This window comes from Dermacentor silvarum, chromosome 9, assembly GCF_013339745.2.
Source record: "Dermacentor silvarum isolate Dsil-2018 chromosome 9, BIME_Dsil_1.4, whole genome shotgun sequence".
NCBI classification, from domain to species: Eukaryota; Metazoa; Arthropoda; class Arachnida; order Ixodida; family Ixodidae; genus Dermacentor; species Dermacentor silvarum.
Window position 1 is genome coordinate 136,224,236 of NC_051162.1, and position 60,948 is coordinate 136,285,183.

Here is a 60,948-nt window from a genome sequence, read left to right on the forward strand (position 1 = left end):
TGCCCCCATCAGGGGAGCCACAGGCGCGCTCGAGTAAACGTAGGGCCACGCCCCCAGAGGGGGACGCTGACTCTATGGAGACCGAGTCCGATAACAAAGGCTTAGAAAACATACAGCGGGCAATCCATCAGCTCGCTGAAAGTGTGATTACCCTCCTTAAAAGGGTGGCGTCCGTGGAAAGTGCACAGGCCGCGTTAGCTACGGCTAAACAGCCTTCGAGAGAGCCCAGTCGGGCACCTTTACCCGCAAGCACCGTCGCCGTCAACAAGACGGTGCAATGGCCAATCCAAGGCAACCACCATAGCGGTCCAATTCCAACAAGCTGGTTGTGTGGTACCAATGGCGCAAAGCTCCGCTGCAGGTGGGGGAGCTCGACGCCCCCTTTCACGGAATCCGAAAACTGGGAGGTGCTCCAAACGCTCAACGGTCGCTCTGCACCGGGCCCGGATGGAATCTCCAATAAGCTTCTCCGCAACTTGGACTCAGTTGCGCTGCTCACCGCGGAAGTCAATAAAATCTGGGAAACGGGCTTCGTCCCCGACTCCTGGAAGACAGCCTCAGTGGTGCTCATCCCGAAACCAGGCACTTGCACCGGAGAACAAGGAGGGAGGAGAGAAAGAGAAGGCAGGGCCGGATGTTAACCAGAAATGCGTCTGGTTGGCTACCCTACTCTGGGGGACGGGAAAGAGGGAATAGAAAGATGAGATAGAGAGAGGAGGGGGGGGGGGGAGAAAGGACACGGTGAGCTCGCGCACGCAAGCGGAGGGCCTGAGCAATTCAAAGGCGTTCACATAGGCCAGTTGCCCTCAAGAAAACAACAGTGCCTTCACAGCTTTGTGGGCCGAAGAGCGACGGGGACGGTCTTCAAGGAGCACCTGCACGGACAACGGCCGATCGTGAAGTCGTCACAATGCGTTTGATAATGTTTGTCTCTCCGACTAAAATTGATCGCAGTGACACAATAGATGTTCGATGTTCTTTTCGCTGCCGCAGACCTCGCACGTAGCACTTTCGGTCATTCCAATCAAAGCACAGTACGCCTTCGTGAAAGCCACTCCCAACCACAGCCGGTATAGAAGCGATGCCTCACGTCGGTGAATCCCGGGTGGAGGTCGGAGTTGGAGCGATGGGTTCGCCGGAGAACATGCGGCCCATCTCGCTTACGTCCTGCGTGGGCAAAATAGCCGAACATTCCATTCACAACCGTATATCTAGGCACATAGAAACTAATGAGTTATTCCCTCACAGCATGGTTGGCTTTCGGCCGGCACTCTCCACACAGGACGTCATGCTAATTATAAAGAGGCAAATCATTGATGACGACACTAGTGACACTCGGGGCATCCTGGCTCTAGACTTGTCCAAGGCTTTTGATAACATCTCGCACCGGTTCGTGCTAGACGCGATCTCGGACCTGGTCCTGGGGCCACGATTCTAAGCGTACGTTAGCTCCTTCCTCAGGGATCGCAAGGCCACTGTCAAAATAGGGCAGATCAAATCCAAGGAATTTACATTGGGAGTGAGAGGCACCCCGCAAGGGGCGGTAATCTCTCCCCTACTGTTTAATATCGCCATGAAGGGCCTCACGGAAAGACTGGCCACAGTAAGAGGAACGGGTCACGCCCTCTACGCGGATGATATTACCGTGTGGTGCATGGGAGGGTCTGACGCTGCAGTTGAGAGTGCGCTCCAAGAGGCGCTCAACATCACAGAACACTTCCTACTAGACACGGGCCTGAGTCTGTCACCGACCAAGTCCGAACTTCTATTGTATAGGCCCACCCGACGGGGGTTAGGTGCTCCACACCCTTAGATCAAGTTCCCCTACCGCTCTATACGAGGGACGGACAACAAATCCCCAGAGTGGATACCATCAGGGTCCTCGGACTCTTGCTTGAATCGCTCGGGGGAAACTCACAGACTATGAGCCCGCATCACCTCCAAGACGGAGAACATGCTTAGGCTTATCCTCAGGGTCTCGAACCGCAAGGGGGGTTTAAGTGAGACCGATGTCTTCAGACTCTACCACGCGTTTCTTATGCGCCACGTTAACAATGTAGCCTCCGCGTTGCGCTGGTCTAAACGGGAAGAGGCCAAACTCGACACCCTCATGCGCAAGAGCATCAAGCGCGTGCTGGTACCACTTACTACCAGCACCGAGCGTCTCATGCAACTCGGCATGCACAACACCCTGTCAGAGGTGATCGAGGCCCAACTAGTGGTCCAACGAGTGGCCCAAATAATACGACTCCCATCATCGCGAGCGGGGAGACGCACCCTCGAATCCGTTGGATGCGGTCACCAGGGAATCAGGAAGCGTAACGAGACCCTATCACCCATGGTCCGAGATACGTTCAAGGTATCCCCTGCCACGTAACGTCCACCCTCAATATAGACTTGGCGCTCTTTGGCCAAAGATGCCCCTTGCGCCATTAAAACCCATAAATCATCATCCACCCTCAATACAATGTAGGGTGCCGGGTAGCCCGGGCTCGTTCCCTATTAAATGTGGCTGCGGCCACTCCGCATCTTGCATGTTTCGTTGACGCCGCCCAGTACGGGCGCTCTGATCACTATGCCGTAGTTTCCGTCGACTCTAATGGCGCTCTCATTAACTCGGCATCCGTACGGAAGGTTTCTGCAACAGTAGCCGAGCAGGTTGCTATAGCTATAGCACTGAAGGACCCTCTACGTCCCCATATAGGTCCGCAGCCCGAGCGTTCGCCTCCGGCTCGATCTTAAAGGAGGCGGCGGCCATCCTCGGCACCGAGGGGTCTGCTGGTTTTCATATCAGCAAATGGTTCCCGGCCCATATGGGAATCAATGTGCACTCTGAGGTTGTTAACGCTAATGAGTTGGCCCATGACTTTGCGCGAGGTCTTACACACCGCGGCGGTTCTGGTGGACTCACGAGCGGCGACTTAGGACTGTACAGGGATTCGCTCCTCACCTTCCATGAAATATTGGCACATTATCAACTTGCTCGGTGGGCGTTTCCGCTACCACATCCTAAGCTCACTAGACCACAATCGTCGGCCTTTCACATGCTCCAAACGGGGTCGTTCCCCTCCAGGGGCCGGTTCAGTCACTTCGCACCTAATGTAGAACCCCACTGTCCAGACTGTGGGGAGGCGTACTGCTCTTTATCTCATATGCTCTGGCAATGCCCTGCGTTACGCAGCTCATCGCTTACCCCTCTAACGGACTGAGAGGCAGCCCTTAAGAGCGGCGGCCTCTCAGAGCAACTACGGGCTGTCCAAAGGGCCTGCGACAGGGCGGAGGACCACGATCTTCCGACCCCGACGTAAGTGCGGTCAGCGACGGCTACGGGGACTCCCTGAAAAGGCTACGGGGACACCCTGAACCCTAACGCGGTTCCTCAGGACCATCAATAAAGTTCTTTGTCTGTCTGTCTCCTGCCTGCATATACATGAACAATAAACTTGGGGACGGATTTTGCTTGCAACAGGGCCAACGATACGGTTGTCAGAGCGGAGTCTCGTCCTCGCTCACAAAATAAGAGAGAGATACGCAAGCTGCTGTGCTGTTTAGCATTCAACGCCCCCGTCGATCTCGTGAACCGTCGTGCAACTACAACTTCACCGTGATGAAATAAAGGAGAAACACAGTCTGAATAGTTTTCGTCGCATAACCGCAGGCGCGACAGCTACGTACTGCGGCTGCCGCGCTCGCACGTTGCAATGGTGGCGATAAGAGTAAACGAGACCGGAGTTGCATATCGGGAGAAGAATGTACGTATATCTGTGAACTTGCAAAGCATCCGAACAAGTGCGCGTCGAATAAAACTTGCCGTAAGCCAAGCAGACTATACATGTACCGAGCCCGCCGAGCGCAGGTTATCGTGTTGAGCTATACTTTTTGAGGGAGAATAAGCGATGAGTTCACCAGGATTTGGCTTGTAAGAGCTGGCTGCGCCGATGTAATGCTCCCTCCTAGTTTATTTCTTTCTTTCATGCTTTTATGTCTGCTCTACATGCTCGGAGCGTGTGTCTATAGACAAGCTTTTCTTGACGTGTACTGTCCGCGTCCCTCAGATCAGTGTAACCTAACTCACGCAACTTCTGCACGGGCGCACGTGAAATGCTCGGCTGCCGAGTCCACTGAGCGGAGCGTCGCTTTGCAGCCAACCTATCATTAATAAATATGAAATCGGCGCAGTGCCTGAGCTCGGGAAATTCGGGTGGTGTGCTAAAATGCCGTAGACATTGTACAGAAGCTGCTTCGTCTGCTTAGACAACCACTGCTTGCCGAAGTCCTCCTCGGTGAATTAAACGGCGAGATGGCGCCAATTCACAGATAACCCTGTGCACGACGTGGACGCCGTGTTTACTGCAGAGGACATTAGTGCAGCCAAACGTGGGACGGACAAAGAAAAGAAGAAAACAAAGCTTCTGCGTGAGCAATATTAAGTTTTCATTTTTATTCATGAGTGCTTATGACTGTAGTTACGAAATTAATAAATTCACTAGTACTTACACTGTACTAAGAAAATTGTGGGTGAGGCTGAGGAACGATTCCGCGGTGTATGCGGTTTGGCTTCGTAGCTCCATTGCCAGGAGCAGTTGTGGCCGAGGTCAGCGAGTGAGAAGGTTCGTATTTCTGCCCACGCGACAACATTTTGTCACATCTTGCAGACGCCGAAAGAATCCAACGTTTTCGATCCTTGAAGCACGGTGCGTTCCGTTACAGATCACCAACCAAGCGCTGCAGATGCTGGGTGGATACGGATTCATCAAGGAGTACCCTGTGCAACAGTACCTGCGAGACCTTCGCGCACACATGATCATCGAAGGTGAATTGAATGTTTGGAGAACGGTTTTCAATGTTCGCGCCACTCCCCAGTTACATTTTCTCAGAGTCCTTTGTTTACTCTTATACAGGAACAAACGAAGTCATGCAGATGGTGATTTCCAAAGACATCCTAAAAGAATAAAGACGATAAAAGGTAGGCACGCGGAGTTGCCTTTGAGTTATCTCAGTGATTTGTAACCCTATAACAGTGACCGATTTGGTTTCCTTTATACTTACTTGTGGCACACAACGATGTTCGTAGCAAAAAGGGATTAAGCATTGTACGTACAGACCACATATGGCTTGCGGCGTAGCGCTCTATAAAGGCAGCCAGAAGTATAGAGTTCAATAGCTGTTAATTTTTTGGCGCGTTGCAGCAGCCTGTAGGAAGGAAAACAACACTCAAACTCGGATACTCATCTGACGGCTCAGGATATTGACGTTATACACTTGTGTCACGCGGCCTAAACACACGAATGCTGAAAAGGTCATGGTCTTACTTGGGCAACGGTCGATTTTGGAATATTTTGCTTGTGGCAATACTGCAAAGGATTTTTTTTTCTTTTTTCGTAGAGAACCCGGCTATGTCGCCGTTCTCTCCGGTTCGTTCAACTCCGGTTCGTCATAAATTTCCACTCCCCCCCCCCCCCCCCCCCCCCCCCAAAAAAAAAAAAAAAAAAAAACGCTGTAGTACAAATACTGCATTGCCTAGCGAAACACCGGCGCGAATAGTGATTTTCATAAACTACTGAAGAACATTGTCCGAGGGAGCATCAGCATCTCGCAGTGGTTCTTAATGTTGTGACTACGTTCGCGCCATGAATTAATGCTGGCAGTGGGCGGAATTCGTTTTTGAAGGAAAAATAGTATGTTTTGAAACACTTGGGGAGTTGAACCATCTGCCATGCCAACCTTATCTCGGTCCACATGACGATTTCCTGTTTGCACGCTAAAAAGTGTTAAGCAGATGCAACGCACATATGTTGGAACTTTTATGAAGTGGAGCGTTTAATGAAATGCTATACAACTAAATGCGATGCCTACAATTGCCTCTACTTTCATCCCTTGCAACACGTAAGCACATGCGAAGATGTATATGTATACTACACCGTTCATAAGCTACGTCGAAATGCAAATACCAAAACAAGCGAATGCACAGCGTGAAGCGTCGACGCAGCGACGTCACGACGACGAAGGCGATGCTTAAATTTAGCTTGTCGACGGAAGAATGGGCAAGAGAGAGATGCAAGGGGGCGCTGATATAAGTACGACGCATGTACCGTATTTGCACCAATCTACCGTGCCACCGTTTGTAACGCGCAGTTATATTACCACCGTTATATATCCAAAATGATACTTTAACTAGGTGCCCATTCTACCGCGCACATCAAGTAACGAAACCTGAGTCGACGCGTACCGCGTTGAAACGATTTTATGGAACATACAAAGGCACACTGACAGTAATGAAACCTGAGTCGACGCGTACCGTATTGAAACGATTTTATGGAACATACAAAGGCACACTGACAGTAATGAAACCTGAGTCGACGCGTACCGTATTGAAACGATTTTATGGAACATACAAAGGCACACTGACAGTAATGAAACCTGAGTCGACGCGTACCGTATTGAAACGATTTTATGGAACATACAAAGGCACACTGACAGTAATGAAACCTGAGTCGACGCGTACCGTATTGAAACGATTTTATGGAACATACAAAGGCACACTGACAGTAATGAAACCTGAGTCGACGCGTACCGTATTGAAACGATTTTATGGAACATACAAAGGCACACTGACAGTAATGAAACCTGAGTCGACGCGTACCGTATTGAAACGATTTTATGGAACATACAAAGGCACACTGACAGTAATGAAACCTGAGTCGACGCGTACCGTATTGAAACGATTTTATGGAACATACAAAGGCACACTGACAGTAATGAAACCTGAGTCGACGCGTACCGTATTGAAACGATTTTATGGAACATACAAAGGCACACTGACAGTAATGAAACCTGAGTCGACGCGTACCGTATTGAAACGATTTTATGGAACATACAAAGGCACACTGACAGTAATGAAACCTGAGTCGACGCGTACCGTATTGAAACGATTTTATGGAACATACAAAGGCACACTGACAGTAATGAAACCTGAGTCGACGCGTACCGTATTGAAACGATTTTATGGAACATACAAAGGCACACTGACAGTAATGAAACCTGAGTCGACGCGTACCGTATTGAAACGATTTTATGGAACATACAAAGGCACACTGACAGTAATGAAACCTGAGTCGACGCGTACCGTATTGAAACGATTTTATGGAACATACAAAGGCACACTGACAATAATGAAACCTGAGTCGACGCGTACCGTATTGAAACGATTTTATGGAACATACAAAGGCACACTGACACGCACACAGCCGAATCTTAGCGGCTAGTAGCTATCGGAGTCCGACGACACCTCCTTTTCGCTGTCTACCGAACACAGAAATCTGTCATCTTCAGCTCCATTTACTAATGCATTGCCGCACTTCTGGAAGGCTCGCGCAACCATTGTCTGCGGGAGGGCATCCCAAGCACCTTGCGAGCATCGCTTTCTGCAGAAGACACCATTCGATGGCAGTGGGACTAGCTACCTCGGCTTGAGCTTTTCCTTTCTTTTTTAGTAAGAATCGGTTTCGTTTTTGATTTTGAGTAGAATTAGTTACGATTGTAACGCGAATGCAAATTTGGACGCACCTTGTATTTAGAAAAGGCGCGTGTAAGAATCGTGCAAGCACGGTATATAATTTTTTTTTTTCAGAGAGGGCTCCTTACGGCATAGTAAAATACAAAACAGAACAAAGCCTACAAACACGAATGCAACCCTTGAGCATTCTGTACTCTTTTGTCGCCGATGGCAATTGGCCAAGAATGGGCAAACATTTATTGGCGCATACCCGGTGACCCGGAAATTCAGTAGCCAAAGATATTAAAAAAAAGAAATAGAAAATAAAAGAAACCGTTGAATAACATGCGCTGTTACATCAAGAGGTCTGTGTGCTTAAGAAATATCCATGTGAAGGTATCTGCGCAGGTTTTATGTTGTTTTATTGATGTTGGACTTATTGTTTTATTATCCAGAACAGGCGTGCGCTCACTGGCACTACTTTGTCGGCCGACATTCAGCGCTATACAAGTCGTCTATTCGGCGAGAACCTTGTGGGACAAAGAAAGCTTCGCTTAAAAAAAAAAAAAACAGCTATAGGCTAGCCTAGCTATCTTCATTGCGCACACCGTGGTCAGTGACTTTCCATCAAACGGTCGTGGTACCGGAAGTGACCCGAGAACAGGCGTGCGGACATGGCGATCTGTGAGGCTGCACAAGCACTGGCGTTCGAAGGCGGTCCTATGGAAATCGGGCAACGCTATGAAAGCCATACGAGGCATGCTCACACGGTTTGCGGAGCGCATCGCATTGCTGCACATTTTCAACCCTTTACAGTATGTCGAAAGCATTCAGATTACTATCGTATTGTGCCCGGTTATAAGCTTTGCGAGATTGTTCTTATCGCGAGCAGAGTGAGCCGTCACATCTACCGCAGCTTTGCACTGCGAGCTTCTCTTGTCTACGCGTTTTACCTTCCTTATTGAACGGTTTCGACGAGACTCAAAGTGGCATTTGACTCCACCAAGCAAGAATAATAAATGCGAATCCAAGTTTTCATTACAGAGTGGAACACTGCCTTGTCCAATAATGCGACAGCCACATCCTCGCTATATGGGAGAAGCTGCGATAGCTTTCTTTGTCCAATTACCCGTTTTTTTTTTCTTGGTTGGGGGACGGCAATCTAACTCGGTAGAGGGTAAAAAGAGACATACGAGGAGGACAGCTCAGAGAGAAGCGCACGCGCGCAGGAGGAGTGATGTGCGCGTGATCGGTTGACGCAGCGACGATGTCACGCCCATGGGTGAGAAGTGAACGGTGCGAGGCCGCATCCTGTCCGCACCGGAAATGCAGCAGGGCAAACTAAAAGCGCTCACTGACGTATTCGATGGTTTTTGGATGCAACCTTTTTCGAGGGTATTTTCTAGGCAAAACGTCTTACTTGTGCCACTAACTGCTTGCTTGCTTTCTTGTTCCAGTGCCAACCTTAGCTGTGCCAGGCAGAGACGACGCTACGAAACTGCTCGGCACACGCACGCTCTTTCCAACGTACAGAGCCTCGGGCCGTGGGTCACGAACTGTACCCCCCGCATCCTCCGCCTCAGCAGGTGCTGACAAACTGCTCCTTTTATGCCCTCGTCAAAATCGCGAATACCGTCCCATTAGACAGCGATTTATCGTCAGAGTCTTCGCAGCTACGTATTAAGCGATCCTGCATAATCTGCGCAAAGAAATCACCTGAGGTATTGCAGATCTATACATCCGCCGACGCGAAAAGAATATCATATTGTATCCGATTTAAACGTTGCCTGTGATTCTCTTCTGGCATTCTTCAAAAGTTGTGACATGAGGCCACCCAAGTGGAAGCGATGTATCATCGGTAATTTCTGACGCCTAACGCGCTTAATATATTAGTGTTCGCGCTTACATTCAACCTGAAGGTGGAACCGGTTGCGCGCTTTGTGCGTCGAGGTTTCAGCCACAAAGCACACAAAGCATGCAGCTACAATGGCAAAAGCGCAAGAAGTTCACATAGGTGGAGGACTAATATTATTAATAAACCAAATGACGCAAATTGAGGCGCTTTAAGGACTCTGTCTCTCTGATTGAACGGACTAGCGAGGTTAATTTGCAACTTTGATGTTTCCAGAAATATAATCCCTGGACTATCCAGTTATAACTCCCTGAAACACGAGGCCTAGATAAACGCCTCGCCGTGGGTAACATCGCCCTGACACCAGCCCACAGACGCTCTGTGAACAGGGTGGTATGTTGCACAGAATAAAAATGGAAACTGTGCAGAGACTGTTATATGCTTAGCAGGCGACGCTGCACCGGATGCCGATTCGGCTGAACCCTCTGAACAAGCTCTCGAGAGCACGTGCGAGTGCAGCGACCGTGGTTAATTCTGTCCTGGGCGCACACGATGGCGAGAGCTACGCTACGTTTTCCCGAGGCACGTGCGTGAGTTGCGAGACAGTCTGCGCCTATTACGGAGGATCACTGTTTGTCCCTAGTGACCGATACTCTGGAATGAGCTCCGTAGCCCTTTTGTGGTTTCGTGGCGTATTTTTCAATACAATCAGGAGTACAAATGAACTCCTCGAAAAGTTTAGGTTTGGCTCATCGAGCTGTAAGCCAGAACAGTTTGCAGGCATTAATTAGGTGGACTGATGTTGCGCCAAAGTAGCTTGGCGTGCCGCTTGACGGGTATAAATTAAGCGCGGGTTAAGGCCCTGCAATGTTACGCTCAGACATTCGTTCCACACCAACTTTCTATTTTCGGAAGAGCCTGCAATAAGTTTTTGGCAACAAGAATTTACTACGTATTGCAAGTGATTAATTGTGCCAGGCTCTGCATCCAACGCTTTCACCGAGTTTTCGCAACTTTCGTATGATCTTACACTTTTGAGCCCGTGAGGCGAGACAATATTTTTTTTTTTTTTTTTTTGGCCAGCTCTCTTCTTGAAAGTTTTGTATGCCATGACGTCTTTGGTTGCTTTTCGCAGCTTTACTCGAAGAAAACACAGTTTTTTGTACGCATTTTCAATCTGGCTGCGCCTGTTTAGGTCATCAGCAATCAATAAACCCAGATGTCTGAAACTAGAGAAATTTGTCAAAATAACATTTCCAATAAGGAAGCAACCATTTTCTTTCGGGTAATGTGGTTTGGGATGCGAATGTGGTTTGGCATAATGAATTTCCATCTCCCATTTTTGACACCAAGTATGACGACCACTGGTTAATTTTTACCTGATTATTTTCACAGGTAACTGGGGCATAAAGTAAGCAGTCATCTGCAAAAGCTTCAACACCACTGGTAGCTGAACGACTGTAACTACATTATTAATATAAAGTAAGAATAATAATGGGCCGAGCCGATCCTGTGGTACCCCAGAAAATACCTCCAAAAAACCTGGCGCTCAGTTACTAAAGCGTCAAACTCGCCTGCGACCTGTTAAATATGCTTCGATCCATTTTAAAATTTCGTTATTGATACCCACTTGGCGTGGTTTAAAAAGCAGTTTACTATGTGAGACTTTATCGAACGCTTTCCTAAAATCAACGCAAATGACTTCAGTCTGTTGGTGTTCGTCTAAAGCCACTAAAAAATCGTGAACCGTTTTGATTAGTTGTGTAACCGTTGAGAGGCCCTATCTAAAACCATGCTGATTTGCATAAAGCAACCTATTTTTTCCAGAAAACTAATAATGTGTTTTGCTATTACGTGCTCCATGAGCTTTCAGCATAATATGTCAGGGATACAGGGCGATAGTTGTTTGGAAGCAGGCGATTTCCACTTTTGAACACGGGAATAACAACAGCGCAGCGTCAGTCTTGTGGAAGGGAATGAGTACGTAAAGAGTGTTCAAAAATAATTACTAAATAAAAGGACATCCACTCGGCAGATCACTTCAGAAATACCGTCGGCATCCCGTCGGGGCCACTGGCCTTCTTTGAATCTAAAGTTCAGCACTTGGTGAAACACGTCCTCCTGATGAAACGAAAGATGCTCCAGAGGACATGCGCAGGAATAGTTTACCTCATCTGTGACCTGATTATGTGTCTCTGTTAAACACCGACTGAAAAAAAAAAAGAAAACTCATCGAAACCATCGGATATCTGTTGCGTCTCTGTCACAAGGTCGCCTTCTATTGTTATCTGGTCTATTTTTGCTTTCTGTGCACCCCAAAAACTTTTTGTGGTGAACTTTTAAGGGAATTGCCAAGAGTTTAATTGAAGAACTTTCATTTTGAGTCTGATAATGCTGTTTTAAGGTTGCTCCGCACCTGTGATAGTTCGTTTAACATTTTTGGCTGTTTTCGTAGCCTTTTTATTTTACGTTTCATGTGAACAATGGCACGAGTTATCCATGGATTGTAAAGCGAAAGCTTTACTAACCCAGTCGAGCCGTGTTTCGCATGTGGCCAGCAATTTGACGTTCATTTGACCGCAGCTGCGCCGTAGCCTTGGCAACGCATCACGTGACTCGCCGCGTCGAGCTCCGCCGGCGCCGCGTGCGCTAGCCGCCGCCGCCACCGACTTGGCGCATGCGCTCTCCGCAGCTGGGTCGCCGCCTGACCACGTGACTCGCCGTACGGCTGGCCAACAGGAGCGCCGCGCTCGCCTGGTCAGTGCGAGCTTGGCCATGGATGAGAGCGAGGCCTGGCCGTCTTCTCTGAGCGTTGCGCGGGAGCGGGAGGCTTTGAGCCGTCGTCGGCAAGCGGCGTCTAACCACCCCGTAGATATCGCCCGGCGAGCTGCTTCACTGGAGAGGGTCCGGAATGCCAAGCACGCGAAGGTAGCGTTGGAGACTGAGGAAGAGCGAGCCATTCGGCTCATAAAACGCTTGGACTTGTAGGCTTATAATTTATACCTGGCTTAACGATGAGTGCATACCTAAGTATAAAAATTACAGCTAAATCAAATATTAACCAAGTGAAACCAAGACTTAACCAGGCTAAACCAAGATTTCGCTTCACGTATCCAGGGTTAGCTGACCTAAGCCGCAGACATTTTTTCTGTTTTCTTTTTTTTTAACGACTTGGTACAAATCTGTCGACGAAGGTTGTAATAATGCATTTCAATCGTTGCCACAATTCCTCGACTGACTCTGACTGGGAGGCAATTTCAAATTTGTTAAATGATTGTTCTAAATAGCCCGAAACCGAATTATCATCTGCTCGTTCGTAAGCTTTAACCGACACACGTTCATTACGCTCTAAGTCGATTGAATGATTGCACGAGGAGGGCAGTATGTTCACTGAAATCATAGCATTTAACCTGCGGTCTGATTTAGCCTGGTTGTCCAAAATGGTCTGTAACATTTGCTCTATCGGAGGCCCCATATTTTCCTCAAGATCACCCGATGTCAACAGTAATACCATCACAGACCAAACATCAATCAATACAGCACAACACCGCCGAGGGCACGGCAGAACCAACAAAAGTATATCGTCGCTACAGTATGAAGCAGCGCGATTCCCAGAACTAACCTGGAAAAGTAACAATAGCCGCTCGTTCATACTGTCCGCCAGACAGGTGCCGTATCTGACAGCAATGCGTGGTCGTTTTAAGTGCATTTGGTACTGGATTCATCAACATGCAAAACGACTTTAAGGGAACCCAGAACCCGGCCTCATCAAGGACAATCAGTCTAAGTGCCTTTTCGAACCAACCGAAGATAATGTATTGGCAGATGCCGAAGACCAGACGCCGAAAGTGCTGCAGAAATTATGAGAAATGTCTACTAATGCATAAGCATTCTTTTGTTCAGCTGTTACTTGGCTTTTGCTTACTTGCTTTTCCTAGTTTATGCGTATCTACCCATCGCTTTTCCAATGCCAAAGAAATGAAATCCCTGTACTATGGAGAAGAGTTTCCAAGAAGCTGCATGGTTCCTTGAAAGCGACCGCATCAATTCAGCCGGAACGCCGTCACAACCGGTTTCACCACAGCTGCAATGTATTCCTTTTTAAGCGAAGCTCTATAGGCTCACTTGTGTCGGGGTACGCGTATGCGGTATCATATCATCATTTGCTCGAGCGTCGCTGTCTTCTTCCGCAGCTGGCTCGAAGGCGCCCCTCGGGTTGCGCTCGTGCTCGTGATCACGACCTACTGGAACTACAGACCTGCACAGATGTCCGGCTTCTATGGGAGCAGCTTGCGCCCACTTTCGTTCAACTGGTGGCCATAGGTGGCGCTTTTATAACCTGTTCGTCTGCTACTCGGCGGGTGGCTGGGCGGTGTTCGAATGTGTGCGCCTGCTCTTCTGTAGCGGGCTGCTAGCATATGTGACAATTTCTTACGAAGACAACAGCTAGTATGTAAAAATTGTTTAAGTGTACTCATTGTGGTGGTATGTAATAACGCGTAAAATAGTACACGAATTCTTTCTAGGTTTGCTATTATGCCGAAATTTCGCGCCGCTGTACACAAAAAAAAAAAAAAAAACATATAAAAAAACTCGCTGATGGAGTGATTGTTTACCTGTTTGTTCGATCCGTCAAATATGCATCGCAAAGCTTTTATGAAACTGTGAAAACTGATGCTAGAGTCCTTGATTTGTTCTGATTTTCATGATGGCACACAGCAATATACCACAATGTGATCGTTGACGTTATCCCATCTGTAATTAACTCAAGCAAGCTGCATGTAGCTAAGGCTGAAGTTACATGCCTTCTGCAGCGTCTGCAGATTCACGCAGTTTGTGTGTGGTCTGCGTATACATATCGTCTGCGTGATTCTTTTAAATGTCCTTGTTCATATCAATATATCAAGTTCTTTATTATTGTAGTTCTTTATTACTCCATTGTACTATATTTTATCCTATGAATATTCTGGTAATTAGATTTTTTCCTCTACTGCGAAGGCAACGGGAGGAAATGTTATCGTCTGCCGGCTGTACTCGTTGTTTTCCTTTCTTGCACCGCTCTTCCTACTGTATCTCGTGATTGAAATGAGAAGCAATCATTCGTAAATTTTGTTTTCTTTTTTATTTTCGTGAATTTATGCATTTACAAACAATGTAAACGATCTGGGGCTGCCGAAATAGCGGCACGAGCGCTGGAACAGATCGCAGAAGCAGACGACAGCGAACAGGTTATAACTAGCGCCACTCTGCTCGTACGTTCTGTCGCTAGCGGCAAAAGGGGTGAACTAGACCAGGCGTGCTGGAGCAGGGAGATCTGTGCAGGTCTGTAGTTCAGTAGGTCGTGCTCGTGATACTGCTCCCGCGTTCATCGTCGGCGTCTTCTGCCACAGCTGGCGCCGTTGCCTCCCATCGTTACAGCGTTCACTTCTCTCCTGTCGTCGTAATGTGGAGGCCACGTTTACGGGGGTATGAGCCATTGCTTAATGGGCTGAGAGCCATTCATTGTCTTATCGTGACAGACAGAGTCAATTTTGAAGCAATTTAATTTCGAAGAATCGCTAGCGGCAATGGGCGGGCGAACGCTGCTAACCACGCCGCCGAGCAAACCCGAGACATCGAACGCAAGCGACAACGGCGACGAGCAGAGAATTGTACAACGCAACGGAAGGACAAGTAGTATGAAAGAGAAGGAAAAGTAGTAGGTCAAGTACACACACGACAAGCTTCGCTTACCCCCATTTTCTCGACAGGGCAAGGGCTGGTGATTTTTTTTTTAATTTCATTTTCTCGTTTTCCTATTTTGTTACGACCTTGACGCGGCGACGGCAACGGCACCAGTTTTATTGCGATAACAATTATCATCATCATCATCATCATCATCATCATCATCAGCCTATATTTATGTCCACTGCAGGACGAAGGCCTCTCCCTGCGATCTCCAATTACCCCTGTCTTGCGCTTGCGTATTCCAACTTGCGCCTGCGAATTTCCTAACCTCATAATCCCACCTGACTTTCTGCCGTCCTCGACTGTGCTTCCCTTCTCTTGGTATCCATTCCGTAACCCTAATGGTCCACCGGTTATCCATCCTACGCATTACATGGCCTGCCCAGCTCCATTTCTTCCGCTTAATGTCAACTAGAATATCGTCTACCCCCGTTTGTTCTCTGATCCACACCGCTCTCTTCCTATCTCTTAACGTTACTCCTAAGATTTTTCGTTCCATTGCTCTTTGTGCGGTCCTTAACTTGTTCTCGAGCTTCTTTGTTAACCTCCAAGTTTCTGCCCAGTATGTTAGCACCGGTAGAATGCAATGATTGTACACTTTTCTTTTCAACGACAGTGGTAAGCTCCCAGTCAGGATTTGGCAATGCCTGCCGTATGCACTCCAACCCAATTTTATTCTTCTGTAAATTTCTTTCTCATGACCAGGGTCCCCTGTGAGTAATTGACCTAGATAAACATATTCCTTTACAGACTCTAGAGGCTGACTGGCGATCCTGAATTCTTGTTCCCTTGCCAGGCTATTGAACATTATCTTTGTCTTCTGCATATTCATCTTCAACCCAATTCTTGCACTTTCTCGATGAAGGTCCTCAATCATTTGTTGTAATTCCTCTCCATTGTTGCTCAATAGGACAATGTCATCTGCAAACCGAAGGTTGCTGAGATATTCGCCATCGATCCTCACTCCTAATCCTTCCCAGTCTAAGAGCTTGAATACTTCTTCTAAGCATGCAGTGAATAGCATTGGGGAGATTGTGTCTCCTTGCCTGACCCCTTTCTTGATAGGTATCTTTCTACTTTTCTTGTGGAGAACCAAGGTAGCTGTGGAATCCTTGTAGATATTTGCCAAAATATTCACGTATGCCTCCTCCACTCCTTGATTACGCAATGCCTCTATGACTGCTGATATCTCTACTGAATCGAATGCCTTTTCATAATCTATGAAAGCCATATAGAGAGGTTGATTGTACTCCGGAGATTTCTCGATTACCTGATTGATGGCATGGATATGGTCCATCGTAGAATATCTCTTCCTGAAGCCAACCTGTTCTCTTGGTTGACTGAAGTCAAGTGTTGTCCTGATTCTATTGGAAATTATCTTGGTGAATATTTTATACAATACTGAAAGCAAGCTAATGGGTCTGTAATTCTTCAATTCTTTAACGTCTCCCTTCTTATGGATAAGTATAATGTTGGCGTTCTTCCAGCTCTCTGGTACACTTGAAGTTGTGAGGCATTGCGTATAAAGGGCCGGAAGCTTTTCAAGCATGATATCTCCTCCATCTTTGATTAAATCTACTGTTATTCCATCTTCTCCAGGCGCTTTTCCCCTGGTCATGTCTTTCAAGGCCCTTCTAACTTCATCGCTAGTTATAGAAGGAGCTTCTGTATCCGGTTCATCACTATTTCGAATGGAAGTAGCTTGGCTGTTTTGGCTACTGTACAGATCAGTATAGAATTCTTCTGCTGTTTTTACTATGTCATCGAAATTGCTGATGATATTACCATGCTTATCTTTCAGTGCATACATCTTGCCTTGTCCTATGCCTAGTTTTCTTCTTACTGATTTCATGCTGCGTCCATATTTTACGGCTTCCTCAATTTTTTCCACGTTATAATTTCGAATATCCCTTACTTTCTTCTTGTTGATCAGTTTTGACAGTTCAGCGAATTCTATCTCATCTCTTGAGTTGGACACTTTCATGTTTTGTCGTTTCTTTATTAGGTCCTTTGTTTCTTGGGAGAGCTTCCCTACAGGTTGCTTCGGTGCCTTACCTCCCACTTCAATTGCTGCTTCTGAGATCAGCCTAGTTACGGTTTCATTCATTAGCTCTATGTTATCTTCATCTTCCTGTTCTAAAGCTGCATATTTGTTTGCGAGCACCAGCCTGAATTGGTCTGCTTTTACCCTTACTGCCTCTAGGTTGGCCTGTTTCCTCTTGACTAATTTCACTCTCTCTCTCTTCAAATTGAGAGAAATCCTAGACCTCACTAACCTATGGTCACTGCACTTAACCTTACCTAACACTTCTACATTCTGCACTATGCTTGGATCCGCTGAGAGTATGAAATCTATTTCATTCCTTGTTTCTCCATTAGGGCTTTTCCAGGTCCACTTCCTGTTGCTGCGCTTCCTGAAGAAGGTATTCATTATTCGGAGCCTATTCCTTTCCGCGAATTCTACTAACATCTCTCCTCTTGCATTCCTAGAATCGATGCCGTAGTTGCCAATGGCTTGCTCACCAACTTGCTTTTGAGTGTCCATATAACAATTATATGGACACTCAAAGGGCATTTTCTCCATCGCCGCCGTCGTCGTCGTCTCCTTGAAGTTCCGTATAAAGTCTAATGGCGATAAAACCGTCGCTGCGCGCCGTACGCTGTGTGTGCGAGTGAAAGCTTGCGAGGGTGAGCCGGCAACCGCACCTTAATCTCGCGCACGCGAGAGAGGAAGGCGGCCGGAAGCGCGCGTTCTTCGTTCGCTCGCGGGGCACGGGGAGGAGGCGTTCTGCTCTTGCGGCTGCTGCTGACGGCTGCTGCCCATCCGGGCACCCTATCTTGTAAGCGATCTGCTAGGTGGCTGAAGTGTGCGCCCGCGCGGACCTCACCTTCAAAGCGATCTGCGATGGGTACAAAGTGCATGCGCCGAGTGCCGGTAGCTTAGCATACGCTGTGCTTTCGACGTTCGCGTTGAAGCGAGACGAGACAGCGCGAAGGTCAATTTGCCCGCTGCTGCTAGCTCGCTTTCTCACTACAGCGTTTTGACGAGTTTCCGCGATCATCGAGCGAGATGTGTTCATGTTTACCTGTGCGCGCGTGACACCGTGCTTGGTTTATTATTGCGATAACAATTATATGGACACTTCTACCGGATTTCTGCCGTCGGCGTCGCCGCGAGGTTCCGTATAGATTTCAAGGGCGATAAAATCGTTGCCGCACGCCGTATGCGCGAGCGACCCCGCGCGCTATCATGGAGGGCGAGTCCCCCCCCCCCCCCCCCCCCCCCTCCGCCCGCACGCTATCACGGAGAGCGAACGCTCGGCGGAAAGCAAACGTGACCGTCGCGCGAAAGACCGGGGGGGGGGGGGTATGGGAGGGAGGGAGGGAGGGAGGGGGGGAGGGAGGGAGGCGGGGCGGGGCGGCGCTGTGCTCCGGCACCAAAGGCGTATCTTGCCACTCAATCTCACACGCGAAAGCAACAAAGCGGGAAGAAGGGGGGAGGGGGGTGGGGCAGCTTCTCCTCTGCCAACAACTTCTCCTTTGCGCTTTGCCCGGGGATGCCGGTCGTCCGCACCGTCTCTTATCTCCACACGGCTCTGACCTTTGTATGCACTGTGCATTCGCCGCTCAGTTTCCGTTGGAGCGATAGACCGCGCGAACCTGCGCTTGCTGCCAGCGTTTTGACAGTGGTTGGCTGCGGTCATTCAGTGTGATCTGTTCATGTTTGCTTGTGCGCGCTGACACCACGATTGTTAATTCAGTTAGTAAGCCAATGTGTCCAAGATTATGCAGCCGACAAAACTACTATCCCTACTCCAAATAGCTCTCTACTAATTTGCTATCGCAATCGATGCTTCGCCTTTCGGGCGAAACTGCGACATTTTTTAGTTAGTGAGCGAATATTTACAACTTCATACGGCCGATAAAACTACTATCCTTACTTCGTACAGCTGTCTACTAATTTGCTATCGAAATCGATGCTTCGCCTTTCGGGCGAGAGTGCGACTTTTATGGCGAATTCCATTGGGAGAACAGGAGCACTCACAAGCACGCCAAAAGTGCTCGTTCCAGAGGCGACGTGTTTCAGTGGTCGAACAGGAGTGGGAGAGCCGTCATCCAGTGGTAGAACAAGAGCAGTTTCGCTGCGCCGAGAGCAGCCAGGAGCAGTCCAGACTGCTCTCGCCTGAAAAGCGGAGTACGGAGGAAGTCACGTGACTTAAACCGTCATATCCTCATTTCTTTTTATTTTGCTTCAGCCGGCGCGCGGCGGCAATGGCGGCAGCCAAGCGCAGTTGGTGTGTTGGCACCGTTGTTTTTGACGTAGGTGATACGAGCGAGCTTCGCAGTGATTTAGCGACAGATCCTGGCATTTCTAGTCCGCCTTGCTTTTCGATGGATGCGCGGGGGCAACGGCAGCAAAGCGCCTTCGCCTTGCTGAAGTGCTTGCGACGCTCGACGGTGACAGCAGCGAAAGCTGCTGGAGCTCAACTTCAAATTCAAGTTGCAGTTTCAGATGATCTTCGCAGGCGGAAACATAGTGGGATGCGTCGGCGCTGCACAAGAGTATGTAGTACGTGGCCGAAAACGGTGACAGCCTTACGCCCCACAGATTACAAGACGATCACGCCAGTGGCGCACCGACGGGGGGGGGGGGGGGGGGGGGGTACGGGGGTTGTAACCCCCCCCCCCCCCCTGAGGCCGACTTAACCCCCCTCTTTTCTTTAACCCCTTTTCTTTCCTTGCGCATTTGAGTACTGCAACTAAGATGTAAAACGTGCAATCGTCTGCACACTCACAAAAAGTGACTTTTTTGACAATTTTCCGTGAAGAAATTGAAATTAGTGCTATTTAGATGATATTGGCAAACTGTCAACCCCACCCCTTGCGGAGATCCTGGGTACGCTACTGGATCACGCGTGCTTTGCCGCTCTTCTGCAGATAATGGTCGGACGTCGATTGCTTTAGTCACATGGTACATTTCTCCTCACACGTCCCCCTCCCACCTGCTCTCCAAATGCACGCCGTATTCCAGTGGTGGGTCGAGTGCCCCTGCTCTCACTGCGCTGTCACCCGACTCCGCGCTGCGCGGTGCCCTGCTCCTGTTCTCCCAATGGAATTCGCCATTAGATGCGAGAGCATCTTATGCTCGGGGCAGTGTCCGTTATGCGGCGTCCGCACCCATACTGCGCATGCGCATCTCTCCCTCATTCTCCTCTCCTACGCAGGTGTGCGCTCTCCTCCTCCACTCTCCCCCTCTCCGGCACAGGTGCGGCGCAGCAAATCATTGCATATAACTCTCTCTCTCTCACTCTCTCTAAGGGTACGCCGGTAGGCGGCGCAAGTGTCGCGGCGCAGTATAAAGCGCGCGTTCGCTGTGCTTCCGTCATTCTCTCTCTGTGCAACGATGTGCGAAACGCCATGAACAACGTCAACGTCGGCGCTAGTTGCAGCGGCAGCGCCACCGCCGCGGAGCTGAAGAAGGCTCGGGAAGCCGAACGTAAACGTCAGCGTCGGCAAGCGGAGCCCGAACTTCGGGATCGTCTTCAAGATACCGCGCGCACCGACGTTAGGAATCACGTACGATCTCTAAATAAAGACGCAACAACCCCGTACAAACGTCTCCTCTCTTCTCAATACATTCTCTCACTCTAACTTTCATTGGGTTGTGTTGCCAAGTGAAACGAAACGGAAACTCGATGCGCACCCCCCGCGATGCTTTCGCATCCCACCATGGTTGCCCGTAGAGTGAGATGATGTGATTTTTTAACGCCAGCAATCATTTATTATTATTAACGAGCAGCACATGTACCAATCAGTTATGTTAAAACTCAGCAGCGCCACAGCAGGCTTCTTAGCACACACACAAGTAATGCGGGTAAGTAAGCTTTCAAGACGGCCTGACGAGAACGGCTTTTCTCTCTGGTCAATTTTAATAATGCCAAAGCATTATATGCCCCATTACGCGAAAATCCAGCGTCGTCCGAAGCAGCGGGACCGAGCGATGGTACCAAAATGGCTGAGGGCGCAAATAGTAAAAAAAGACGAAAGCTTGCACTAGGCCGCGCATGGCTCAAGACAAAGCGAAGCTGGCCGATTGATGGCGTCGCTTGGTTGTAGCTAGGTTATCTCTTTCTTTCTTTCTTTCTTTCTTTCTTTCTTTCTTTCTTTCTTTCTTTCTTTCTTTCTTTCTTTCTTTCTTTCTTTCTTTCTTTCTTTCTTTCTTTCTTTCTTTCTCTTCCAAAGGGAGTTGTGTTGCAATCGCCATATGGTTCCCATAAATGCACGTTCTGCAAACGTGGGTATATAAGCGCAATGGTTATGACACTCGCCTTCGGACGGTGGGTACCCGGGCTCGAATCCTGCCTTGCCAAGAACGTTCATTGTGTTTTATTTATTTATTTCTCTCGGGCGGCGAGCGCAGACGCGCCAGGATGACGTCACGGTGCATGCGCAGTAGTGCGCAGCTGGCGGAGCTCGGCGGAGCCGTGTCTGTGTGGCGTCGCCTGGTTGCTACGGCGCGGCAGTTTCGGGTCACACGCACAAAAATTACGGCTGGCTTAAACAGCTTCGCTGTTAAAACACGTCAAAAATGCTCGGATGAACTTCAAATGTCTCAGGAAGAAAATATGGCACATTCCGGGTTGCGAGACGAGCACGCTTCCACGGTGGCTCTAAGGTTATGCCCGACTAAAGGCGTGTGCGATTGCACACGTCATTCACCAAAGGGACTGTTCGCACACGTAAACAGTCTTAAGTGTCCCTGCCGAATTTTTTTACAGCGGGAGCGCATGCACACCCCGCATGCCTTCCCAGGGACGTACCCTGGGCGGGCGCCCTGGCCGGCTTACGTCCATATCACGGCGCGTGAACAGCAGTGGAGACGGGTAGGGGAGGGGGAAGAGATGCATGGGAGGTTCGGTGGCCGCGGCGGCGCTTGTGCCGGCGTAGTGTGATGTCGTATGAAAAAAAAAGTATGATTTCATAATGTATGCAGCCCATGTATGCAGCCTAAACAGCTTCGCTGGTAATCCGTCCCCAAATGAATGTTGCGGCCCCACGAATGTCTTTTATTTCAAGTGTTTCTTATGGCTTAATAAGCTACCAATCAACAAAATTTGGAGTATTATTACGATTAAATGTCGTAACATCGCAAATTACGCATTTTTGTGCAGATACAAGGTATTACACTTGTCGCATGACATACAGATTTTGGTGGGGTACTCGCCAAAGAATGCTTACGCATTAAAAAAAATGGAGCGGGGCCGTCCATGTAACGCAGGGCAGATAGCCGGCGGATCATTAGAGGTACATAATGGGTGCCAAGGGTTGTGACGTGCAGTTTAGGATGGCAGAAAATTAGGTGAGGTGATAAAGTCGGAAAATTTGCAGGCGCAGGTTGGAATCAGCTAGCCCAAGACAGGTGTAATTGGCGATTGCTGGTAGAGGCCTTCGTCCTGCCACGGATATAAAGATTCTGATGATACTTAAGAAGAAAAAGCTTAGGGAGATGTATACAGAAATGCTACATAAAAAAAAAAAAAAAACGTGGGCAGCTTGCACTAGTGGTGCAACGCTGGAGTAAACAGCGGAGCTCTTGATCGACGTAGCTTCTTTTAGGTTTTACTAGGCTTGGCTAAGTTTTGCTAGGAAATGCTAAGTGCTGCTAGGTACGGTATTCCGAATCGGCTCGCCGCCAACGCGCAGATTCTCGCTTGGCCGCGCCACGCGCTTCAAGATGAGCGGCTTCTTCTTCGGGGGTCCGGATCTTCTTTGGTCGTCCCCAACGTTACGGTCGTCCCATGTAAAGGCTACATGTACTCGCCACGCCACAGAGTCAACGAGAGTTCTGCCGCCGTCGCGGCGGATCCGAGCTTTATCTCCCCGGTGACGTCACGGCCAAGCTGCGCCTCCACACTTGCCGGAGCGTGGCTGGTCGAAACGCACGCCGCTCGGCGAGGTGGTTGCTAGGCAACGCGCGGTGACGTCATCGTTCAGCGAGGTTTTTTGTACATGCTTCATGGACTGACGGTCGGCTTAAACAGCTCCGCTGTTATAACACCATCCAGATGACGCTCGCCTCCTCGGCAGCCGTGCGCGGAGGTGAAGTTGGACAAAAAAACTTCAGATGCCGGGAAGCCTGGCAAGAAGCCAGGGATCTTTGAATGCTATTTAAAGGCGAAGCTTAAGCGTCCTCCCAATTTTTTCGTAATGCTTCCGCGCGAGCGTGTTGGCGGCCTCTGTTGTTTTCGGGATGCGTGTTCCTGGGTACCTGTGTGACGTATTCACGCTCGCGAATGGTCGGATGTATGCGTTCCTTCCGCGTCCTCTCGGTGAGTGGCACGGGGTGGACCAGATGTCGTAGGACAACACTTCGCGGCTCCGTGAGCGCTAACTGTTCCTTCTGGCTCACCAGGTGCGCTTCTGTCAGTTCGATTATTGGAGGCGAGCTCCACCACAGGAAAAGCTGGCGCCACCGTTGGCGTGACGTGGTATGCGGGATCAGGTGGACACAGCGGCCGCGTTGTCTGCTTCGGAAGCGCCGAAGCGAGCTGAAAACGAAAGTTTAGCCCCACCTGCACTACGGTTCTGATTAAATTGGGATGTTTTCCCGCTTCCGGTGTCTGCAGGACAACACTTGAAAGCATTATAACAGGTAGTGGGTGCCTTTGAAGGCGTCTGACAAGGTGGGCTATTGATCGGTACCACAGCGCCGGACGCGTACACAATGGAGCCCGGTGTGAGCCTTCACACGTACCCGCAAGCCAAGAAGCTGCGCTTGGATCGCGTAACTTAGAGCCGGCTAGCAGCCATCGGCTACAACTCGGGTGAGTAGCAAGCACATGCGCGTAGAAGATTTCTGCTACGGCGTTGGGGCTGCGATGTTCGGTGGGTAGCAGAAAGCGCGCACTGTGACGCCCGTCTGCGCGCGCTGCCCGGCTAATGTCATGAACCTTTGATATATGAACTTCTTGATGCTAGATACTGGCACGTTCACCAGAATGTAAATGAAACGGTAAGAAGCACACTCAAAAAATGCATGGAATATGCTCATGTTTGTGTTAGCATCAAACAATGAATGTACTGGATCAACAAAGAGATGCAGCGGGAAATTCCTCGCTGAGAAGACCGATAAACATACAGTGCGACGCAACTTGAGAAGTAACGATATTGAAACGTCCAAGAATTTAGAAGAAAAAAGAAACGATTGAATCGTCGCGATGGCACGTGACAAGTCGCCGTAGGCGTCGAAGTCCCTATAGTTATAACGAAATTATTTTTGAACAGCTGTGATAGCGTCCACGCAACAATGGCTGCTTGTGTACTGTCAAATGTTCATATGCTTCGGTATAAAGCTCACGGCACGGTGCGAAAACGCGCTCGCAGCGAAAGCGAAACATTGTGTGCGTGCATGCATGCAGACGCGCAGTCGGTCGCTGCGAACCATGCGATAACTCCATTAGGCTTCGTTCTATTATGCTTCATTTGGTTATACAGACAGCACACTATAAGAACACATTTCACATAGTCAGCTCTCAGCGATTGCCTACCTTTCACGCAAGAAGCTGGTTCGGGGGACTCCATCGCGGCGACCGCACGCAATGAGCGTTCCCTGTACGTCATCACCTGTAAACTATAATGCGCTTTCTGTTTGCCCAAGCTGATTATTTTGACAGCAAGAAAGATCCCTCGTTTGGAGAGTACTTACAGAAATGGCCAGGAGGGATCCCGCGTGTTTGCTTTTATTGAGCGCCGACAGCCAAACCTATGAGGAGCGCGCCGCGTTATCCCTCATACAACGCAAGCGAGGCGCTTCCGACAGATGGCGACTCCGTCGCCCCCAAGTGTGTTGTGCATGCCGAGCTTCTCCACGCGTTTGGTGGAGGTCCTTGGCGGCAGCCCCAACGCCTGAGGCTCCCCTTATAAGAGTGTCTAACTTTCGCACGTCACTGCTTGTTAGGGTAAGGTAAGGGGTGCTGAAGGTCAGTCTACTGGTGATTAGCGCGTGCAAGCTCTTGACTATGTCGGCTTCTTTCAGTCCGTGTTGCCTATTGTGTTTTGCGTGTTGTCCATGTTGTCCGGCGAGAAGAGGAAACCGACTTATTAGAAAACTTAGAGCGCAAGAAAGACACTGGACGAAGAAAAGGAACACCCACCTGACGCACCACTGGTACGTGTGCTCCTTTTCTTCGTCCGGTGTCTTTCGTACGCGTTTTTAATCATACAATAACAAACAGCCCACCTATTCATACTATTGCAAGGAAACAGACGCCATCCAAGGTGAGCCTTCTCTTTTTGTCTCTAAGACAAAAGGCCTCTGTTTCCTATTCTCGCCCTTATTCTACCAGAGTCTCGACTTTTCGAGATATTAATCCCTATATTGACTCCTTCTAGCGCCCTTTTCATCCTTACCATGCATATCATAAACAGTGCGGGATAAAAGGCACCCTTGTGTTAGTCCTTTGAAGATAGAAACTTTCTCTTGGCTCCTCATCCTTTCCCATTCAACGCAAACAATATTTTCTAGGTAAATCTCCCTCAAAAGCTATGTGCAGTCGTTGCCTAAGCCTTCTCCTTCCAGATTACCCCATAAATTGTTGCGGTTCACGCTGTCTAAAAAAGCAACATATAACTGTCTACAAAATACAAAATAGCAACAAAAATGTCTAAAAAAGCAACATATAACTGTCTTATTAATTTTCTGGATATCTCAATACACTGAGTAAGAACAAATAAGTTATCATTTAGACGCCTACCGATTCTAATGATTTATTTATTATTTATTTAATCATACTGTCAGCCCATGAAGGGCCATTATAGGAGTGGAAGATACGAACACATACGGTAATACAGTATGACAACAAAAAGCAACTAAATGAACAACTACAGATGTCTCAGCAGGGATGCGAATCAGTTCTATGCACTCCACAACCCCCCCCCCCCCCCCAAAAAAAAAAAAAAAGAAAAAAAAGAAATGATGCTGATGTAATGTTGGTATCACCTTTGAAACGGTGCGGCTAGGTGACACATAGTCAGCTATCCTGCTTGAATAAATCAGGTATGCTATACATGCTTTTCATTCTAGCATTTTAGTATACATCTCCTTAATCTTCTTTCTCTTCCTCAAAACTTCGTTGTCTTTCTTTTTTTCGGGAAATTCCTTAAGGTCGATATGCCACGAGGTGGCGAAAAAAAAAAGTCGCAGTTTCGCCCGAAATGCGAAGCATCAATTGCGATAGCAAATTTACTAGTAGAGTATACGGATAAGAATAGTAGTTTTATGGGCTGCATAAACTTGGACACATTCGCTTACTAACTGAATTAACAAGCATGGTGCCAGCGCGCTCAAGAAAACATGAATGGATCACACTCGATGACCGCAGACACGCACTGTAAAAACGCTTGCGTGAGCAAGCGTTTTCGAGTGAAAGCGCGCGTCCCTCGCGCGCTTTCACTCGCACATACAGCATACGGCGCGCGGCGACGAATTTATCGCCGTTGGACTTTATACGGAACCTCACGGCGACGACGAGGGCGACGGCAGGAATGTGCTTGGAGTGTCCATATAATTGCTATTGCAGTAAAAAAGGAAACAACGAAATGCCACTAATTCCTAGGTGCGAGCTTGCTGGAGTACTACAGTTGTTGGTACCACACATTGCTACATTGGGCGCTGTGCTAGCAAGGCCCCCGCTGTGAATGTTTCTGTGTTAAGTTCTTTGTATTCGCGCTAATGACCAGCTATCCTAAATAAGTCTATTGCTGCTTGGCGCTGTATACCCGCGCCAGGGCGTAGTGCTCGTCTGCGAAATACCGGCTGTGGCCTTTTAATGTGTGCTTCTATTTTCCTTTGCAGAGCGCGCCGCCAGTACTCGTAAACAAGCCTTGATGGCTGTCCATTAGCGGCGTGCTTGATTTCCGCTCGAATAACCAGGAGCGTTCTTTTCCAGAGCATTGCGTATGTCGAAGCGCGCTAATATAGTCCGAGCACCAACAAAAAAAAAAAATAAAAAAAATAAATAAAAAATAAAAAAATAAAAACGTGTGTTCTCCGAACGGCCACGGTTGCATGTGATCAAGGTGCCTGCATGGCTAATGCATAATGGAGTGCCTTTTCCGGAAAGGTCTGCTACGAGACTAATGTGCGAACAGGTTTTGGCGAGACGAGGCTGGCGTCTAGCGTATTCGTGCCTTACGACTGGCCGCAGTGACCACTGCGCAAGTACTCTCTTCTTGCGAATCCCGCTGGCGTGTCGTGCGTGCTTATCAGCGTCCCTTTATCGGATGAAAGGCTGTTTACCACGATACATTTAATGAACGATGTCCCTCTTAGCAACGCAGATCAATGATCGTCGTCCTAGGAACAAGTTCATGGTGGTTGTCGCAACAAATATGACGTCACTCCCGTTCGCCCAATCAGCTGTAGGGAACGTTTATGGTGGATGATTTGAGTGAGTCTTTTATAACATGGATACATTTTATAACGGCTAGCCGGCAGGCTGGGAGTTAGCAGTTTGTCAGGCCGACGAATGCCATTATAACGACCACAGCATGCCAGTTGCGTGTCGGTTGTAGTAAACAGATCGAGTTGTGGCCATCCTGGCCGAACGCCCTAACGTTCTTCTTCTGCCAACAAAGATATGCATTAATGCATTACTTCCGTCGTAAGTGCAGTGCTTTCCTTTCCTGTAATATACGTAGACACAAACGTGTTAAATGAGTTGACGCATATGTCTTCTGTTAGCAGCGCCAATATGAAGGTGTCAGAAAGCTGACCATATTGCACTGTTTTCGCATTTCTTCCGTATAGTTAGAGCTTTGCATATGACGCCATTCTGCACTGTATAGTTATAGACCTAATAAATTATAGCAATAACCCTTTAGAATAAGTCTTACCACCGGTTCGATTTTATTCATGCTCCAATAAATGAAGAATAGTTTTTTGATAGGCTTCAAAGTGCTTCACAATTTCTCGAGTGGTATTATCTCTACCTGTGCACAGTATAAATAGCCTCTTGGGAAAACAGATGCATCCGATATTGACAGCTCAAGGACCACTTGAAGCCATTCACAGGGAACAGATGACAGCTTACGGCGTTGTTTTGGAAGAGGCACGTAATGTACAAAGGTACGTTGGAGATCGCAGGGAGAGGCCTTCGTCCTGCAGTGGACATAAATATGGGCTGATAATGATGATGATGATGACTTAATGTAGCTGTGAGTTGGAGTGTTTTTGTGTTGTGTTTGTTAGTCATAGGATATTATCCACGACTGAACATTACTTAAGCTCACGATTGTTTTTTACAACCAGTGAGCTATGGTTATCACTGCGCGTACCTGACCCATAAGCATGCCGTTTTTCTTTCAGGCAGGCAGGACAAAATAAACAACCATGCTTTCTTCGTCCGAGCTCGACGGCAACCAGTCCGAGCGAAGGACAGGACGAGTTCTTACATGATGAAGCATTTCTGGAAGTATGGGATGCTTTGCCGGCTATTCGGGTGCCTATTTATCCAAGATTTTCGGGACAAGTCACTTATGAAGGCCAATGTTCGTATAATCAGTCTGTACACTTTCTACTCTGCGGCATGGGTACTGTTTAGCACATCACTGTCAGCGGTTCTTGTATGCAGAATATTTCTGTTGTCTGATATAGCTCGCTCCTTCACCAGATCCATCATGTTCATATTGAACAACGTTGTGATCATTAAGATTGTCCTCAACTTTGCTTGCATGACAATGGGATCGTCCAGGCTTTTGCTGTTCCTGCGAGACTCGCAGGCCTACGAGAAATCTGCATCTTTTGTGCCCTTGGAGGACCGAGGGCGAAGGTTGCGCTTTCGCTTGCGAAAAATTGCCAGCCTGGTGGTGCTGGTCATCGTGTATGGCATGGCCATCCGGATCTACGTGGATAGCGCGATGCAGGACAGCAGGGAACAGTGGCGCATTCCTGTCTTGGTCTGTAGCTTTTTCACGCTGCTTGTCTTCCTCTTCTACGACTCCTTAGCGTACGTCATCCTCAGCTCGTGCTCGGCAGTCTTGGCTGAGTACCTGCGCGTCGAGCTGGTAGCCCTGGGCCGGTGCAGGACGCCTCGACGAGTGGAGGAGGTCAGGCTCAGGCTTTCCATCATCAAGAAGCTCAGGCGCTCTCTTAACGAAATCTGGCACCCGGCGCTGGCTGTTTGGTCAGCGTGCCTCATACTGGTGCTCTGCATAACCCTGTACACCATCTTCGACGGCGACATTGGGCAGCCCGAGGTCTTGGTTGCTTTAGCCTACTCTGCTTACGCCTCGATGAGCTTCGCTGACCTCGCCATCTTGAGCCAGTGTTTGAGTGATCTGGTAAGCTGGCATGAAAATTTTCACGAAACATCCCCTTTTATTCATTGGTGTCTTGTTACGAGAGATTAAACACACCGCAGTTCGGTGCGCGCGGGGGGGACCTAAATGTTGTTGCGTCTATAGGTGATATCTTTCTACGACTCATGCATTATTACTTGAAATGATGCCGCATGAAATACCTCAAGGTGCGCAGTCAAATAGAGATGGGCTGTTCCATTTCAGTCGCTGCATGTTTGAAGAAAGCCATTAGTTTATGGATACAGATAAATACAATTTTACATGCTTAAATATTTACAATTTACTACGTAAATATAGACTAATGCAGTGCTCCTCACTATTACGTCAGTGGCCCTCCATTTATGCTGTTGGAATGTTTACGACCAAGCTGTTGGCACGACTAGAAACATTCGGAACCGCCATAAAAAGGTTTTTCCTTGTGTCCTGGGAGAACTACATGGTACACCGAGTTAAAATTTGCTACAAATGGAGGGACGCGTTACGGATGGTGAGTGGTAATTAGCACATCGGGGCAAAATTTCTGCATACTTGATCCTCTCTATTTATGACGAAGCGCCGTACTTTGTTTGCCCGATGTGGTTGGAAAAGAAAATGTGTTGCCGAGTGCCAACTTACGAGCGCCATGTTATGGGGGATGCGCGATGAAAGCTTGGACTGTGCAGGTTTGTCACGGCTTTTGTGGAAAATTACTTATTCGCGCAGGAATTTAAGACCCGTGCGTATTTTATCGACTGTGTAGCTCGACTGTTTGCCCAGTGCGCTGGAAGAAATGGATGTGGCACAGAGTTTATATTTGGAAGGCTTGAGGTTACGTTATAGATGATGTGCGGGCAAAGTGCGAGAGTCGATTATGGCCTTTGAAGAAAATTAGTTATTGCAGCACTTGAAAGTGTTATACGATTGAAAATCGTGTTTGTTTGTGTTAAGGAAGAACCAAACGTGAAAAAAAAAACTTTAAATTTGCAGAAAATGGAGGCCACGTTATGAGTCATCTGCTGGAAAAAGTGTGTGCAGTAGTTAGAGGGTTTGCAGTAAATTGCATTGGAAGCGCGGTTATACGCGGCTTTCACTAACTGCATAGAATGATTGTCTGAGGCCCTGCATGGTAAAATTGAATGTGCACAGAATTCGCATCTGGTTGAAGCGGGGCCTTTGCTTGTGACACTGCAGAGTCGCAAAAGCCGGCTGTGTGTGTATGTGGGGGGAGGGGAGGAGGGTATTTCGCCATTCACATATATCGTTAAATCACCTTTGTTAAAAGCGCCACTGGGTCGAGAATATTAGTGAACTGGGTGAGTTGGCATTGGCTGAATTTGAAAAAAAGAAAAACGTACTTCGATGGGGGATATGGTAAAAAAGTTACAGTGCCCGCTACGTCCTAAGCGCGTCCTGCAGGACCCAAATAAAGTTTGTCCAGTCCAGTCCAGCCCTTCCCCTGTCAAGGAAAGGGGGGTAAGCGAAGCTTGTGGCAAGACAACGCTGCCGCAGGCGTTCCGCTTCGCTTGCCCTAAACTCAGGGTCGGTGTCTCTTCGCTGACGTTTTGGCCTCAACATTGCGCTCCCGCAACTCGGGGTCTTCGGCTCTTCGTTGACGTTTCGCCTGGCCTTCGGAAGCCCTCACGTTAGAATCGGAACATCGACGACGAGCCCTTTCCCGAGCGAGTTCGCGGCGCCGTTGCTCAAACCAGCGCCTCCTCTATTTTTCAATACCAGCCAGATGCGGCCGATCCAACGGTTCACCACCCTCTCCGATTGCCCTTTCCTGCTCTCCCCCGTCGGCTAACGTTCACGCCTGCTTTATGGTCTTGGGTGAGAGTACCCCCTGGGTGGCGCCTCATGACGGAAGTCGGAGGAAGTAATCCTTACAGACGCGCTCTGTCGCATGTCCTCCGGAACAGCAGCGGTGCTCGCTCAGTGGCTCAGACGTACGCGTGACGCAAGCAGCTGTACCCTCTGGGTAGCGTCACATCGCGGCAACTCACTGAACTAAGGCGCACCAACGGCTCCCATTGCGGAGCGAATGATTGCACTGACATTGAAAAAATAGAGGAGACGCTGCTCAAACGCAGCCTACTCCTCGGCGAAACTGATCTGAGGCGAGAGAAGCCCGTCGGAGCGCACGTCAACCCCCTTTTCTTCCCTTTCTCTCCCCGCGACACACCAAACGACCTTGATTGGCCACGCGCGTCACGTGATCCGGCGCCGGCGTAGCTTTTCCCGCACCTGCTTTTTTTTGTCCCTGGCTCATACGCGCATATCCCTGGCTCCTACCCACATATCCGATGCGGGTATGTGCCACACGTGACTTTTTACGTGACTAGGCCGCCACCGAAACCTGTAACGCCAATACAAGCTTCGCTTGAAAATTTCACCGCCCCTCCACCCCGTACAGATGGTAAACCAGCGAAGCTGAAATGTGCGGCCCCTGTATGAGCCACATGTGATTTCTTTCTTTCTTTCTTTCTTTCTTTCTTTCTTTCTTTCTTTCTTTCTTTCTTTCTTTCTTTCTTTCTTTCTTTCTTTCTTCTTTCTTTCTTTTATTCATTCTGTTGTATCTGCATGATTTCACGCCAGCATGCGGCTGCGGTTATCGCCCCTGTTTTCTCCTCCCCACCTTCCCTCTCTAAGCGCCTCGCACAACGCCTATATTAACACGCATCAGAGCAATAAACATTGTCTTGGCCCAGCCACTTAGTAGGCCACTGCCTTCGACTCTATGGGAGGATATGCCAGCCCGCCGCAGTTTGACGAGACGAGCGACAAGTGGTCAGCTTACCGAGGTCGACTGGAGGCCTTCTTTGAAGGCAATGGCGTCACGGACGACATGAAAAAAAGAATTGCTGCGGCTTAGCTCAGCCATAACCCTGGATATACAAAGCGAAAGCTTGGTTTAGCCTGGTTAAGTCTTGGTTTCACTTGGTTAGCCTTTGATTTACTGTAATTATTATACTTAAGGGTACACTCATCGATATAAGCCAGGTATAAATTAAAAGCCGACAAGTCCAAGCGTTTTGCGAGCTGAACGGCTAGCTCTTCCTCAGTCTCCGACGCTAGCTTCGTGCGCTTGGCATTCCGGACCCTCTCCAGTGAAGCAGTTCGCTGGGCGAAAGACACGTGTCAGACGCCGGTAAGACGCCGCGGGTGGTCAGACTACAGTGCCTAGAATACACTTAGACCACAGAGAAAGAAACGCTGCCAGCCAGCTGTGACGCCAGCTGCGGTGGTTGCTAGGCAACGGCTCAGCTCGCAGTGCTGCCACCGGCCTCGGCGAAACGGCGATAATGCGACCAGTGTAGCTTTCGCTACAAAAGCGGGCCATTTTGGTTGCAGCGCTGACCACCCACACCGTGGGCGTACTTAGCGGACGATGCGCGCCAGAGAAGGTGAACGAACTTTCGTTAGCCCAAGTGGTAGCTTTGATGCAGCAGCACTTCTCACCGCAACTAAACGAGATAGCACAGTCTTACAAGTTTTTTACACGCGACCAGCTGCCAGGCGAACCTGTCAGATTTCATAGTTGGCATTCGTCAGCTAGCAGACACATGCAATTTTCGAGCAACGTTGGATAGAATGCTACGAGATCGCATTGTCTGTGATCTGCAAAGCGCAGGAGTGCGTCGGCAGTTGCTCGCGAAGCCGCAGCTGACGAGGAGTGAAGCAGAAGAAATCGTGTTATCAGCTGAAATGGCAGAAGCAAGCGCGCAACAGATAATGAGCCGTGTCGCTGAGGGAAGCGTATTGTAGTACGCATACATGCGATGGGAAGCCAGGCTTATCGCCCAAGAAACCGACTGCGTATTATTTCGTGCACCCGCTGCGCAGCGAAAGGGCACGGACCAGAGGATTGCCGGTCCCGTACGGCCACATGCTTCAAGTGCCAACAGTCATATCGCCCGAGCTTGTTTCCGTCGGCAGAGCGAGTTCGTTGAGGGGCCACCAGGGCTGTACGCTCTAGCGTCTCTGGAGGAGGGCACCGCTGTTGGCACGAATGGTATATTCGCGCTGGAGCCAGCGGACAGTCATGTCAGCCACGTCGGCATCACGCAACCCATTGTGCGCACCTTGAATTGTGCGGGAGTTCCAGTGGACATGCAGGTCGATGCAGGGTCACCAGTGTCGGTCTTCACGTGGCCCACCTATGAGCAAAACAAAACAGTGTGGCCCAAGCTGCGTGGTTCGCCATTGAAACTGACTTTCGTCCTGGGAAGGCTTCCCGTTGCGTGGAGAACTCAAGCTCAAGGTTTCGTGCGGAAACCGGTCGATGGACGGATCCCTGACAGTCCTCGGTTGCTCTGGCCCCAACCTGTGCGGACGAGACTTGATCCAGGCGTTCCACATGCTCGAGGCGCCAGTCATGAACGTGAGAGTGACAGGTGAGCGATTGCCTTTCGTCGGGACTGATGTTAACGTGGAGAGTTTGGTAACAGAATTCGCTGACGTATTTGCGCCAGGCCTAGGTCTTATCAAGGGTCCACCAGTGCACTTTGAGTTGCGGGACAACGTGGTACCGAAATTCTGGAAAGCACGCGAAGTTCCATACTACGCCTTTCATCGAAGGGTAGACGCTGAACTTGACCGCCTTTTGGCCGCGGGCATTATTGTTCCTGTACTCCATTCTAAGTGGGCCGCACCGGTGGTGCCGGTAGTGAAGCGTAACGGCCGCACTCGCCTCTGCGGTGATTTTAAACTCACAGTAAACAAAGCGTGTCATACTGAACAATATCCGTTGGTCCGTGTGGAAGATATCGTAGCAACGTTGAACGGTGGTGAGGTTTTCACTAGGATAGACTTACGTGAGACTAGCAATTAGCTACCGTTGGACGAGGAAGCCATGCTAATCACGACCGTAAACACTCACAAGGGACTGTTTAGCTTCACTCGCCTGCCCTTTCGAGTGACTTTCGCGCCGGCAGTGTTTCAACGTCGCATGGAAACCATCTTTCAAGGACTTGCTGTGGTTCAGGTCTACGTAGACGACGTCATCGTCGCAGGGAAACACGACTGCACGACACTGCGCGAAGTATTGCAGCCGTTTCGGGAATATGGCATGCGCTTAAGTGCGGACGAGTGCAAGTTCCGTCAGGCCGAAGTAGATTTCCTGGGACATCGAATTAGTGCTCAGGGCAGTCAACCAAAGTCGGAAAACGTGTATTCCATTCTTCAGATGCAGGTCCCACGGAACCTCACTGAATTAAGGTGGTACCCGGGCATGGTAACATACTAACACAAGTTTCTTCCCAACGCATCTACGGCTATGGCGCCTCTGTATCAACTGCTCCGAAACTAAGTGGAAGTGGGGTCCCAGTCAACAATGAGCGTTCAGCAAGGTGAAGGACCTCCTCAGATCCGCTGATTTCCTGGCACATTTTGACCCACGCAAGACTATTGTCCTGGAATGCGATGCTTGCCCGGATGGGATCGGTGCAGTGATTTCCCACGATGTCGGGGTCAGGGTGTGTCGGCCCATAGGGTTTCTTTGTCGGGTACTGACGGAAGCCGAGAAAAAATATTCCCAGTTGGAGCGCGAAGCCCTTGCTCTAGTTTTCGGGGTCTCGAAATTCTGCCAATACCTACTCGGTAAGCCATTCACACTGTTGACTGACCATAAGCCGCTTGTGGGACTTTTTCATCCAGATAGGGCTGTACCTGTGATGGCCGCCGCCCGAATCCAGCGATGGGCCCTGCAGCTGAATGCATATGGCTACGTTATCAAACACCAGCAGTAGAAAGACAACGTTCCCGCAGATGCCCTCAGCCGACTCCCGATGTACGTAATGTCTCAGCCAGAGACCCTGGAAGAAACCGGGGATGTTGAGTATGGGTCTTACTCACGGAAAACCTCCATGACGGTGTTATGTCCGCGAAGAAACTGGCCGCTGTCACGACGCACGATGAGGATTTAGCAAAGGTTCAAAAGTGGGTGCATGGAGGATGGTCAATAAACTTGGGGCCCGAGGACCAGCATTTGTGGCCATACTACAACCGGAAAGCTGAGATAACTTGGATTCACGGCCTTCTATACTGGGTCATCGCGGAATCGTGCCGAAAAGAGCAAGAGCGGCAATGTTACGTCTGCTGCATGATACCCATCAAAGTATTTGCTCAATGAGGCGGCTAGGCCGCTCCGATCCCCGGATCGATAACGAGATTGAGAACATGGTTAAGTCCTGCCCCAGTTGCGTACAAGCCGCGCCAATGCCGCCCAGGAAATCCCCTGCCGCATGGCCAGAAACGGGCGAGCGTTGGTCGAGGCTGCATATCGACTTTGCAGGTCCGATCGATGGACACATGCTACTGATCGTTGTGGATTCACATAGTAAATGGATCGAAGCAGTACCCCTGAAAAGCTAAACAACGCATGCCACTGTAGAAGCCCTGCGCACCTTGTTCGGCACGTTCGGATTGCCCCGGACGCTTGTACCTGATAATGGCTCGCAATTTACAAGTGATGAATTTCAGGAGTTTATGGAGCTGAATAACATAACACATCTCCGGACAGCACCGCATCATCCGCAGTCCAACGGACTAGCGGAACGGGCCGTGCGCACTGTTAAAGATTTTTGAGTAAGAATGTCCATGGGTCGTTGAAACCACGCTTGGCAAGGAACCTGCACAGGTACCGAAAGACGCCGCAAGCCGGGGGCACCTAATGGTCTACGAGCTTCGTTCCAGACTGGACAACGCAGTGGCGCCACCAGGGCTTCTCGCCCAACAGTCTCCAGTTGACCGGCCTGATCTCGCTGTTGCAGCCGGGAGAGCCAGTCTGGGTAAGAACTTCGGGCGAACCACGTCGTCGGACGGCGCTGGTATGGTGAACGCCGTTGGCCCGGAGGGGGAGAACATTCGTCGACACATCGACCAGATCAAGCCACGAGTGGGGGAAGATGACCTGGATGACGGAGCCTGTGACCCTGAGCGCCAAGAAGCTACCGCCAGCCCCCAAGTAATTGGCACACCAGGGCAAGGGCCTGAAATAAGTGACGCCGCCACAAGTCCTCCGACGCCAGTACCACGCCTGTCGGGCCGGACACGAAAACCCCCAGACTTATATGCACCGTAGGGTGAACGAGATGCTGTATCTGTATGGCGTCACACCAGCATATATACGGCTGCGGTTATCGCCGCTGTTTCCTCCATCCCCACCTTTCCTCTCTAACCGTATCGCACAACGCCTTCATTAGCACGCATCAAAGCAATAAACATTGTATTGGCCCAGCCACCGGCCGTGCATCGTGCGTATTCTTTCTTTCTTTCTTTCTTTCTTTCTTTCTTTCTTTCTTTCTTTCTTTCTTTCTTTCTTTCTTTCTTTCTTTCTTTCTTTCTTTCTTTCTTTCTTTCTTTCTTTCTTTCTTGTCCCTGGCTGATACTAGCATATCCAATGCGGGTATGCGCCACAGGTGATTTTGTTATCGTTAATCGTGACGTAACTGAAGAGCATGTGAAGCTATTCATGTCATGACCTGTCAATCATGTTAGTCATACATTCGGACCCTTCCATGCCAATTTTGGTATAGACCAAGTGAACGAGACGCGATATTTCCGCCGGGGGGTTTCTGTGGTCGGACCACGAGTGTTTCCGCTTAGGCATATACAGCTTCGCTGTAAAATAGAACGTGTCTACTTTCTTTACCTCGTACTGCGTGCCTTTTCCGAGAAGTATTCGGCTGATGGAGTACAGTAAGTGTACTGCGTAAGCTATTCTCCACCGCTCTTGAATGAAAGCTGCGTCTCGGAGACGCTACGTGCTCTCTCGGGAAACATCCCTGGCTGGGTGAGATTTTGCTGAGCAGGTTTCTCATTGGCGAACTGCTGTCCCTTGTTTCAGGCACGACAGTTGAAAAATGCCGCACTCCATGTGGAAACGACTGGAGCAGCAGAATGTTACGAGGAACAGGTAGCTTGGACGCTCAGGGAAGGAAAATACTGACGCCCGTTTTCTTTCTTGCCCACAAACAGGTCCAATACCTCCACAGAACGATCGACCCTGATTCCTTCTGCTTTACAGGGGCAGGCTTCTTCCTCCTCAACAAGGCTCTCCTGGTCTCTGTGAGTGCCGCAGAAATCGAAAACATATTGCACCTGAAGGTTTTCATTCCTCAATCTCGTATAGCATTATCTTGCCTTTTCTGTCAAAATTACATGCATGTGTATCCTTACGTATCTCACGACAGTTAGAAACGTTGAATGAGTCCATTTTACGTGGCATTTTATTGAGAAACAAGGTGAAACTTTACGTTTGGCGCTGCATCGCCTGAACTGTGCGCTGTGCCCCTGACTATGGCAGTTACATTTTATGAATGGGCGATGTTCAAAATGAACGCATGGCTTTATCCGCGCACTTGTTGATTTAGGTGGAATTGGATGTCACTACGGTCAGGGCAAAACAGACATATAAATTATATATATATATATATATATATATATATATCACCAAGAAATATTGGAAAGCATCAATCAGCACTTCCACGGAGTATTCTGCTTGTAGAATCCTTAGTACAAATGCGTGATCATGGTTGGGTTGCCTATAGGTACGCGTAGATGTGCTTGAAGATTGCTATATAAATATGTATATAACAAGGTTCAAGGATATTTACGCGTACCTATAACGTTACTCTTTTTTCCTTATTTGAAATATGCATATATATAGGCTTTGTTGACTGGATCACTATACGCTCGCTTTTTCTAGAAATGAGAGGCTGCGTTGTTAATTACCAGCTATGCGTGCTTGCACGTTAGCTCAATTTAAGAACCGGCTTTAGCTGTTTGCGTTGATTTAAATTGAAAGTTAATGGCGTTACTAATTCAGATCTCAGGGAAGTTGCTAGGGTGGAACGCGTGAAATTGGCACCCGACGCTCGCGCCGGACGTTCCAAGGAGCGACCGTATAACACGAGAGAAGCACGCGTACGACCGTTGCCTATAGAGCGTTGGGCTGCTGCGCGGGAGGAGGTTCGATCCCGCCATCTGTCAGGCATTTAGTATTTACAGCATTGCAGGGGGACGCCACACGGTTCGAAGACAGAAACTTGAGGTGTGTTGAGCGCACGCGAGTGTAAGAACTATGAGGTATAGAAGCGTCGCTACTATAAATGAGGGTGGGGATGGCCGCCCGTGACGTACGAGCTCGCGTCAGTCCAGACGGCCCAATCATTTAGTTATTTGTGAATAATGTGATCTCAGAAAGGGGATCATAGCAGGGGATTTGTGCATTGGTTTGATTGAGCCTATTCTCCAGTCACCCGGTAACGCACCATCATTCATAGACCTAATAAACAAGTACCTTGCACCCCATTCTGCGTACCTTTAAAAAATTAGCGTAGCTAGCACTGGAGGCGCAATGCTAAAGAGACAGCCGAGCTGATGGGCACCTAGCTAGTCCCATTGCTTTTGGGCTAGGCTAAGCACTACCAAGTCATCCCCAGGATTTTCTAGAATCTTTTGATTATTGATCGATTATCGATTACCTGTTGATCTATCGATTGGCTATCGATGACTGACTAAGCTTTAGTCCCAACCATGCTTAGCTAGACTTAGCCAAGCTCAGCTTCGCTAGTTCACAGGGGTATGTGCCATTGCGTTTGGACCCTTTCTGCACTACCGCCAGGATCGGCCCACATTTTTTCCAACGCATCACGGACTAATGGCCTACTGAAGGCCGTTTCAGATGCGATTTTCATCGCACCGGAAGTGCGATTTCCGTCGCAGGGCCGACCCCGCGATTTTCATCGCACCGGAAGTGCGATTTCCGTCGCAGGGCCGACCCCGCGATTATCGGCTGCGACCAACCGGTTGGTCGCATGCGTCGCAGCGGTCGCTGCGATTTTCCTTCGAAATTGCGCCGAGAGCTATTTCGCGGCTTGTTTTGGGAAATGGCGTCGGTCGCTGAACACAACGTTTATAGATACTTTTTTCGTCTATAAATGTTGGCTCAACAAGCCTCGAACAGTGCGACTGTTGAGTGGAGCCGTGGATTGCGCAAGCGGTACGTACCATCAGCACCGACACGCGAACAAGGCAGATAAAAACTCGTAGGTCAGATTCGGTTCTATGATTTCTATGTGTTTATTGAAACGCTACGTTGCTAATCGCGCGGCGCTTTTTTTACGTTGGCTTCAGGTGCCGATAGTACGTACGTTTGCGTGCTTTTCGGTTATTCCCATGCGCTGCGAGTTGTTAAATACGACGAGGTGTCCCTCACGGGAAGACATGGCCTACGAATCTCTTCCCAATTTTCTTGTGTACAAGCTACTTGTGATATACGAAAACGCCACAGTTGTAGCGCGGTATGCTTTTACGGACGGAACAATTTAAAGAATATGCAACTACGGACAAGTGCTGCTGTCACATGGTCCCGCTATACGCGCGACCATTTAGTTGCAGTCGGTTGGTTGGGGCTTTCACGCGCATTGTCCCCAATGAATTATCTCATTTCAAGGTTCTGTTACTTCCGCTGCGAGACGCGACTGCTTGTCAAGCTCGCAAAGCGAACGTGCAAACTATATATCGCAATGAATGTTCTACAATAGCATATTTAACGCTTTGACTGGGAATAAGCAGGATCGTAAATTTGAGGAAATCATGGTTACGATAACAGGAAAAGAAAGACTTGGAAAGAAAAGTAGGAAACCATAGGTCAGGCGCTGAACTTCAAATGTTTTATTCTTACAGCAGAGCAAGAGGGATTCAACAAATGCGCATGCGTGTGTCAGTGTCGTCTAAAGCGATTACAGTGACGTGTTTACCAGCTGCATCTCGTTGTCAAACAGGAAGACAGACGTATCACTAATACAACTCGTGCCTCTCTTTTTTATGTGATAGGCCTCTAAAAGTTATCTTGCTAACGTATCACCACTCTTGCCAATTATCTTAATGTCCCGCAGTAGTGGCTCACATGTGCCGGCCAAGCAAACCATGCAATGCGCAGGTAAGTGCGCATTACCTTTGTTCATGATTGACAACTCATGCTCCCGTGCCCCGTCATTGACACATCTCCCCGTTTGGCCCACGTAGGACTTCCCGCATTTCAGCGGTATCTCATATATAACACCAGTCGCACATTTCACGTAAGGTCTGGTGTCGTTTTTCTGGCATCCTGACTTCTTGTCAACGCGGCTAATGCGCGGACACAGTCCAGCCAACTTGCGTGGCGCCGAATAAACAACAGGTACACCAAACCTATTTGCGACTTTCTTCAAATTGTGGGAAAGTTTGTGGACATATTGCACAACTGTGGGCTTGCATCCTTTTTGGTTAGGGTTAGGCATATACTTTTTGCCCTTCACCTTCTGGAGCAATGTTTTTGAGACGGCCCCTACGACCGAGCTCGGGTAGCCGGCTGTCTGTAGGCTCGCCAATTGGTTGTCAAAGCTAGCCTGCATCGCGTGAGAGCACGACTTCATGAGAGCAGACTCAAGGCATAAAGTGGCTATTGCTCTTTTTACTAACTTTGAATGTGCCGAATCGTACGGCAGCAATTCCTTCTGTGCACGTGGGCTATACTGCCAACAGACGTGGTTTTTGTCAAGAACTAAAATCAGATCTAAAAACTGAAGATTACCAAGATTACCATGGGAAGGGAGTTCATGTGTAAATAGCATGCCCTTCTCATGTAGCCTAAAATCGCGTAAAACCTCGTTAAGACACTGGTCAACAGTAAAATCATGGTTGCTTTTTAAACAAATGAAAAAAAAAAATCGTCGACGTATCTAAAAGCCTTCAAGTAGAACCTACCGTCAAAGGAGCAGTGCAGGTCGCGGTCAATTGACGCCAAGAAAATGTCAGTTACCTTGAGGTAGCAGCAATGTTGCATTCCGCAGCTGACCACTCAAGTGGGTTCAGTCTGTACTTGTACTTGGGTACACTTTTTATTGTCTATATCTTAAAAATTTAATAAGGTCTCAAAAATGTTACTATGTTTGGATTCTGAGACTTGCAAAGGTAAATAGCTTATTTCATTCTTGTTCATGAAGACAGCTCATACAAACGCTTAGAGATATTGTCAGTGCCCCTCACTTTCCCTCAGAACATATGTGGTATGTAATTGACATTCAAGCAGCTTTTCAACAGCAAGAAAAGGAATCAGCTTCCCCTGTTTTCAGCATTGGGTTAATGCAGGCAATTCAGGGAGGCATAAAGTTTTGCGGATACAATCGGTTCGGGAATACCAGGTTAGATTGTACCTTGACGCTTTCTTTGCACTTTCGTATTTTGGTCAAATAATGTAGTTAGAAATGGATCCTATTAGCATGCTCTAGCATTGGTCTAATACAGGTTAAGTACATGACTAGCTTAGCAGATTGGGATGATGGCTTTCATTTCCAGGAAAGGAACCATAGCACCTGCTCCGGTTGCATATGTTTTTGGCTATCTGGGGTTTTCAGCCCCACGTTTAAGATAATGTGCTGAAGCAGGTAGAAGCACACGCATGCCATTGGCGGGTAGTTTCGATAGCTTCTTAGTTTACGCTTGCCACTACGAATACAAGATATTAGCGTTCGATTTTGTTATTAAATAAACAAACGTACTCCTAACAAGGTATTTAATGTTTTCCGTGGGGCTGCGCCGCTGCGCTACGTGCTGCAGCATATTGATTTAAGCTTCTTGATTCACAGCACACTAACAGCGCGAGACACAGGACGAGAAAGTAGACGACGCCCATGTCTGTTGGAATGCTATGATGCTACCTACGCAAGTGACTGCAGCTCCGAAAAAATGGTGGTGTCGGTTTTTACGCCCTTTGAAATATTCAGAGAGCACTTGTATGAATAATTACAGCACACGCACCGAGACGGACGAACCAGGCTGGCGCTAAGATTAACGCTCACAACACAAATTCCATTGCACGTTCAGTGATTACACAGAGATAATTTTGGCTTCATTCAGGGGCAGACGTGAGCTTTCGGGTTAGTGCAAGAATATTGCTAGGAGCAGGAACCGCTTATGCGCAATTACGAGCAATATACACACATCCTTTCTTCAGAAGCTGACGTTAAGCGCGAGGGTCTCTCTGCGTTTAGATGACGTTGCAGCCGAATTCCGAATATGCGACGAGGACCGCTATATGGGCTTGTTGATAGGTCCTCTTGTAGTTTGTTGTAGTGCAGGTAGAACGACACGGACATGAGACACACGAGACAGCACACAGCGCTGAACGACCACTGCTGCGAACAGCTGCTTACGTCCGCCATGTCTCCTCGCACTAAACTTCAGAAATCGCCGTTGTGCACTCCAAAACACATTAAACTTTGAATAGTTCTTAAATCACAAAATACAGGTATTGTTTGCTCCTATTAAAGGCTGGTCAATAATTGTGTAACGCACAGGTTCTTTCATTCCATCTGAAAAATTATGCGTCGTATGCCACAAAATTTGGCAGCAAGCAACCCTGGGCGTCGCACCAGCCGCATTGTTGAAATCGCAATCGTGTGAAATGAGCCCTCTAAATATCGCATTGCTACGCGTGTGACTGCACCGATTTTCGTCGCTCCAGTCGAAGCAGGTGAAACAGCCTTTAAACAGCTCCGCTGTTAAAAAGCATTTGGGATATAATGCGAGCCACGAGGATCTTTGACGTCTAGTTTCAGCAAAAGGTTGCAAATACCGAGCTCAGAAATATTTACAACCGACATAGGACCCGCCGCGGTGACTCAGTCAGCTAAGGCGTTGCGCTGCTGAGCACGAGATCGAAGGATCGAATCCCGGCCGCGGTGGCCGCATTTCGATGGAAGCGAAATGCAAAAACGCCCGTGTGCTTGCGTTGTAGTGCACGTTAAAGAACCCCAGGTGGTCAAAATTATTGCGGAGCCCTGCACTACGGCGTGCCTCATAATCAGAACTGGTTTTGGCACGTAAAACCCTAGAAAGAATAACAACCGGCATAGGAGGCAAAGTCTATTGAGCATTGCTAGACAACTATTATATGTTGAAAATACAGATTTCAAGTGACTATTGTAAGCTGCAGAAACCGCGACGTAATCACATATGAATTTAACAAAAACGTGGAGTTAAAACATGTTCTATTTGGTTGTAGCACAAGCTGAACGACGGGGACAACAGAAAGGCACATTTAACAAACACACAACGCTATTGCGCAAAATGTGCATTTCTGTTGTCCCTATCATTCAGCTTGCGCTACAACAAAATAGAAGATGCCAGCCATATCAACAAGCCCATACAGATACCCTTAATAGTTAAAACATGAACGCGGCTTAATAGACCAGCAGTATTCAAGTGACGTTTTAATGAGACGGAAGCAAGATACTGTAGGTATTATCAATTTATCATTCTTAGTTTGGTGTTTCAATGTTTCATTAGCAATGACTTCTTCCAGCAAAACTTAACACGCTTTCTAGCTTTTCTTTTTTAGCTTTCTAAGCTGTAGCGTTTGTCGAGTAATCCAATGATTGCTACCTGTAAATTTTCAGCTATTATGGCCCCAGTAACGTACTATATACATGCATGTATATAAATGTGTTTTTAAATTAAGCTTTTAAAAGCGAGTCATAAGTCATTTCGTTATAATACTTCGAAATAATTATAATAAACATCTAATAAGTCAATCCGTGATTCATAATCAGCGCGAAAAAAAGTGTGAAACTTTTAACTTTCAATGCACTGATCATAAGAAACATGAGTTGAGGCTAATACCACTGCCTCGTGATGTACTATGCCAGTTGTGACGTTACACAAAACAGGATTTTTCACAGTACTAATGAAGAATAGATTTAGGATTGAAACGGGATTTCAAATTCGGGTAGATTCACCAACAATCTGTAACAAATTGAGATTAAGAACTATATCTAGCATTTTAATGTCATTCAAATCTGAAGACCGTGGGTGTATCGTGTCCGCACGTGTGCGCGCTTCTGCATGCGCACAAGTTATTGTTGATGGAAGCCAAACCAACACCCATGCCTTTATCAACGAACACACCCCCTTTTCCCTCTCCCTGCAGTAGTATATTAACCGCATTCAATAAACAACGTAGTTCACTCTTCTACTGCTGTCCCGGCGTTTCACTCGGCACTTAGATGCCGATACAGTGGGGAAGAAGTGATCCAATTTATATTTGGGAAATTAATATCGCCAGCTAAAATTAATCTATCTTCTGGTTTTATATGAGAGCAGATGTAGTTCTCTAGATTTTTCAGAACAGAGAGAATACAGTTTGGGGGCCTGTAAACGGCCCCCAAACTCTTAGGGGGTATCGTATATTGTTAGTACAGAAAACGTTTTGAGCACCTAGAACATCAGCCATTCTGATAAGCTGTAGGGACACCTGAAAGGAAATGGCCACCCGTTCTGTCAATTTTTACGGAAGCACAGACTCGTCTATCGCAACAAGTTCGCTGTCTAGTTCGCCTATATCCTAGCATAGCCTAGTCTCTGTGAATTTTCAGTTCATGAGACAGAAAAAAAGTTTCAAGCTGTGCTGTTTCATTCTGGACAGTACACAAATTAATGTTTAAAATAGAGATCGATCTTCTGGCTACGTGTTTGCTGAGGTGATTTGTCATCTTTAGAAATTCTATACCGGCTGCCCTTGGCCTTGTCCCGTCCGTACGCAATCCCGTCCACACTGAGCCTATCAAATACAAGCTTAGCTGTGGAACCATTTTTCTTATGCGTTGCACTTCCCCGCAGGTGTTCCTGATTTCACAGTGGCAGAAAGATAATCTGAAATTAAAATATTCTTCTTCTTCTCCTTTCTGGGGTTTTACGTGCCAAAACCAGTTCTGATTATGAGGCACGCCGTAGTGCAGGGCTCCGGATTAATCTTGACAGCCTGGGGTCAACGATCCCTTAAGCTTGAAACATGCTTTCAGTACAGAACGTTGTTTACGAAAGCCAAGTAACTTTGTTATTGGGCACAGGATGATTTTTAGCTGTTTTTTACCCAGTCTATGGCACGCCGTCAATAGTACACTTCAAATTTCATTTTTTTTAATTCTGTTTTTAGAAGCGAGTCATATCTGATAGTAATGGTAAGGCTTTAAGTAGTTTACGTGCTTACCTCTTCATTAGAATACGCTATTAGATTATTCCTCGTGCTTCTGTTTTCAGGCTCGTCATCTTTTTTTTTTTTTTTTTTTTTGCGAGGCAAGAGACACTATTTTTTCCTTTTTTTTTTAGCTGAGGCACTGTTAATTTGAATTCATCGACTTCCTTTGTTAGTGGTAGTAAGCTGACGTCCTAAGCGTCCAATACGCTCGTTCAAATTTGTGAGAGCGCTTGCAGTTTTAACGCGACAGCGTTAAGGGCCCCGTGTCGCAGAAAACCCGGCATCGGCAACCCACGACGGCGTGCGATGTCAGTGGGTGGCGGAGGAAATCATCCCCAACCACTCCGACCGCGCAGGCCCTCCACGTGGTGCAAGGTTTCGGTGAACAAAAATTGGATTTCTCACAGTGAAATCCGTCAGCAAAATGGTAAAGTACGACTTTACCATTCGGCGTCGGATTCTAATTTGAATGTACGAGAAACCTAATTCTGCTACGAGAAAGCTCAAACACAAACCCCTTTTGCCACCATTTCTACCATAAAAACACCGGCTCACTCTGGTAGCCTACTTGCAAAAATCTTATCCAGATAGCGATGGCATCCTCGACAGGTTAGAGAGCCTACATGCAAAGCCGTTTTAAGGTGGTGGCACCACCAACATTTTGACCGCTATTTACCGCCAAATTTGGTGGGTAGCCAATTTGGTCCCCAGTCTTCCTGCCTTTCTTTCTTTTTTTTTTTTTTTGTCACGCTCTGATGTACTCATGTTGGCACGCGATCTATTAAATTTCTTTTAGTTTTGCGCCAATCCGCACAAGAAACCTGCAGACATATTTAATATACTAGTTGCATTTTACTTTTATTTTAACACATCAAAAATACTTTTCTATTGCATGTCGTGCGACACAAGTAAAGCAACAAGTTTTAAGGCACGATGGCGTGCTCGTGGTAGCATTATCCCACGCTAAGAATGTGAACTGCATTAAGCATTGTCGTTGCCTTCCAGTTGTACATGATATATAAAGGGTGCTTTTCGAAGCGTGCTGTAATAAAGGCTGTCTTTACTAGTCTGTTTAACTAAAACGTAGACGTGCCGTGTACGGCGCTCAGACGCGCCATTTGTCTCTGGCTGATATGGCCAAAGTTTATTAAAATAAGTTAATTAATTTCACGTCACCAAGGGTTGCGGGAAATGTTGTCTGTCGGCTGGTCTTTCCGCCATTTTGAGCCCCAGATTCAACCCGCCAATTTAGCTGGCGGCGGCAAGAGCGCCCTTACAAAGGCTGTCACCACCCTAAAACGGCGTTGCATGTAGGCTCCCTACGGCAGGTCAAATTGGGACTTGGCCCGCCAAATAACGTTTTTTGGACACGCGCGCGCGTCGGGGCAAAGCAAACAATTAATAAAGTCATAAAAAAAGGCGCTAGGCCCTTGACATTTTAGTATAAGACCACTTATATTGCCCCTGAAAAAACGTTTTTGCAGCAATGCATTTCTGTTTAAAAGTGAAGCCGTCTTCAAGGGGATCGGTGTAAACTTGGTCTCTGTGATGTGGCTTTCCCACGTTCTCTGTTACGGTGAAGCCCAATGAAAGAAAAATGCGATGCGAACGGGGCCCGATAACGCTATCGCGTTCCACTCTTAAAGGCGAAGCTTAAGCATCCTCCAAATTTTCTCTGTTTGGTTCAAACACTTTTGATCGACGCGGTCTTGTTAGGCTGTCCTAAAAGTAAGTGCATCAGCATTTGCTGCTCGACGATAATGCTACTCGCATTAGCGTCGCGATTTATTGCGAGATGGGTTTTGCTAGAATTTTCTCTACGAGTATAAGAGGTAAACATGGCGTTTCAGTCTTAAACCATCATGGGACTAATGCATAGTTTCTTTGTCACTGAAGAGCGGCACATGTAGGTGCAGATGCCCAAGTTGGCGTCAAAAAGGTTCACTGAGGATCGTACTGAAACGAGAGATGGCAAGTTTCTCGTATTACACCGCCGTAGGGATCGCCCAGGTCGTAACGCTTCTTGGTCGGAGTGAAATGAATCAATTCATGACATTGCCCATCGCCGGTATACTGTCGTCGACGCCTTGCTGTTGTCGTCACAGACGCGATCGCGTCGCACACATAGTTGTTATTCCTACACAAACATGAGTGTATAGTGACTTCGTTCAAACGATAGTCTTTAGGCTGGGGGACGGCGACAGTCCCTCAAACCTAACAAGGCTGCTTGCGGGTTTTTAACGTTACTTTACCCCCATGACACGCAAACACGCGGTACAGAAAATCCACATAGACAATCAATACTAAGGCGTCGCTAGAACAGTCACTGTTCTGCTCCGACGCAGGCTCACCAGTTGGCGCACACTTGAGCGATGCGAGAGGCGAATTGTTGGCGTCGAAGGCTACCAATAAGCGGGCGAGTTTGCTGGGGTTTGCATGCGAGGCGTTGGTAGAAGAACGGGACAGGCCACGTGAAGCCTTTAAGCTCCAGCTCGTGAACCTTGAGACGGAAACTTGGCACTCGGGCCTGGTTACCGGCCCACCGCCGAACTTCTCCCACTTCTCTTCGTCGATCGCGCACTTCGCACGTGCACCACCGTCATCCTCTGTCGCAGCGCAGACGGGCACCACCAGTATTTTACGTGCCACTCACAATCAGGTGTAAATATCGCGCTGTAAAATGTCGTAGCCAACGTGTTGTAAGGAATGCCATAGCCAACGTCTTGTAACGAACAGTGTTATCTAAATAACGTTCGCAGATGGCCGGCTCCACCATCACCTACGCCGTCATTCTAGTGCAGACAAGCGACGAACTCGCCGAGCATGTAGATGTCTCAAGGCTGGTCTGAACACGACTTCTACGCGAGCCGGCAAGCTTGAAACGGCACACGTGTGAAACTTTGGTAAGAGGGTCCATGGAGGATTTAAAGTATTGAAAACAAAAAAGTATCCAAAACAACAGAAGTCTGACTTACACGAGCACTACTTGTCAGACATGTTGTTTTCTACAACGCGGAGAATACTTTCTCGAGATCGTTCAAATGATCTTGATGGTTTTGACAATCGCCCTCAGTAGTCTTCCCGAGGTGGCCGGCGCTTTGGGAATGGTATGGGTTCTCGCTGTCTGTCCAATAATTTTGTTAGTAGCACCTGTCTCTCCTTTGTGATTGTGGCTTCGCGCTACAATATATCCTTAACAAATTATCAACTATCCAAATAAGTCCTCCTGCAGAGAAGCAAATGTTCTGCATAAAAGGAGAAATATAACTAGAAATAAAACAAAAACAAGCAACACACAGACGCTGTCAGATGTTAAGCAGAAGTACATGGCAGTGATCAGAAAGTTCTTAATTAAGAGGAAGCTTTAGCTCGGGGCCAACTCAGACGCCACCTATTCAAATTCATGTAAAACGCAGAAATGCTTTTATGAGGTAACGTCAGGACCAATTTGAGTTAAATTTGTTTAATTTAAGTTAGCACGTCAAATTTTAGTGACTGTACTAAGCATTATTCAGATTGAGGCCCTGGATTCTATATAAAAAATGCCAAGAATTGTCAAGTAAAAAAAAAAAAAAAATACAAGCACGAAGTTTACAAGTTCGTTACTCTGCACCAAAAATAGATATCGCAGTCTCGTAAACGGCATCCGTTTGGGCATCTCAAGCGAATGTTGACAAACAGCAGGGAGGCCTGAAGAGTAATTTCGCCCCAGAAGTGTGGACGGTCGCTGTTTTCGAGCCTCGCAGGAAGCAAAACCAGCTTCGTTAGTGCACGTCAGGAGGCGCTCTTCGGCCGCAGAGAGCCCGCGTCGCCACCCCGGTGCATCGTCAAATTCCGCACGGGAGGTCTGAAGACGCGGGGAAGAGGGTGGCATTGGGAAAGTCCAGAAGAGCGAACGGAAGCGCGAACAGCTTACCCCCCTCGCGACCTGCCTCAGCGGACCGCGTATCATCAGGGTGTCGATGGGCATGGCTGAGAAGTCATTTCAGAGCTGGGGTGATCGTGTAACCCGACGCGCGGGATCTGGCGCGTCGGGCCAGAGCCGCCGGAGACGAACCACGCGCAGGACATCATTTTGTATCGATGGGCGCACTTCGGCGGAGATGCCCCTTATTACGAAGGTGCGACAACGGGGCGACTTCGGTGTTTCTTTCTCCGTCAGTGTTCTGGGAAACGCGGGATATTTTAATGGCCGCAGAAACGAACAGTTTGTGCGGTATTTGTTTATTTGATGTTTGTTGTTTTCTCGTTCCCTCTCCCTCAGTGTTCCGAGAAACGCAGGGTGAGGGTGAGGAAAATAGTGAAAGTGTCAGTGACAGCCTAGTTGACCCAATGAAGTCACTGCAGGGTGTCGTGATTTGCCGTGAGGAGATTTGGGAGGAGCAACCGAAGCATTAAAACCGGTCTCCCGACTTCTCACGGGGGTTCCGGACGCAGGAAAGGTGCTCTGGGCTTTCGGTTCTGCCGAGTTAAGTGCGCCGGTTCCAGTGTAAACGAAGGGTCTGGACGTGCGAGCGGTGTTATGCACTATCGCGTATGTTGATTTGTTACGTCAGACTCGCTGTAAAAATTGAAGGACACTTTGTAAATTCCCAAGTGTGTTCGGCGAAAGCCTGTGGCCATTCGACTGACTATGTCATGTCATGTCTTTTTTTTTTTTTTTTTTTTTTTTTTGTGCGTGACCCTCCCAGTGGAATGGATGACTGAGAGAGTGTAAGGGGGAGAGCCCACAGCTGTGGTGGCGCAACTGTTGCTATGCGCTGCTGTGCGATCACGTGTTTGTTGAGAGAGTGTGAGGGGGAGAGGCCACAGCTGGCACCGTTCCAGGGCATGGACGGACGGACGGTGGGACGCCGCGAGTATGAGCCATTAAAGGCTTTCGCCTTAATATCTGTTGATGTTTATATTGTGTACATAAAGTCTAATCTCCAAGCACAAGCGTCTATGGCGTCCCATCTCTGATTAAAGAGGAGAATTGACGACGATGGCAGCTGAAGAAAGGTTTTCATGCCAAGTAAGCTGATCACGCCAGCTTGGAGCACTCTGTGCTACAAGGAGGAAGCGAAACCTCAGAGCGAACAAAATTGATGTATATTACACATTGCTCTCAATTACACCACTAATACGTGTGTACTGCATTTCCAAAACCGCCGTAAACATTGGCATTCACGAAACATAACGATTGATCTATCACGTTGTCCGCTTTAGATGTACTATTAGGCGCAGTTAACAATATTGTGATATCGTTTTTCATTGCTGAGTTACAGAATTGTAAACTTGCTGATATCGGTCTCAGAAAGTTTGCAATATTGAAGAATTTTTTAGAAAATATCTGGCCTAAATAAAATAAAAATTGCTTGCGACAGTCAGTAGATTTGAAAATTTTATTCTAAATGCCACAAATTTCATCAATTCTAGTGCAGTATTTCCAAAAAAAAATTCTTTGTTCCCATCTATTTAGATAGGTGCCCCCGAGCTCAAACTTCCTCTTAACTTTTTTTCTTTTAAAGCTATATAAAGACTGAAGAGATTTATGAAAACTGGTCTGGAATTCAATAATGAAATACTCAGCGCATTACAAGATGAAAATTAGACAAGTTTTAGCGTCGACTAGATGCTGCATACGTAGGTACACACGCACGGGGTCCGCATTCCCAAATTTGGTGAAATTCCCGAGCCCAGTTTCTGCAATTCTAATTGATTTTGTTCAACGTAAGCGTGACTTCATGTCTCTCTTTTCTTTCGTTTTATTACTTTTTGATTTTGTTGGCTTTTACTGAATTTTGTCACGCTTAATAACGCACAACTGCATGCTGTTCATGTGCCGCAGTTCTATATCGTGTGTGGCATGCGGTAAGCCATTTTATCCCAGTCAACATCCACGATAGAAACGATGTAGCCATGTGCACCCAACCTCTTTATCCGAGCCCCCTGTTTTGTCGTATTGGCCTGTGGACGTGCACGAAGCGACTGACTGCTCATTTTCAATTGTTCCAGGCCCCGATCACAAACCGAATTCGCGCACAAGTGATGTGAAAGCTGCATCGGCGAAGTTGTGCTGGCACGAAGCGGGACATACGAATGAGAACTTGGAAATCATACGGTGATCTTACAAGACGTCTTGTTTCAATGTGTGAAATAAACGAAAGGTGCATTCATTTCTTGTAATTCAGCAAGAAATAGAGTGAATGATGCTAAAATACGAAAGTAAAAAGCTTTCACGCGCGGTATTTCTACCAATCCGTATACCTGCGATGCCACGCACGTGAACTGCGATCCTGGGCCGTGAATGGTACGAGTGCGCCCAATCACGTAACCGGTGGCAGAGCGCGAGGTATGCGTAAGGTTTTATTGCCGTGCAATATCACAGTAATGTGATGCCACTGGGCAGAGTTTAACTTGCGAGTGCCCCATTTAAAAGCTATTAGTGTAACAAAAAATGTCCGACGACTACGATACTCCCTAGGGCGAAATTTGAGGGCAGCTGTACACGTGTTGTTATGTCGCGATATAATGAGGCAAAAAATTTGAGACCCAAATCGCCGTACCTACTGGCCGTGGGCTAGTGCCGTCAGCGCCTTCAGAGGGAGGGGCAGTGTGGGAATGCTGGCATGATGAGCGGCATCGAAGCCAGTTGTGGAAGAAGACGAAGGCGCGAGCAGTGGCACCAGCGCGCAGTTACGCCGAGGGACGTTCAACCAAGCAACGGGCGCCTAAAAAAGAACAGCAAGAACAAATTCCGGCAGAGCCCCCCATGTCACACTCAATTTCTGCGTTTATATACATAATATACACTTAACCAAGATTCTCTAAATATATATGACGCGTGTTTGATTCCGCCCAGCATCCTATATATTTTAAAGGATCTTTATTGTAATTTAAAAGCGGCACACACCCATGCAGAGGCACTGCCCAGTCACCCAAATTGGTGCCGAAAAGGTTCACTGATAAGCGGCGTATACCCAGTGACCAAAGTTGGTTGGTTGTGTTCCCTCAGCACAGCAGACCGATGCGCTACCTATTGACCCAAGTTGGTGGGAAAACGTTTAGAGAGAGAGATAGATAGCCCGCGCAAAGCGTAAAGTATCACCAAAATGAACTTTGACGGCAACTCGCCTGGCCGGGAAAATACATATTGAAGAAAAGCGAAGTGAAACAGTGACCGAACTTTAACGACGCTTCAGATCCCAAACAGGAGCCTCGCTCACAATAAAAAAAAAAAAAATTGCAGAATCGATCTCACGATGACTGTCGACGGTACTGCCGCGCAACGTATTGCCGCCACCGTCGAACGAGTTATGCATGAGGCGTGCACTGCAGCGAGACTCATCTTTCGCGCTTCCGTAACAACACTAGGCGCCATCTAGCCTCGAGTGGCATCCGAAATGCTTGGCGCATCGGTGCGTGCGAGCTCCGAGAAGCTTAATGAAACCTACAGAAACCACCTGGGACAAAAGGTAAGTGTCCGGTGGAGAGGGGCAAGGGCTATACATGAAATGTACACATTGTGTAGCAGTATAAATGAAAGTACTACGCGTAAACAATATCTATAGGGTGTCAATGTACAGGGTGTTTCAGCGAACACTTTCCAAATTTATTTAAGGTTGCCTGTGGCAGATAGCTCAATTCTAGTTAATGAGCTGGTCTACTCGAAGAGGCGGACTTGCACAAAAAATTGAAATGCATAATCGACTAATCAACAAAAGTTCACTAATTAGGTTTTTAACTAATTACCGGATGGCCTATATTGCAATTTACAAATTGTAGCCGTGGAGTTCGCAAGGCGGATCCACTTAGAACGAATCCTCGGGAAGACACCAGTTTTGAGATATTAATTCCCGAACTTTGCGGAGTGCGATGATGTGGATAGTGGCGTGCGGTGCCAAGACAAAGTGCGTGACAAGCCAGATTGAAGTGATGGTGATTGTATGGCAGCACCAAGAAGAGGATTGCTGATGATGACAATGGAAAAAGACCACCACGTGCCATGAACAAAAAAAGGAAGCAGCGTGAGAGCACGAGAGCATGCAGAGCGTGAGAGCGAGCGGCAGCTTCGAACGCAAGCTCGCAAAACGGCGGCTCCAGGCTCTGGTACCGGTGACCGGGTGTCCAGCTACCGTGCGGACCTGGTCGAGGATCCAGTTCGTGGCTGGGCCTTCCTGCGCGCCAGCGGCCTGCTGTGATAGCGGCCTGGTGCAGTGCTTCCTGCTTGGACCGGGACGCCTGAGCTACCAGCTACCAGCCTGCTGAGCGAGCCCGAGGACTGGCGACCGGGCGTCCTGCTACCGTGCGGACCTGGTCGTGGATCCCGCCCGTGGCTCTGCTCTCTTGTGTACCAGCGGCCTGCTGTGACAGCGGCCTGGTGCAGTGCTTCCTGCTGGCCACCGGGGCGCCTGAGCTACCTGTCCGCCGACCGAGCCCGACGTTATAGCGGCCGAGGCGTGACAGGCCAGGCGTTAAATGGCCAGCTACAGCAGTGGCCTGTTATTCTACCTGGCCTGCTGTTTTCCTCTTGCTTCCACGTCGCGACAAGGTGCGGCGCGACAGCAGCGACGTAGCCACAACGACGCTCCACCGTCACAACCACCGTCACGGGCACCGCAACGACGAGGCACACGGGCGAGTGGTGGCGCATGAGTGCTAGGCACATGTTTATTTAGGACAAACTATTCGCGAACTATAGCCCACGTACATGTGCATGTAAATAGTCTGTATCGTTTAGCGTGTCTGTATAAAGTCTGTTTCGTGTAGCAAGCTCCCGTCTGCCGTGTCATTATTAAACGGATCCTGGGCCCAACTGGAAACACCGGCGAGTTTGTCATTGTGTTTTCCTCATCACACGGAGAAATGCATTGGCATTCCAGTTAATTTTGTGCTTAAATGCCTAAAGCGACGTTTCGTTAAGAAACTAACTAAAACAAGAGTGACACTAAAACGTACTGTCAGCAATACTCTCGATAGTATTCAACATGGCGCGACCGGAGGTGCGGCAACGAAGCCTTGGCGTGACCCAACTTCTCGCGCTTTTGCAAAGCCAGGCGAACCCACCACCGCCGTTTCCGAGGTGTCTGCGTCTTCCGTTTATTCATTGTCCATTTCTAGAAAACAAGTAGGTAGAAGTATAAAAGCCATTTCTTCTTCCACTTCCACGGCAGACAATAGTTAGGCAGATTCCTCGTTGGCGCTCCATAATTCTCCTCGCACGTGTACGGTATGTTGCAGAAGTCGCGGGGTGCTTTTCTCGTCGCGACGATAGATTGGGAGCGTAGGTCCCACGTAGGACGCGCAGGCTTTAGCGAGCCCCAACACAAGGGCCAGCCCGGGTTTTAGCTGTGGTGTTCCCGTTGCCCCTTTGGTGTCCTGGAGGCGCCGACAATACTAAATGATGAAATGTTATTACAACTTGTAAATAAAAGCTATTAAAGAAATATTATCACGCCTAGGCACCAACCTGTGACTCAGCGCTACCGCGCCCGTGTGAGGAGAATTACGGAACGCCAACGAGGAATTTACCGAAGGTCGCAGATGACACGCGAAGTTGCGTAAAATGATCACTTTTGATGACGGTACGTGAGTCAAAGAATGAACATACCGCTCGAAATAATGCGATAATGAGCGCCACCACGCCGACAAACGTACGCAGACGAGATGGATCTAGACGAAAGCGGCAGCGGCGGCCGCGGCGGTAACAAAACAAATGTGAACAACTTGAACAGGCGCGGAAAAAATTTTCCGGCCGCTTTGGCCTTTCCGCCCTCTTGCCGCTTCCCAAGTGTGAACGTAGGCTTAGTCTGCGCTTAGTCTGCGTAGGCTTAGTCTGCGATTGCGCCCCTACGGAAGGCTGGTAATTACTGTTGTGTTGTTGAGTCCCAAACCAGCAATTACGGAAGGCTGGTAGTTGCTGTTTTGTTGTGGAATCCCAAACCAGCAATGTACACACGAAGGGGTTGATGACAGCAGTGAAATTCCAGCGACTCGCAACAGAATGCACGAAACAGACAGCCGACAAGCATGAATTACTGCTGTGCGCAGTACAGCGTAAGTAAACTCTTGTTGCAGGCGCTGACAGTTCTCGTCGGAGCTCACGCGTCCTGAGAAATTGATTATGCGCACTATGCACTGAACAAGACCGGAGTTCATTCCTGCATCACTAGTACACCAATCAGTCGAGATTCTGTGAGATACAAGGCCGCTTCCTGTTTGCATCGGCGTAAGTGAAGGAGAAATAAGTTGCACGCACTACTTAAAATGCCTACACATGCCATATCTATGCTGTGCGGTGAAATATTCTGTACAATTCTGAATCTGTTGACGTAAAGGCAAATGACGGCTGCACGCTCGCACACAGCGGAAGACACAGCGGCCCATGCACTTGCCGCAGGAAATGCAACCCTCTCGTATGAGGGAGCAGGGCGACGAAAGCTTCGAAAAAAAAGAAAAAGCCTTACGCGTTTTTGCGCGTATTTAAGTTTTCTAGCGAAAAGACGCAGCGAACAAGCTATTGCTATGGGAGTAGGTATAGCCTGGTCACACGTGCATTTTCACGCGTATAGCCGTCATTGACTTGTGAAACGCACTTCGGCCCGACAAGGACGACGCCATCTACGCTTAACCAAGATTAACAATTAATGATGCCTTCTCCCATCGGGCGGATCGTCTCAATGATGCGTTTTCGAAGACTGGTCCATTCAGTGGCGCGATGAGAGACCGTTGCTCCAAACGTCCACTGTACCTGTCTTACTTACTGTATTTACTGAGCTTACTTTACTTTTTACTTAATTTCTTCACAAGCAAACGCACACGCGAGGGGGGGGGGGGGGGGGTATACATGTCTTTGATATACATGTATAGAGTCTGCTTAAACTACCGATATTTATTATCGATCACGTGACGTAGAGGAAAGCAGAAGCTTGTCCTCCCCCCCCCCCCCCCCCCCCGAAAAAAAATTTCTGGCTACGCCCCTGAAGTTAATTTCCAATAGAATCAGGGCAACACTTGACTTCAGTCAATCAAGAGAACAGGCTGGCTTCAGGAAGAGATATTCTACGATGGATTATATCCATGTCATCAATCAAGTAATCGAGAAATCTGCGGAGCACAATCAACCTTTTTATATGGCTTTCATTGATTATGAAAAGGCATTTGATTCAGTAGAGATACCAGCAGTCATAGAGGCATTGCGTAATCAATGAGTACAGGAGGCACACGTGAATATATTGGCAAATATTTGCAAGGTTTCCAATTTACCTTGGTTCTCCACAAGAAAATTATAAAGTTACCTATCAAGAAAGGGGTCAGGCAAAGAGACACAATCTCTCCAATGCTATTCACTGCACGCTTAGAAGAAGTATTCAAGCTCTTAGACTGCGAAGGCTTAGGAGTGAGAGTCAACGGTGAATATCTCAGCAACCTTCGGTTTGCAGATGACATAGTCCTGTTCAGCAACAATGGGGGCGAATTACAGCAAATGATTGAGGACCTTAACCGAGAAAGTGTAAAAGTGGGGTGTAAAAGACCTTAACCTTAACCGAGAAATTGTAAAAGTGCAGAAGACAAAGATTATGTTCAATAGCCTGCCAAGAGAATAAGAATTCAGGATCGCCTGTCAGCCTCTAGAGTCTGTAAAGGAGCACGTTTATCTAGGTCAATTACTCAGGGGACCCTGATCATGAGAAAGAAATTTATAGAAGAATAAAATTGGGCTGGAGCTTGTGGACCCTCGGCTATCAACACCAGGTTGTCAGCGAAGGCCATGGGCCTGGCAATTAATTTGCAATTGTCATTGACACCAATCGTACTATACCGCAACCTGAAGCCGAGGCCGCAACTGAGAAATTTCCGCTCGAAGTCACGTACAAGATGTACAATAACGGGGGGAACGGGCATCCCTGGCGCAATCCCCTCATGACCCTGACGGGGTCGGATTGTGCCAATCCGATTTGCCAATGACCACGTTATCCATATACAGGCGCCGTAATTACAATTGACAGAAGCGGTCCTGCAGTCCCTTCTCCACCAAACAGTCAAAAAGCGGAGCATGAGGGACGTTGTCATAGGCTCCCTCGACGTCCAAAAAGCAACATATTAAGGAGCGTTGTTCCAACCTGGTGATTTCTGTGCACTGGGTGAGGATGAACAGGTTGTCCCCCAGCCGCCGGTTTGGGCGGAAACCGTTTTACAGCTGAGTTAGGACGCGTTTCGACTCGGCCCAGCCACTGATCCATGCCTTCAGTATTCTTGCAAACAGCCTGCACTTGTGACCGTGAGCGGGCGGTAGTCATCGATGAGTTCCGCTTGGCCTCCTTTCTTCGGAATGAAGGTTACTCGACCGAGACTCCAATCCTGTGGTATTTGCGCCCCTTTAATTATTTCAGTTAGCAGGCCCACAAGTTGCTCAAGAAGTTCAGACGCGTTGCACCACCTCGTGGAGTCGTTGATTTAGCGGCAATAGGATGATTGTTAGAAAAGAACATGACGGTCAAGAATTCAATTTTTTAATTTCATGTCGCAACCCCAGGAGCGGTACGTCAGTGTGACGTCAACTATTGCAAATGATTTTCTCGCTTTTCCGCCATTGTAGTTTATGTAAAAGTTCTTGAAACTCCTCATACTTAGTCTCTTTCTTCTTTATAATACAATGTAGTACGTTTTTTATGGATAAGAATTAAGTAGGTCCTTTAAGATGGCGCCAAAATTTAAGACGTGACAGCGAGCAGGTGCGATAATTTCAAGGCGGCGTCACTTTCATTTTTTGCGTCTTTTCTGGCTTGTCAATCGTCTTCTCGCGGTAAGAGTGGCTTTTCTGGTGATATGGAAGGGTTATTTACTAGCACGTACAGCTAAAATAATTTCTCTCTTTAGTGTCCCTTCATAGAAGCCCAGGTGGTAAAAATTATTCCGGAAACCGCCACTACGGCGTGCCTCCTATCATATCGTTTCTTTGTCACGCAATACCCCAGAAAGATGTTAGGCCTAACGTTAAGAGACAGGAAAAGAGCGGTGTGGATGAGAGAGCAAACGGGGATAGCCGATATTCTAATTGACATAAAGAGAAAAAAGTGGAGCTGGGCCGGTCATATAATGCGTAGAATGGATAACCGGTGGACCATTAGAGTTACAGAATGGATACCAAGAGAAGGGAAGCATAGTCGAGGACGGCAGAAAACTAGGTGGGGTGATGAAGTTAGGAAATTCGCAGGCGCAAGTTGGAATCAGTTAGCGCAAGACAGGGGTAATTGGAGATCGCAGGGCGTCCTACAGAGGACATAAAATAGGCTGATGATGATGATGACCTCAGAATAAAATTTTCTTAGTTTATGCACTATGCACAACCAAGCAGCCTGATGATACGTCCTGACTTCAGAGCTCTTTTGCAGCCTGAGTGACAAAATTTACGAGATTACCAGGAACTGTCACAACGTCCCTATCACGAAACAATTATCCCCCTCCATTCCACCCTGTGGAAGTAGATGTACAATGAAGCTGGCGCGGACTTCGGACAACCCCAGCTCATGCGTTAGACGACAAGCACCACCACCACAAGCGACGTACGTCATGCGCGTGTGCGGAAGTGCCGCATACATCCTGCTGCTTCTAGGCAGTCCACCAAGCGCAAGGGCCTTATTGACTTAATGTTTACAAGTAAATTGCATGATAAAATGCGTACAGCAGGACAAACTGGAGACATCATAGCTTCGAATTGCTATTCGAATATATACGTAAAAACATAAACGCGGAATCGGAAAGCCGTTTTCCAGCTGCCGTTCGAGGTCTGTTTGAGTGGCCGCCAAGTGGCGCTAGCGTTAGTGTAGCATGCATCCCTCCGCCTAGTGGAGTCATTCAATTAATTGAATTTCTTAAAGTAAAATGCGTCAGAATGCGTTCCAAGTATGATTTACACACAAACTGCAGACAGGATAGCATTGGATTGTAATTCGAAGGTAGCCGAATGGCGCTACAAAGGGCATTGCGATTTACTCCTTTAAACAGCATTCGACTAAAGCATCGTAAGTTTTAAAGCGAAGATTTCTTTGCCCCCTATGTGTGGCACTTTGGCATGCTCTCTCGCCGAGTAAAGTAGGCCGACTGTGCAGTCAAAAGTCACGTGACTTGCTGGGACAATACTTGTCGCTCCAGGAATGACGTTGGTAACGCGCGCCGATCCTTCGGGAGGCTGTGCAATCAAAGCCATGGGTGGCCTCCTGATATCGCACAGGCACCGGTGCGATCTCAAAGGCGGCAGTGGACCGATCCTGATAATGCTATCGTACGTTACAGTTGCTCATCATTTAGCCTTGGATTCTGTGCCTCTTTCTCCGAGTTTGGCGTCATTGTCTCGCCGGGAATAGCGTGATTCTCTCGCACAGCTGAGGCGCAGAGAGGGAACAGTTGTGACGTTATACGGTGGAGGGGTTCGGAGAGGAAACACTTGCGCGTTGTGGCAGTAATGTTTATACGTCCCCAATGGTGGTCGCATACTTCCCTGCGGCCCTAAGCGATATTCACCACAGTCTCGATTGGAAAGTGAAATTGATCCTGCCTATGTTAGGTACGTTAAACTCTAACCCTTAGGTTTCGTAATTGTCGGTGCACAAACCTGCACTTGCCATTCTAGTTGCACCACTAGACTAACGGTGTTTTACAGCGAAGCTGTTAGCCTCTCTGTGGTCGGCATTTTTCGTTACCTGTCCGTGAAAAAAATTATCATCAGCAGCAATGGCTCATAACCCCCCCAGCAGTTGTAGTGGTGGTTTTGCAACAACTTCGCTGGACATCCACTTTCGCAGGGCTGGGATGACGGGTCATTTTTACAGCGAAGCTGTTAAGGGCTCACTCTTTGATGGTCGCGTCCGGCAATAGAAAAAAAAAAAAACTCTCATTGGCCGTATGCTGTATGTGTGAGTGAAAGCGCGCGAGGGCGAGGGACGCGCGCTTTCACGGGGGGCGAACGCACGGCGGAGAGCAAACCAATCAGCAAACGCGACTTCCCAGAGGAAGGTGAGCAGTGGGCGAGAAGGGAATCGAGGCACCCTAGACTGTGCGTGTGCATGCTAGCAGTCGCTTCCTGTGATTTTTCGAGGCAGCGCCTGAAAAAACTTGGAGGGCGCTTAAGCTTCGCCTTTAAGAGTAGAACGCGATAGCGTTATCGGGACCCGTTCGGATCGCATCGTAAGCACACGGCAAGTAGACTTCATTCAGTGCAACACTGAATGTGGGAAAGCCAGCTTACACCAATTCCGTTAAAGTCGGCTTCACTTTTAAACTGAAATGCATTGCTGGAAAGACGCTTTTCAGGGGCACTATAAGTGGTCTTGTATTAAAATGTGAAGGCTCTAGCACCTTTTTTTATTATTATTGCGATAGCAATTATATGGACACTCAAAAGCAGATTTCTGCCGTTGCCGTCGCCGTCACCGTGAGGTTCCGTATGACGTCATTTGGAGATGAAATCGTCGCCGCGCGCCGAACGCTGTATGTGCGAGTGAAAAGGCGCGAGGGGCGCGTCTTTCACGCGGA

At 48.1% G+C, this 60,948-nt stretch overlaps 2 protein-coding genes across 2 annotated transcripts in view; both read left to right on the forward strand.

The window, feature by feature from the left end:
- Positions 1–10,310, forward strand: part of LOC119464421 (isobutyryl-CoA dehydrogenase, mitochondrial-like) — a 71,433-nt gene extending 61,123 nt beyond the window's left edge. Inside the window, exons 8-10 of the mRNA XM_037725381.2 lie at positions 4,711–4,813; positions 4,902–4,966; positions 8,953–10,310. Coding sequence (XP_037581309.1) covers positions 4,711–4,813; positions 4,902–4,954 — 156 coding nt within the window. The 3' untranslated portion in view covers positions 4,955–4,966; positions 8,953–10,310. The remainder of the gene's footprint in view (positions 1–4,710; positions 4,814–4,901; positions 4,967–8,952) is intronic.
- Positions 10,311–28,751: 18,441 nt separating this feature from the next.
- LOC119464422 (uncharacterized) lies at positions 28,752–51,622 on the forward strand. Its single transcript, XM_037725383.2, has 5 exons — positions 28,752–29,414; positions 37,258–37,326; positions 37,389–37,478; positions 48,192–48,335; positions 51,430–51,622. Exons 1-4 carry the CDS (start codon positions 28,752–28,754, stop codon positions 48,279–48,281), a joined length of 912 nt encoding a protein of 303 aa, XP_037581311.2. The 3' UTR covers positions 48,282–48,335; positions 51,430–51,622.
- The last annotated feature ends 9,326 nt before the right edge of the window (positions 51,623–60,948 follow it).

Bases quoted from the DNA above. Each gene is read 5' to 3' on its own strand.
- LOC119464422 (XM_037725383.2), top strand. From the start codon at position 28,752: ATGTTCATATTGAACAACGTTGTGATCATTAAGATTGTCCTCAACTTT. The intron at 29,415-37,257 runs GTAAGCTGGCAT...CCCTTGTTTCAG, and splicing joins GCCAGTGTTTGAGTGATCTG to GCACGACAGTTGAAAAATGC. The intron at 37,479-48,191 runs GTGAGTGCCGCA...TAACGTTCGCAG, and splicing joins ACAAGGCTCTCCTGGTCTCT to ATGGCCGGCTCCACCATCAC.